We start from the raw sequence: 70071 nt of genomic DNA on the forward strand, positions 1-70071 counted from the left end.
TGCAATGTTGGCACGGCCACGACCAAGTCCAAGCTGCATACACAATGCACTACGGAAAAAAACGTCTAATTAGTTGAGTGAAATAATGACTTATTCTGATAGCTAACGTTTTCTGATTCTGTTCAGATACTTAAATAAAAAGCATTAGCTGTGTTGTTGATATCTAAATTGATATTAGAGATACTTGACAAACATTCTTTTCTGTGCATTGGGGTTTCAGGGAGCTAGCTCTCTCATTGCGGGCAGTCAGTATTGTGGTTTTGCCTGCTGCCTTTTCTTTTATCAACGCTGGCTCAGATCCGGGCTGTCACTAGCCTCCCGGTGGAAAGTTGGGACGCTTGGATACTAGGATGCTTGGATGCTGGGACCGTTGGCCGTTGCCCACTGGCTGATGGTGTTCGTTACGTTGTTGCTGCCCCTGAGCTCTAATCAGTCATTGCATAACATGGAGCAAGGAGCAAGGAGAACTTGGTCAGTCAGTCAATCTCAGCAGGCCAGAACTAAGCCCGGCAGAACAGAGCAGAACGTTTCATCAAGTCCAGTTCACTCGGGGGGCTAATGAAAATGAAAATCTGTGTCATTGTGCTTGGTTTGCATATCGAGCAAGTCGAAGGGTACTCGACATCTGGCTGAATGAATCACTTTCTTCAGCTCAAGAAGCACACAAATTAGCACCTGCATTCCAAGGCAAATAGCCCCTTAAAAAAAATTGACAGGGTGAGAACATAGAAAGCTCAAACAAGAGGGAAGCACTAAAAAGATTGACACAAATATATATTTATGTTTAACATCTAATATAAAATGCGGATTGGTCTATTGAAAACTTATTCAATTTCATAACCATGATAAAGCGACAAGCACTGACCTAATCGGTATTCCCCATTTATTGACCATAATCAATGCAGTTTGGACCTAATGCAGTGCAGTCAATTTGCAAGTGTGCACAATGCATCGGCATTCGAGCAAAAACCTTTGAATCCTGCTCATAACTTATGTATGAGATCGGTGCAAAACGTGTGTGGGCTCCGAGTGTCGGCAGTGCCATGAGTTGAGAGTCAAAGAAAGATGACAAGAGCGGAGCTATTAAAACAAACGCCCACCGACGAGTCGGTCTGGATGACATGCATTCGCCGGGCGAAGTGATGAAAGTGTTTCACAATCACCAAAGACAACGCCGACGGCACCATCCGAAGGAGTCCAAAAAAAGAGATGAAATAAAAGAAGGAACCCACGCACCACAGGAGCGAATAGAGAAGAGGCCCAAAATCCCGACCCAGGAACAGAGAATGCGGATCCGAGGCGTTACTAATTCGTGTCACATTTTTTGCCGCTCGTTTCGCCGGGAAATTTGTTACACTTGTTACACGGTTCACACGCCGGCCGAACATCTTCCGGCTTTATTCTACAGATTTCCCTCTTTCAGCAATGATACTTGCGGTAGGTCGACATCATCGATCGAGCGGGCCATTCATCTTCCCAGCGGCTGACATCGATGACAGTAGTCGAAAAGCAAAAGATCCCGAGGATATGGGCGTATAGATGTCTCCTCTGGCATTACTAATTGCCGATTCGTTACGAAAATGTGTGACTTTTGGCAGCTCCTACAAGTGGGATGCGACTCACTGTGTGGGCGATGGCAGCGACCACATATTAAGCATGCACCACAGTGAGACAGAACCACCAGGGTGGTACACTGAATCCAGCTGGGCCAAGGAGACGTCAAGCGGTCTGGTGAAGATGCCCACGATGACTAAAAAACAGGGAATAGAGCCCTGGAGTAAAAGGAAAAGGGAGATACGACGTATGTCGGCCCATCAAAGCAGTTTTCAATCACTTCTGTAGTTTGATGTCGAAATTTAACCATTTCTAGAGTGGTGCTCTGAATTGTTCTAAGAAATATTAATACTGGGTGGCCGCAGTTAATCTATGAATTCATTCACCTTTCCTCAGTTTCAATCAGAGGCGTCAAATTTTTTGAAGCTATTGCTTAAGCATTAGATTTTCATAATTGCCGCTTCCGCGTTATGATATTGAGCAAACTGTATACTTTTGGGTTTGCCAGCAAGTCAATTCACTAAAGTAAGCCCCTGGAATTTTCCACCTTTCCTAAACTCTCTGCTCCATCGATAGGAAACTCTGGCCATAATCTCTCATCGCCGGCTACTCAAATTCGCGGTTTATAGCCAGCTCTTGCCCCACCCTTGAATGTTAATCAGACTTCCCGTTTGCTGGCCACCAGTATCCCCTCGGCGATTACGAGAGCAGCTCGAGTTTCACTTAGAATTCCCCTCCCCAGATGTGGACCAGAGGAACCACAGCCTTCGCCGGGCAATTGAAGCATGGTTTAATGTACGCCTAACAACGATTGCGTTGAACGCTTTTGGCCATGATTTGGCGTACGCCATTTAATCAGAGATATCTGCAACACCTGCCGCATGCTGCAGCCGCGGCTTATGCAGCTCCTGCAGCAGCAATAACCAGATAAAGAAAAGCAGCAGCAGCAACTCCAAACGCCTGCACTTCCTGTGTGTCTTACGGGAATCGCTGGTAGTTGCACTAGGAGAAATAGTGAGTGAATTAAAAATGTGTTGTGCTCAAAGCTTAAAAACTGATTAGTTACCTAAGAAACTTTACTTTCTTATGAATTTATATACAGAAATAGCGTTGATATAAAGATGAAGCATACAACGTATACATGCATAACTTTACATATATAAATGTACAATACATTATTTGTTTTCAGTGCGGAGGAGTTGTTCTGGCCTCTTGGCATGCCACATAGTAACTGGAATCGAAATGGATGCGGTTGGAGTAGTTGAAGGCACAGGGCGGCGCTTCCGGGGCCAAAATTAATTAAGTTGACTTCTGGCATTGGCAATGGCAACAGTCCAGCACCAGCTTCAACTCCAACTCCAACTACGAATGACTGGCCATCAATTGCGAGCGGAAGTCGTAAGTTTTGGCATTCGGCTTTCCGGACTCTCTGCCCCAGTGCATTATGAAAAATTAGGGAAAACTAACGAGCCGAGTGGGACTGCACTGGCGCCGTTGGAGTTGGCCCAATCAGGCGCACATGTTGCCAGTGGAGCCGCCATCGCCGCCGCCTAATTGATGAACTGCTGAAAAGCGTATCCCGAGTATATCCCGATCCACATCAACATCCAGCTCCCCAGATCTGTGCGTAGGCGCAGAAATATTATTTACAAATTGATTAATTGTTGTTTATTGGAAGTCATAGTCAGGCAGACGACTTTAGTTGGCTTGATAAATGAACTTGGGCCTGTGTGGCCCTAGTTCTCATCGATGGTGTCACTCTGAGGTCAAGCAATCAGTCATAAGCCAAGCACAAACACACACACACACACCTCGAATGCAAGAAATGCAATTGGTAAAATACCTACGTCTGACTGGGGAATTAGCCCAGTTGCCCAACCGAAACTGTCGCTCCAAACTGTCATGCCATGCCATTCAGCACAATAAAGAGAATGACTGACATTTGTAATTGATTTTCAAAGCGCCTTAGCTTTGGATTACAGCACATTAGCGGTCGGTGAATGGGAAAATGGATATGGGTGAGGTTTTTCCATTTTTGGCCGGAATGCAGTGGAAAAACTGCAGTCGGGCGGGTCATTCTAAGGCAAGGAGTTCCACGGAGTCCGTCAAATTGCATCACTCACATAACTACTCCGGATTATCTAACTTTAATCGGCGGTTACTATCTGTTAAAGTGCTTTCGCTTGTCGTTCGATTCTTATCAAATAAGTTGTCTTACTTTTTACACTCCACTCCACATCTCGATCGGCCGAACAACATTCACGCACGGCGGAAAGTAAAACTTGTCATAAAATTAAAATCAAATCCAAGTTTAACGAGCAGCCACACAATTGCAGACAAACTTGTAGGCACATCTCAAATGGATGTAAAATCATTTTAAAGCCATCATTAACATTATCGTTGTCGATAAGCAGCTGGGCGGTCCCAGCACCCATCTCCCAATTCAAAAACCCCAGCTCAACACTTTCTTTGGCTTTTATGGACTCGAATTTAACGCCGCTTGTTGCCAGTTGTTGCTGGCCCTTTTAATTAAAAGTAAAACCAGGTTAAGTATTGAGCAAAAGCGCAGCATGATGGACAGATGGGGCTAATTAAAAGAGCGTAAATCTCGGCCCTACAAAGACACATCAAATAAAAGTTCATTAGTTGTGAAAACACGAGTCGGCGAATCTCTGAGCTTGTTTGATTTGTCGCCTATCGTATCCCAACATTTTCCATAAGGCCAATGCAGCTGGCAGCTTCAAAATTATGCTCGCTGTTCACCTTCGCTTTTGGCCAACTGGCCTGCCAAAAAATTTCGTCTCGCTCAAAATCCCAATTCGAAATGCGTGTCGAACACTGGAACATCATGGAACGAATTCCCAAACCGTACAGGACAAATGCCGAGCGTGAAAATCCGTTTTCCTTTTGTCGAGAGTGCGAGCGAAGTTCAAGTGTGAAAATCTCTTGTGTGCATTGGCATTTCGCATCTGCGAAAATTCCAATGCCCAGCTGAGAGGCGAAATCCCTTGATTGGATTAGAGCCGTGGAAAAGGTGCATAAATGCTGTTTCCCGTTTACTTTTTCGTTTCAAATGGCACCCCACCTTCAATAATTAGTACTCTCGCCTGGTATTAAGTAATCTTTTCAACTACCCCGAAACTGGGTCATTTCGTTATAATAATAATTATTATTAAAAAAGTTGCCCAGCCGAACCACACCTTTAGCTCGGGAGATTGTAATGGTCGGTCTGGAAGCGATTTCATATTTCATACAGCTAATGAAAACTCCCCGTCGTGTTAATGAGTCAAAGTGCTGAAATTATTTGCATTCACTTTTGCCGCTCGATGTATTAATTTATTGTTGCTGTGCACGAAAGTTCATAAATCAGCACAAAGGTGTTTCAATGATGCCAAAGACAAAAAATCCAAAGCCAAAATGGAAATCAAAACGAAAACAAAAGCGTTTCAGGCGCCGCATCTCTTTTTGCCCAGAGGAAAGAAAACGCTGAAGTGCAGCGAACGCAAAAAGTTGCCCATTCAAATTAAGCCAAAATTAATTGCGGGCTGGCGAAAAATCGACTTAAACAAAACTAGTTTTTGCTTCGAAATGCTGCTAGCTAATTGAAAATATATATCACGCATGCCACATGTGGGCCGCGTATGCAGATGGCCGGCCACGCCCCTTCGCCCCCTTTCATGGTGGTGCAATTGCAGTTGCAATTGCAATTGACGGTGGGCGCCAATATAAACTGGTTAGCGGTGCAATTTATTTACTGCAAAGCAAAACGGCATGAAATCGCAAAATTATATAGTGCAGTTAATTTAAATTCAGAGCAACTTAATGTAAAATTCATTTCTGACAGTTGCTCTCTCATTACCTTTCAATCCAACGTTGAGTTTTGAATAATAATGAGTCTAGGAAACCTATAGCGGTTCCTATTTATTTGTATAAATTTAAAAGCTTTGTAGAAATTAAATGCATACGACTTCTTTGAGCTGCAATTAGTTTTGTGTAAGAGAATTTTAGTTGGTGAAAAAAAAAGGAACAAAACATTTTCAAGCCATTTGAAGTCCATAAACATAAACAATCAAAAAATATAAATTCCGAGCATTTTCAAACTACCAAACAGTTGCTCAACTGAATTTGATTGTGTTATTAATGGGCAATTCATTTCGGGAAAGCAAATAGATTATATCGCCGGGTAAACAGCGTAAACAGGCTAATGGTGGTCATATGCAAAGTACGAAAAGCAGCGAATTTTCAAGCCATAACTTCCTGTTGGCCAAGCGGCAAATTTACGAGCTCAATTGTTAGATACGGATACCATTCGGCCGCAAACATGATCAATTACAGTGCGAATGCGAAATGCTGCGAAAAGCAGGCACACAGACCCAAAGAGCCAAAGGAAAATAAACAGTGCTGGCTGATATGCATAGCATTTGTTTTTTGCCCAGATGATTGGGATTCGAGTACTGGGGACTGGGGGTTGGTGACTGTGGGCGCGGTCCATGTGAGTAATCCGCGGCTACAGGCGGAATATGCCGCAGACTGCTGTTTTTGTTTCGGCCGGGCTTGATTAATCGTGGCTAGTTGCGAGTGGCAATGGCGAAATTAGCCAGATAGCGCTACGGGCTCGAAATTGCTGTCGTTTTCAACACCCACATACTAGTAGTATGTATGTTGTATGTGGCATGCATGTGGATCGGTGCTGGGTATTTTAACATCCACATCCGACAGCCCTGAACCGTGTGACACAATTATGCAAATGCGGCTGGGCTGTGCGAGAAACAATGTAGAGAAATCATTACGAGACGCAAATTAATTACGACCTGCAAATGCATCTGGCAATCGAGTGGGAGGCGCCTTGTTCTGTCACGCTAATGAGACAATTGCAATTGTTTGCACACAACTTTCATCTGCTTTGTGCTGTGCGTTTGTTAGCCATGTTCGCTTGTCTTTCACCCATTAAGATGCAGCTTACTCGCCTGTCGCTCCGCAATGACAGCTCCGTCAGCAGGCTGTGCCAAATGCAACTTGCAACTTGCAACAGCAGCAGCAGCAACAACACCTTGACATGAGCCCCCACTGACCCAATTCTCAGCATCTCCCGGCATCTCAGCATTGTCAACGTTGTCGTAATGTGACATAAGGTGCAGGCAATTTCAGCTTCAATTACACTGAACAACAGCGACTTAGAACCGCTGGCACTGTTGTAAGTTGAGTTAATGCCAAGGCGTTTGAGTTGCAAACAAGTAGCAAGCTCCGTACACAAGGAGAAAATATGTTCGGATTATATTACAAACGAGCTACGTATATGCAATAAATGCATATGCATATATATGCAATGTATAGTATGTGCTAAATGTATAATTCCTAACTCAGAATAAATATGAAGATGGTTTTCTTTGCTGATCAGTGTCGCTGGAGCTTCCCGGCCGTTGTAGCATCTTAATTTGTTAAGTGTCTTGCTTCGAGTGCAATTGTTGGGTATTGTATTGCCTGACTGTCTGGCTTAGTTAGGCAACTGTCATCATTATTTTTTCCAATATGCATTTAACGTTTTTATGGGCATGCGTGTTTGTGTCTTCGACTGCGACTTGAAACCCTGGCTGACCAGCAGCCTAATCAGCATATCATATTGATGCAGTTGCTGCGGCTGCTGCTGCTGCATGTGGCACGCAATTGTTGGCCATTGTTTGGCAGGTCTCTACGCCGTATCCTTGGCCATTGAACTTGCCTTCGTGACACTCATCATCATCAGCAACAGCGTCATCAAAGCCGTTGTTTATATATCATAGAAATTTTACGCCGAAGCCTTTGGACCAGGTCCAGCAGCAATTGACGTGGCTTGACGTCTTAATTCTCTCGTCCAGCGACCACAACGCGTCGCCAAGGCACTTGAGCCAACTCCAACTCGCCTGCATCACTTAAGCCTCTTACACTGGGAAAAAGTGGGCAAGAAAAGGCAATTGCCTACTTGCATTTTGGTTAGGTATAATGAGTATTTCTAGAACACATTTTCAGAATCAGTATCAATATATCTTTTAGGATATTTGCTAGCATTTTATTTTTAATAGATTCCCTATTTTTTCGAGTGCACTTTCGGTCAATCTACATGTGTGTGTGCGTGCAGCGTCGACGCCTTCCGCACACACTCGATGGCGTCTCATCTCCCATCGGTTTTCGGTTACCATTAATTGCAATTGCGTGTCCCAAAGCTGGCTGCTCATTGTTTGTTTTCCCCTTTGGCCAGATTTCCCCGCCGGAATATGCTGCCAATAATGCAGTTTTTGGCCCTACGCTGGGTAAATAAACATTGATCTTGAAAACTTATATTTACCCAAGTCATCGGCACCGTCATCATCTTCCGTTGGCATTGTTTTCTTTGCTGATTGCTTTGTATGACCAGGCAGATGACAGAATGTCGAATGGTGAGATGGTTTCAGCATTTTTCCCCGTTTTTCTTTTGCAAAACTTAATATGCTTATGCACCTCGGCGAGGTGTTGATATTTGCTTATTAAACACGAAACGCTTTTTTATGTGCCCAAGCTAAATAAGCTGACTGCCTAATGAGCCCAATCACGTTAATTTCTTCAGCAAATATTGAGCCGGCACAGCTCGTGCGGAAAGTCAACGCCTCGGGGTCTTGGAAACGGAATGGCAATAGGACAGACATCCTGTGGGGAAGATACCCGTTTCCATTTCACACATAAATGACCGCAACTAAGCGGAATTCGATGCAAGGGCGTAGCCACAAAAAACATTTTCCATCATCAAAGGCCCACTGACTAACTAACAAGCAATGGCAATAGCATGGCACCACATCGATCTTGTCTATCAATAGCAAATCCAGCTAGGGGATTACAAAAGGCAGAAGTTGTGCTGTTCGAGTCGCAGCACGTGAGCCAACATCATCAGCGGACTCCCCCAAGAACAACCTGTTGCTGTTGCAGCAGCAACATCAGGCGGCAACAACGAGAATGACGACGTCATTGGAGTGGAAAAATCACTTCCGCGTATGTGACCAAAGCGAACAGCAGTCAAAAGAATAATGCTGAGCTGGAAAAATGCTAGCCAGCCAAAAGCTGGCAAAAGAGGTGCAAACAAAATATGGCCAACATAACGAAGCCGGAGAAAAAATTGCTAGAAAATAGTTTGCCATTTTCCACTTTGGCGCTGCAATTTGGCGCGCTGGCGAGTTTAATGCGAATTTAAAATGTTGTCGATGATAATCTATTAATTATAGCTTTGAGCCGCGGCAGCCCAAAAGGTGTTGAGTGAACTGCTGGTGGGTGGATGGAGTGGTCCTGGCCCCGAAGAACCCGGGATTGCGATTTCAAATTCCTCTCCTTTTGCGGACACACGCACAACAGAAGAGGGTATAAAAATATACAATTGTGAGCTATTTAATCTTCGTAATTTGACTTAACTTAATATAGAGCCCATTAAGGTCTTAATCAAAATTAACAAATCCCAGCAAATCGCATAATTCGATTTACACCGCTCCAATAATTCCCTTATTCGGCAAGGATATTGCAGCTTCGGCTTATTGATGCCAGAATTAGACTTGTCTTTTCCATTTCTAACTGTCTGCTGCAACGCCCCTCAGCAACACCTTGACCGGTGGACCGCAGCAACAACACGACGTGGCAGCAACACCAGGCCAGAATAGAACACAACGGCAACAACTTGTCTAGCAGCATGGAGAAGCAAATTAAGTTGGCACTCTTTAATAAGATGATGATGGCTTGGCTTTGATATATCAGCGCGCCTGGCTGGCTGGCTCGGTTGTTGGATGTTGCCTCTTGGTTGTTGGCCAGGTTGAGTGGCCAGCGTGCCGGGGCGTTGCAGCAACACCAACAGGCCACAGAGAGGTGTCGTGCCTGTTGCAGTTGCTCTTGCTGTTGCTGTTGTATTGCTGCTGATGCCATGACTCGGTGTGGCGAACGGCATTGACAGATTGCAACTGAGCGTGAAAATAGTTCCCATGTCTGGGCTCCGCAGCTTCTAATGCACTTTGGTTCCCTGTACTTGTACTTGTACTTGTACCTGTGTACTTTGCCGTTATTGCTGCTGTAGCCGGCAGTCATTATATGGAATTTTTGGATATATCATCTTTCGACCGCTGGCTGACTGACTGGCTTACATGCAACACGAAGCGTTCTCGCGCCGTTGCCGGCGGTTAATTTTCAGCTTTCTGCGGCGGGGACACGTCTGCCAAAAAAAATGTTTCGTTTTATTTTTATTTTTCGATTTTTCCTGATTTTCGGCCACGGCCGTCTGGTCGTCGGAGTTACCAGTCAAGTACTTTTGCTATCATTGCAATTTATCACGGAGAGTCTTGGCATGGCGGCGGCGGCGGCGGTCTTTTTGGCCCGGCCAAAACCTCGATCCTTTCATCCGAAAGCCCAGCTTCATTCGTGGCTTGTGTGAGAAGTGTGCGTACGTGTTGCTGATGCCGCCGCTCTGATGATTCTGGCCGACAATCGAGGCGGCCGGAGGGAAGCAGTCGCCGGATCAGCCGAAGGATGCGGAGCTGCTGCCCACTAACAAGCACTCCAACTAATCATAAAATTATGAGGTCGTCGTCACTTGACACATTTTCCAGCTATTTTCCGAGCTATGCTAAAAATAATTGCGAAAATCAATTTCGCTTATCAGGCGCGTCTTGGGTCACAAGCAAGGCGTGTCAGGTACACAGCGAAAAAACGCTTAAAGACTATAACAAATTATTCAACACTGATACAAGTTGTGGAACAGAGTATCATGGTATTCTAGTACGTTTCTTTCTGTGTATCAGTTGAGCCTGCTGATAGGCACGGGCATATCCCAGCATGATATTGAGATAGGGATGCCGACTGTGAATTTGTTTCAAGTGCATTACTGAATGCATGCACACAGGCGAGCATCGCACAGATAGCCTCATGCTGAAATCCTGATGGGCAGTGGGAAAAGGTAAGAGTTCTGTGCCAAAATATATTCGAGAACATAAGATCCGTTGGTGGTAATCGATAGCAGTTATCTAAAGCTGAGTAGTTTAGTTGTATAAGCGTGTTTAGTTCTGAGTTTTGATTTATGTCTTACCATTAACTTCGAATGGAAGAAACGGGAACTACATAATGTCCACATATTAATGAACATATTGACTAGATTATAATGGAATATATAAAAGCACTTCTTTGTTGCACTTCCTATACTTCTCACGCTTGGTTGGACATATTTGCAGGCTATATCCCACGGTACATGTTGTTAATTTATGCCACGCATCAGTTTTCGTACTTTATACGCGTTCAGATAGTGCCGCGTCCCATTCGGCGAGTCGGCGTTGCAATCGCAACGTCGGCGAACTTAACGCGATTTCATTTCCTTATCATTATCACCTTGGCCCGGACTCTCAGACCCTGGCACTCCTCACAATCGCCAAGTGGCAAGGGTTGAGGCCGGGCTTATCTGCGCCGCCTTAACGTAATTTAGCATTTAATCTTGTCTCGGCTCTTAAGTGTCTGCCACAATTTACGCGATAGATGCAGCTTGCAGCTTCGTTCGTAGTCTCCAGGGCTGGCTTCTCCGCCTGATTTGTGGTCCATTCACCGGCTTTCTCAGCCGGACGGCTTTGGGAGCAAATGAGACGCTAGTTTTACACTTGTTACACCGGGCAACAGGTACAACGCGAGTTCAGCGAATTGCTGTAAAATACGGCTAGCACGCGCCACCGGCAAAATATAGGGGGCGTGTGCCGCCCTAGGGATTTAACTCTATAGATTTACGACCATTCGATGTAGGGTTTTCGTAGGCGAAGAAGCCAGGAAAGGCATTTCCGGCTAAGCCAAACGTCAGCGGTCACTCGAGCATGACAAATCGAAGGTTATCCCAGCATTTTTCCCAGACGCTTCATTTGCCTGTCGCGACACACGCCACCCAGGAGGTCCACATCCGCAGCTCGTCTCCTTTTCCCGGGCAGGGTGACAAACTTTCCCAAAACATCCGAGTTTTCTCAATTGATTTTAATGGCCCGCTTCACGCCGCGCATTGGTCAAGGTCGAAACGAATGGCAAACGCGTGTTTAGGTAGCGTGAAAAATCGTTCGGAACGTGGCAGTGCGCTCAAGTCTGAGTTGCAGTTGAAGTTGAAGCTGGTGATGAAGATGAAGATGGAGCTGAAGTGGCCGCCTCCTAGTTGCCATTTGCATACGACCTGCCCAAGGGCCCTCCACATGCGGCCGCATCTGAAGGGGGGCTCCCAGCCACGAACTCCCATCTTCCATCTCCGATTCCCGCGTATGGCAATGAAATTTATGACACTTTCATCACTTCACGCCGCCAACATCACGCACACGGGCGGGCTGCACTTGCTCCAAAGCCCACGCTGCACGGAGAAAAAAGTTTGGCATTTTGTTATATGTATACTATATGTTTGGCAAAATATTCAAGGAACCTAGCAACGAGAGGTTTACTTTAAGATAGTGGAATCAAAAGTAGGCCTAATAAATAGTGTGCCTAATATATCTGATAACTTTTCGATGTGTAGCAGAAAAGAGGAAGAAGTAGCGGCATCCAAATTAGTTTTGACAGAGCGGCCAAATGTTTACACATGGCTGCCATTGGTGGCAACACCTCCCCAGCGGCTAGAGGATGGGTGGGAATGCCTAGTTTTCCAGCTTGCAACTTCCAGGGGCACATAAACTACCAAAATATTTTAATTTCAATTTCGGCGCTGGGCGCGAGGGGAAAACACACGCTGGGAGCAAGTGGATCGGAGGATCCGTAAGATCGGTGGATCGGTGGCTTGACAAATGCAACCGCCAACAATGACGCAGTTGGTGGTGCATTTCTTCGGCATTTCTTTAAAAATAAATTTATGTGGCCGCCTTCGCTTTGCTGTGCCTTTGATATTTCCTCGATGCTTCCTCAATGAACTCGCAGCTCCACTTTTTTATGCGGCTTCTGCGCGCTGCCGTCGAACTAATTGCAAACAAAAAGCGAAAGATACTTTTGTGTTCTGCTTTTTTATGGGCCCCCAAATGCCTCAGTCGCTGCCTTAAATTTCGATCTAATGAAGTTTAATGCGTGCATTTCTCATAAATTATATGAAAAAACCTCTTTTTCCCCATCTTCTTTGGTTCGGCTGCTCTTTTGGTGGATCCCGAAAAAAACTCACATAATACCCGGGCTTTGTGCGACTGGCAGGCGAAAGTTGGCCGGGATACAATCAGGTCTCTACCCCGAATACCCAGTTTTATGCGTTTTTAATATTTCCCTTTATGAATTCTATGTCCGGATTTTGCATAACAATAAGGCGGATATCGGTCCACATTTCTGTGGAAAAGCAATAACTTGGAAAACAATTCACGGCCACGGATTTTAGGGCTCTGAGTCACTGGGTTTCTAAAACCAGACGTTGAGGCGTCAATGGATGTTGGGATGAGCATTCTATACATTCAAAACCATTTATTTTTCTAAAGTACATAAGTATTTAAATATTATATTTAATTAATAAAAATATTATAATGAGGTACCATCAATGTAAATCTGAATTCCTTTGCCAATTTTTAATTTGCTTTAAATGACAATTGATTCTGTCGCATTCAAAGACACATTCTTGCAAATTAGCCCACAAATCCGGATAAATTCCATGATCTCCCCATTGTCTCACTGTCCCTGGCCACAAGTGTCCTGATGTATTGTTCTGAAGCCAAAGACCTCACCACGTGTTGGATAAACATAGAGCTCTCGTTTTTTTTTTCACGAAATTCGCCAAACATCTGTCCAAAATGCAGAAATCACATACAACTCGGAATCGCTTCTAATGCGCAGTGGAGAGATGGGTTTTCGGCTGGACAAACTTCATGGAATGCCGGGGAATTGTGTGTCATTTTTTATATGACAAGCCCGTTCCAGAGCACGTACTAAGCTGACACAATGATGCAATCATCACGTGCAGCGTTTGTTTTCCAATTCCCATTTTTCCCCCGTTGGGTTCCACAAATACTATACTATATGCAATCCGGCTCTGGGCGGGAGTGGCATCGAGGGGCTTTGGCCACGCTATATTTATGACGAGGATTTTGGGCCAGCTCGACCAAGTCCGTCGACTGGGTTCTGCGGTTTTGTTCGATTGCCGGACAAGAATGAAGGAACCCTTTCATATTTTAATTGTCGACAGTCTTCTGTGCGGCAGCTGGCATTGTGAGGCTTAGCAAAGCGGTACGTGACGGGGCCACACGCGCGACTCTTACAGCCCGGTATTTTTGCACCAAACTAAGTACATATACTGGGCAAAATCCAGATTATATTTTACTTAAAAAAGTTCTGGATTTCGAAAAAGGGGAAAATCCAAATTAATACATATTAAAAAAGAACTGTAGTCACATTTAAGAAATTTAAAAAACCCATTGAGCTCATTAGTGCATTTATTTAAGTTAACGCAAGTTCCACTTGCATCAGGGTTCTCGGCACTCGCTGCCGCATACCTCACCTTGATATGACAACCAACATGCTGTGGTTCTCCAAATAATAGTCAAGATAGTTAAGAGGGTTCGAGTTTACGATTAGCTTTATTTTAAGATTCAGTTCGCGATCTGCTAGCGGTTCCGTTATGTGTCCGTTCGAGACTGGGCCTCTTCTCCCGCCCCGCTGCTTTTATATCCGCTTCCCCCGTTGACCCCTCACCCTGAGTGCGACCAACGGCACTTGTTCCGAATGCACACATACACAAACATGTTCCTAGACAGGCCCCGAGTCGCCTGCTGACGGGGCCCGAAAACACGAGAGCCGAGCGCTGGTGAGTCACGAACATGTTACTAGACAGGCCCCGAGTCGCCTGCTGACGGGGCCCGAAAACACGAGAGCCGAGCGCTGGTGAGTCCTGACGAAGAGCGCAAGAAGAGGGTTCTTAACTCCTCCCCCCTCAAGATCTGCGTCCCGCAGATTAGTGAGCCTTGTTCAGCTCGGTTTGGCCCAATGCTTCTAAGTTTGCGGCAATCTCGCGGACATCGGGCATGCCTTTGGTGGACATCAGCTTCTTCCATAGGAAATAAAAGCCTAGGAATATGCAGATTGCGAGTGCCGCCTCGGTGAGAAGAGAGGCTAGTAGCTCACTCGCCATGTTGGACATCTTTTCCAAATTCTTCATGCTCACGTCGTGGACGTATTCCAGAGAAAGTTGAAAGTTGCTGGCCGTTATGTGGCTCAACACGGCCGGCATCGCCATTAGATGACTGACCGAGTAACTGGAATAGTTTTGACCGTTGACCATTATCGTCTCATTGTCGAATTGGGTGATAAAGGAGCCGATCAGGTCGTAGTTCTCTGCAGCCGTTCTTAGAGTTCCGTTGAAGTTGGTCAGGAGGAGCATTCCATCGTCGACTTGCTTAACCACTCGTTGGTTACTTCAGTAGCCGAGGGATACAGCTAGCCTCCTCCAGTTTTTGCAGTTCCTCGAAGCCGTCGCTTGCGCGGCCAAGACGGCGTTCCAATCAGCAGCATCTGGAGATCCAGCTACCCATTTCCAAGCCGACCCCAGCCAGTCCAGTGAGCGGGATTTGCGCCGCATGCAGAAATCGCGCTTACAAAAAGACAATTCGTAAATATCTGGTCGTCTAAGTTGTTCTAAGACTACGTAGTGTGTGGGGGTACGGTACATTTTGTGTACTTATATTTTTATTTATTTCGTTTCGGGAAATTGGGGAAATTGTACTATACTTGTTTTCCTTTGAATTGTGGTGTTGTGCATGTGTTTATACAATTTTTGTGCGCTATTCCATTTTGCAATATTTTTTCCTTGCGTGCGTGCTGTTACAGTTTTTTATTGATGACCTCTAATTTATTTCGGCACTGGGCACGGTGGTTCCGTAGTATCCCTTTTGGCTGGTTGCCTACTAAGGTACGGCCGCCACACAACTTGTTGGGCGGTTTTTTTTGGGTGCATTCCACACCACTTAACGTATCCAACAAGCTGCCACACACCACCTTATCACTCTGGGCGCTCATATTACTCGTACTGCCGCAGGTAAACTGCTGCAATGGTTAATTATTGGTTTATTATACACAATCTTTTGCACTCGCGAATTGGCAAGGAGAGAAAAAAAAAATTTTCCCACAAGCCGTACCGCCGCAGTGGGTTGATCGTGTTTTAATTATGTTATAGGTATCGTACAACTTTTGCGCTCGGCATGGGCGACGTGGCGTCCTCCGGTAGCGGGTCGTTGTTTTATTAATTTAAATTAGGTCTTGGCGCAACATAGGTTTACATTTTTATTTTAGAAATTTTACACCTTTTATTGAATTATGCAATATTTGTTGCGCCCCGGGATGGGCGTAGTTCCCCCCGGCAGCGGGTAATTGCTATTTTATCATTTTATACACAGCTCACGCAGCACTTCTTTTTCATTTATGGATTTCAGATCTTAATCTGACTTATGCACACCACCACTATTTTTACGCACAATTTTCCACAATTTTTTCGTATCACTTTTATCGGCCGGACATTGCCGGTCCCTGTTCGGGCGCCAGTTAACGCAAGTTCCACTTGCATCAGGGTTCTCGGCACTCGCTGCCGCATACCTCACCTTGATATGACAACCAACATGCTGTGGTTCTCCAAATAATAGTCAAGATAGTTAAGAGGGTTCGAGTTTACGATTAGCTTTATTTTAAGATTCAGTTCGCGATCTGCTAGCGGTTCCGTTATGTGTCCGTTCGAGACTGGGCCTCTTCTCCCGCCCCGCTGCTTTTATATCCGCTTCCCCCGTTGACCCCTCACCCTGAGTGCGACCAACGGCACTTGTTCCGAATGCACACATACACAAACATGTTCCTAGACAGGCCCCGAGTCGCCTGCTGACGGGGCCCGAAAACACGAGAGCCGAGCGCTGGTGAGTCACGAACATGTTACTAGACAGGCCCCGAGTCGCCTGCTGACGGGGCCCGAAAACACGAGAGCCGAGCGCTGGTGAGTCCTGACGAAGAGCGCAAGAAGAGGGTTCTTAACTTTTATGTTACGTTTCCATTTTTTTTTATGTGTACAGAATGGCATTGGGCCGAAACCACAGTTCGTGTTCCGCTGTTGGCCAGTGTATTTGCGTCCAGATGCATCTGATCTGGCTCTGGGCGAGTGCATTGACTTGGCAATTAAAATTCTACAGATATGCGATACATTAATTACTCGCTTCAATTGAAATGCAAATGCCAAAACTCGCCCAGCTCCTGGCTGCTGGATCTCTCTCTATATTTTTGCACTTCTTGGCCCGGCTAGCGTGTCTCGGCCAAGTTAAGCATCAGTGGATCTTGGGAAAAGAGGCAGAAGAGGCGGAGTCCCAGAGCGAGGGACTAGTTTCCTGGAAAGCCGCGCCGAGATGATTTACAACCAGAAGCGCATTTATTCCGACCGTTTTTCGCTTTGGCAGCGCATACACTCGCACAAAAGTTGACACTTTATTGATGCTCATAAATTGCGACGTCTGGCAGCAATTAAACCAACACGTCCCCAAGGACATGGCAGGACGTCAGTGATTTGTTTACAGAGATTAGCGCAGAAAAACCGGGAGCAGGGAAAATTTGTGTCAGGTGCGCCAGGTAACAGGGTTCTCACAGCCAGGCACCGAGGCAGCCAGGCAAAACGTCAAAAAGTGCACTGAATTTATGTCGCAGCGATTTACGACGATACCCGGCCCTGTGCGCAATGCCCTGGCTGTTCCTCCTTGGTCCTGGACATATCTGATTCCTGAGCCCTTTGGCCGGCCGTTAGTTAGCCGGAATCGGGAGTCGTATATTCGCAGGGAAGGGTTCGACAGTCGGCGGGCAAAAGAGTAAACGTCAACGCCTCTATTTGGGTTACGCCCAGAAGCGGCTGGCTGCTTGTCAAACGCCCACAAATCCGAATCGCAATTCCGGACTGCTCCTTTTTTTTCCATCGTTGCCATGTGTTGCTGCTAGCCATAAATATTGAAATTTATGTAGTACGCGAAAGGAAGGATGGCCTAACAGGCCAATCACCAAACTCTCGTGTCCTGCTCATGGTTTATTATTATTTATTTGTGGGCCTTGCCGCTTCGGCATTGTCAAAGGACCCGATGTTTTATGACCAATGGGAGGCATATAAAAAACCAAAACTTAATCTCCGGATTTATTATGTTATGTTCCAAGAACGGGAGTCCGTCTGGTTGGCAAAGCAATCTCAATAGGAATTCAAATGACAACTCAACAAGTATTCCGGTGCTTAATGCACCGCACCATTTGTCAAAACATGTCATTTTGGCGGAAAACAATTTAACAACATTTAACCAAAAAGCCAACTCGGCCAATCAACATAAATTTCAAGCCCAGTCGGCCGGCTAAAATGCTAAAATGCTAAAACGCCTGCCCAAATGGCCATTTGTGTGTGCTGCGGCGGCTGAAAAGTGAAAGTCTAATGTGGTTCAACTGCCTTCTGGTACACGGTGCGATACACTGCCCATGTATTCAAATCCACATGTCCTCCCCCGCCTCGCGCAGCTTGTAATTTTGTGGCGAAAACTTTTATTACGATAGGATTTGTTGAATTTTTGTTTGCTGGCCGGCCAGTTAGCCGTTAGAGATCGAAATGCAAATGGCCAAGACAAGCGACCAGGCATTTTGTTAGACAGAGCGCCCAAGTGGGGTCGACGGGCTGCCAAATCAGGTTGAGGTGGCCGTTTTGGCTATGCTTTTGGCCCAAATCGCTCCAGTTATGTCAAGAGGGAAATAAAAGCAAGAAAGCCAGAGCAAAGCCCAAGCAAAGCATGAGGTAACACAACGGAAAATTGCATGCGGGAAAACAGGGAAAAGCGCTGCGTATTTTCCGCAACGCCTTGTAGAGCAAAGTGTTGTATATGTCCGCCGGCCGCAGACACCGTCGTCGTAATCCGTCTTAAGGTGAACCAGCTCTTTCCTCATATAAAAATATTTTGGTTGGCTGAAAAAAGTTTCGAGCAGTTTTAAATAAACTCTCAATAGCGGCCTATTACAATTTCCCAATATCTCTCCCACCAACTCAAATTGCAGATCATAAATCTTGAACTCAACTTCAGCGAACAAAAAACAGGCTGAGAATTTGATTTGACATATCAATAATTTATAACAAAATTATAGTTTGCAATGCCGAGCCCCAAACACACACACACATGCATACAGATCGAAGCACCGGAACTGCTGCAGGCTGGTAATTACCACCAAAAAGCTGGCCATAAAGTGTCGGAGTTGGCCGGAATATCGGCGGGACTCAATGAGTTGTCTATGCCAGCTCCACAATGCGTCGATTAAAATCGGTGTTACAATTTATGCAAGCGAGTTTTTATGCGATTTCTATCGACAACTGCTGCGGTAACAAGTTTTGGCCGATTATTTCTGATGCCGTTGCCATTTCTGGCCATTTTCGGCTGCTGTTCACGTGTGTAATTGTGGCTAAACAAGCAATTTATTGGCCCCGATTGGAAATTGGCAATCCTCTATCATTGCAATAGCATGCAAAATCAACAAACGATGGGAACAATATTATATTATTGTCTGCACTCGGCCTTCCCATTTTCCATCGGGCATTCCGGGCGCCCAAGTATGGCAGCCAAAAATGTATCGCCATCTGACCGAATCGACACCTCCACAAGCCCGCTCCCTCGACCGCTCGACCAACTACCGTTTGCATGGAGGCTTTATTAATAGAAATAAATCAAGTTTTGTGCACCGACATCAATTAGCCGCAACCGAGGCGAAATTCAGAGTTGGCTTCCTACCCACTGGCGTCAGATACAAATGTATCTGAATCTGTATCTGCACATGCTTGTTGCCGCTGCCGGTCGGTTTGTTATTCAGTGTTGGGCCGGTCGTGTTTCAGCCGCCACATATGTTAATAATTTGCAAAATGCATTTGTCTGGCGATAACACGCAGGTGATACAGTGTATGGCACCTGAGATCTGTCAGAGCCAATCCCTTGATTGCAATGGCGCCTGGAGTTTTGCTAGCAATTAGCGCAGTCGGATTTGAATTCGAGTTCGGATTCGGATTCGGCCTTATCGCAACTTATGAAGCTATCAGAGCGCAAGGCTGAGAAGATACAGCCCTGTCATAAGTCAGAAATGAAATCGGAGACCGAACGGGACCCCAATCAATGGGTAGAAGCTGCCTCCATTAGATAAAAATTCACTGGCCCATAGATAAAGCCTTAAACGCAGCGATGCATTCCACCGATAAGGCGACAGACATCGGCCAATTCATAATTCGTGAAGTCGGTTTTTTGGGGCCTACACTGGGAAATATGCTAATATATTACCATAAATTAAAACCTAAGTTAAATTAATTAGTTCCTAGTGTTCCAAAGCGACCGATTTAAACAATTTGTTTTAGAACGAAATCTAAATGAAAAATCAGTGCTTTGTTTTCTGTGTAGCAGCAACAATGTCGCGCAGGCGTAACTCGAAACCAGAGGGGACATACTCGTAAATCGTTGGCCTGGTGGAGGGGGGAAAGGGAAGACAACCAAAAGCGTACACAGAACGAGCGCAGCCGAAACGAATATTTCTGGTTTTTATTTCATCGCCCAGCGAAGAGGTAGGGCATATTTTTTAATTTATATTTCGTTAATTTTTATATGAAGAGTTGACATCCAGACGCACCGTTCTTGGCCCGATATCTCCACGTTCGTCGCCATCAGCCATCAGCAGCCGCATGCCGTCCTCGACTTGGTCTTCGTCTTGGCCGTTATCGCCCGTTTAGGCAACGCCGCTGGGAGCTCAGACTCCAACCCCAATTCCAATTCCGAATTGGACCCCGAGTCAGACTCCAACTCCCATTATGATAAATCATTTTTGTTTTTATTTCTTGACATGTTTTCCTGCTCTCAAGTCAACCAACCTTATCGCTGTCTTTTGTGTGTTCTACCGGAAAAAGTGGTATTTGATCTTAAGTCGTATAAAAATATATACACAAGCACTGGACGCCGAACAAATTTATAATGGACTTTAAATTGGCAAAATGATCTCAATATTCTATGGTAAATTGTGACACAGATCTCATCCTTTTAAGACATTTAAGTTCATACAAATATGAGCAAACAACTAGATCGATGTAAATCAAAATTCCTGCCAATGGCAGATTAATTAGCATAGAAATCATATTAAAAATGAATTCACTTACCAAAGGGGACAAGATATATTATAAAACTTTCGAATTCTATGCCGTATATAATGGCTGTCAACAGATAAAACGATTCCACAAAAAGGGAAGGCAATTGAGCCAGTAAAAACAGAAAAAGAAATTCATATTTCCTCTACAAAAAAAAAAAATCTTAGAAGGTAAAAAAGGATTAATAAGTATTTACCATGATTGCTCCGATAAATAAAAACACAGTTGCAAATGCCATGAGGATGAACGAAATACCCAATACCCAGAAGCCTGTATTTTCCTTTTTATATTCGCGAGTTTTTAAGTCTATGATAGCCCTCCGAGAATTTATCATTTGATAGTGCATAAAATATGACATTAGTCCGTAGTATAGAAGGAGCCATACTGAACTTATAATGCATCCAGTGCGCGATCCAAAAAAATAGCAACAGCCCACAAGTACAACCATTTCAGTGTTTTACGAAAATTCTGATACTTGACGCAAAGTATTACTGCCAAAATAATATATTTAAATGGGGAGCAGTAAATGCGATCAACAATTCACTGCAGATTTCACGTGCTGATAATTATTGCTTTCGAGGAATTAAATTAGGTTACAAGTGTCAAATACGTTGACCCTGCAAAGTTCGAAACGTAAGCCAACATTTAGGAATTCGGTTTTAACTGGCTCATGATTCATGCAGTGAATCGACCCACCGACCGACCGCTGGATTCGAGACAATTTAAAGACCAAACCTGAAACAAAAACCAACTGATAGCATCGCGGCAAAACGAAATGCCATAAAAAAAGATCAGGGCAACTCCTCGCTGCGAGTGAGTTTTGCAGAAAAATTAAGAAATTCATAAGTTCCCCTCTGTGTTTTTCCGAAAGATTTCATGTGATTCGACGACTTGGACTTGCTCGGATATGGATGTGGCAGCAAGCTCGTACGTGTGGCAAAGAGCCAAAGGCAGGGCCCAGATCCTGATGCAGATTAAGATTGGGTCGACGGAAGAACTTGTTGATCGCTGTGAGTTGTGGCTGAGAAGTATGAGAGGTATACGCAAGACTTGCCATTGAATGGTATACCTCCGATATAGAAATCTGTCGCCCCCACACAGATCCCAGCTGAATGCATGGGCTCACTTCGGCACAGCGCTAATGTGACACTAAACTGATGTAATAAAAAATCCGCTTATCGCTCTAACAAAGCCGCCAAAGCAGGCCCAAATATAAAGCTAAATACCACTGAGACCCCAGTCGACTACAATATGAAATTTCATACTGACTGACAGGTCAGCCCACGAACACAAAAGAGTGAAACAAAATCAAATCAAATATCAAATCGACTTCAATGGGGAATAGAAGAAGTCGTCGAATTACGGCAAAGTCCCCGAGTGACTTTGATATATTCTGTTGTCAGGTGTCCAATTCGAATGTCAATGCCGGCCTGATTGTCCCAAGAACATGGCCTCCTCATATGGAAAAACGCGTACAAATATTAAATTATTATGGCCGAGCAATATTTTTGTAATTTCTCTGCGATCAACGAGCATGAGGCGGAAGAGAAGGCGGGGCTGTGCACCGCACCTCTGAAAACATTTGGAGGGTACGGACAACTCGTTTCTGTTCGAGTATCGACCATCGATCAACTTCGAGTGCCCGCACTTCAATTATGCGTAATTTAAAAGAAATTAATGTCGTGCAAGAAATTACTTTTCGGTCTTTGGTTTTTGGCTTTTTCCCCGCTGCGTTTTTTTTTTTCATTTTTCGGTTAAAGACAACATTTTAAGAGCGGCGGACGCGCAAAATGTATAACTGCGCTCATGTACGGGCCACATAATCATAATATTTATAGTATTGGCATTAAATGCCGGTCGCGCCCAAAAAACACAAATTGGAAAGGAAAAAATTACTTCTTTTATGCCGGGGATAAAATCCCCAAAATTCCTCAATTAAAGTTTATACCTGCAGACGTTCTTCTGGGACATTGGTATTTGGCAAAGTTCTCTCTTCGCAGTCAAAACTTATTAGGTTGATATATTTTCATGCAGGGTCCCAAATCAAATGTAAGCTTGTGAAAAATCTTTCTACAGTATCAGTTTTTCGAATCGGAGATGAAAACATGGCCCAAAGGGTGGAAGTCAGCATTTTTCTCCCTCACATGGCCATATCTCAATCTGGCCATTTCTCATCCTGGTGGCCAAGTCGATTGCTATGCTTTTTGGCTTATTCCCGAAAAATGCGAAAAGAAAACAACATAACCCTCAATTATGATATATATTTTATGAGAGCACTCGAGGAACCGATGCCAAAACTCCGAGACTGAAACTGAGAAAGAACCTTTGGGCCAAGTTAACACACAAGATACACCGACAACCCACACAGGGTATAACAATAAAATAAAGTGCAGTTAACACATGACTTGGCGCAAATAGTGTCACATTTTGATAAATGACACTCGTTTGTCAAGCAGGCACCACATCCACATCCACTTACTTGGCCCAAATATTTTGCGGTTCGCGTGTGTGTCGACCTCTCTGTGGCCAAAAATTACCCCCCAAAAAGGCAGCGTTTAAGCCAAAACCGTCTTGTCAAGTCTGGGCTCTTGTCAGTCTGGGTTCTCAAAGGTGTTTGGAGCGAATTACACGCCCCAAACACCCAGAGGAGCCATCTTGACGGATGGGCCAAAAAAAAAAAGCGGCTTCGACCGAGAGACAGCTTTATTATGTCTTAATTCGTACTCGCCATGGGTAGAAGATACATAGCCGAGTCCTCCAGTGGGTCAACTTTCGTTTCGGGGCGTGTTATCCGCGTGTTGGCCAGAGCTGTTAAAAAAATTGAATTAAATTTGCCGAACACGCAAATTAATTTCGCATAATGCGTGGGGCAAAATGCTTTGCTGGCTTGTAATTTCTTAATATTGAACTTGTACTGCACCCAGAAAAATGCGGATATATACATGCTGGCCACTTTCCATTAGGTGGTCGCTGTTTTATGGGCGCGGCTGGTTGGCCGAAACTTTACCGCTAGAACCCGATGCAGGGCGGCATCGAGGGGCACAAGGTGATCATCTGCCGTTGCTTTCCGGATGGTTGGATGACTGGATGGCTGGGTAGGTGTAACCATAAAGTTCGCGCTTGCAGACCAAAGTGAAAGAACGAGTTTGCAGCAATAACAATTACAAACACTTAGGCCGCAACCAACTTTGTTGTTTTTGGGCGTGGTTGATTTGTCAGAAAGGCTCGCTTTAGGCCAAGACGTCCTGCTTTTTTGGCTCAAAATGGAAAGAGATATTTAGATATGCATTTCTGAAACCTATAACATTTAATTGCCAATAGAGTATCACCCCACAGCGGCTCAATAATCCCTGCTTTCAGCCGGTTACGACTTCGAAAGTGGCACAAACTAATGCAGTAGGCAGGGTGCACACAATGCATTCAACATTTGATAGTCAATAAATTTAAACATTAGCCAGGGACTCCAATTCAACCTGCTGGCATTGTCAATGTCGCAAGGTGTTAAAAATAAACGTTTGTAAAATTCATCGCACTAATCCAGCATATCATGATAAATTATGACTTAAATCAGCTTTTGTCACATTTTCAACTCATCGTCAGGTCGATGTGAACAGAGGAAATTTGTCGCAGGCTAAACAGTTTGAGGTGTTGGATACTATCTGGTCTACGAAAAAGGTGTTAGCCGCCAAATAATAATTTGATATGGAAAATTATACAATACAACTAGGCAATGTTAATTCGATCACTTAAATGAGCGATATAGTACGGTACATTAATAAAAACTGTTACTAAATATTTACATGTTTTTAGAAAAAATAGGAATTCAAGACAGAGATAGGCTGTAAACATTTTTAAGAATCCCTGTATCTTCAGCACTAATTTCTTCCAGTGCTTCCGTTGCCCATTCACAAAAAGCGCATCGTCTTTTCTTAAGCTTACAAAATGATGCATTTTCCTATGCAACAGTCAGGCGGCAACGACATAATTTAGACTTTTCGCCCTGGCAGCCACAATCCCTCCAGTTCTCCACCCATTTTCTCTGGGTAAAAGCCAAAAGAAAACGCTTTTCCCTCCACCTTCACTCCCGTGTCCCATTGTCTGGTGAATTAAGTGCAAACATTAGCAGCAAACAAAGCCCAGCCGAGATGATGACGATGTGTAAGGCGATGATGATTGCGCCGGAGATGCTGATGAAGACGATGTTGGGCGGTTCTGATAATACCCCATGGACTTTACACCTAGGCAAATGGAACGTGATAGAGCTTTTTCACTCGTTGCGACTCCGCTCGTGCAAATGATTATCAATCATTTTGGGATTAAAATTCCTTGTGGTGTTTTGTCACACATTTCGTTGTTTCTCCAGGAGAGTGAGATATACTTAACACGTATATATTTATAGAAATGGATGGCTGCATCGGAGGCACAGCGCATTGTGTCTCGGATCGCCATCAATATTAAGAGCGGCGGTATTTAGCATAAAAAAGTCTTTCAGAAAGCGGCCCCCAAATGTTGCAGGTGTCCCGGTCACAAATCTCCGACGAGAAAGTAATCTTATTTTACTTTAGTTTTAAAATTGAAATCCAATACACCAAGTATATTACAGCAAGTTCGCAAAACACCTATTTTACCCTCGGTATGTGGAAAAAAAAAGAAAGAAAAAGCTATAGTGCAAGCTGCATATGCAGATACATCTATGTGATACACAGATAGATAGATACACCTACGGGGTTAAAAAATGTTGCCTGACAATATTTCCTCGCTGCCTGATCTGTTTGCCGTTGATGGCTTTTGTTCGGTTTTTGTTTCAGTTTCAGTTCAAGTTCCCATGTTTTTCTTTTGAACGATTCTCACGTATGTGTTCCTACTGACAAGTGGATTTAGCGACATTGACATATGAGTTTACAGATAGTTTCGACTTTTCTTCAATGCTGAGTGATGCTGCTAATGGCTGGTAATTAATATTGTAACGGGCCATGCATTTTCAAACAGAGCACCATTTTGCCAGCTAAACGGACTTGTGACCCAGGGCGTTTGACTTAATCCGGATCGTAAATTGAACGGCCCACAGAATATCATAAATTCGGCCGATAAGTAAGCCCCTTCTAATGCCCGAGCTGAGCTCAGAGCACCAAGCTCGATGCAATGAACTGTTTCATAAGCAATTATTGGCCAGATTTATGGAAGGCCCCCCTTTGGAGCCCGTCGACGATTCGTGTCAAGGCGTTGGCAATTAATGTGGCCGGCTAGTAAATTCGAATACGAAATTCTATTTCTGGAGCGAAGTCTACTTAAACATTTCCGTACTAGACCAGGTAGCAAACAGGATGCCGGGAATGGAAGAGAGTGGGTCGGATTTCGGGAAGGCAATAAAAACTGTCATGATTTACAGTTCGCACTCTTTACGATGTCCCGGCGGTCTCTAGTCGGCGACTCTATCGGTTTGGAATTATATGGAATTTAACTAAGCGGGAAATATATTTAAGCATAATTCTACTTTTATTTTTTCCTACTACTGCTGCTGCTACTCTTCAACTCTTTTTGGGCTAGCTTATGTCGGAGTTTTGTTTTATGTTTCTGGGTTTTATGGCCCAAGCGCATTTCCTTTACAAACGGTGGCAGTATGGCCATAAAAGTACTCTTTTTTTTTTGTTTGAACTTGGACCAAACAGCAAGCAACAGTAGGAATAGGAGTAGGAGTAACTATGGAGAATTCTGTGAGCCGTTTGATGGACCGACCTGACGTAATTAAAATCAGTTATTGGCATATTCGATGCCTGATTCCCGCTCGGCCCACGTAATCCACATAAAAGCCAACGCTTTAGACCAACTCTGGCGCATTGCGCATAAAACATTTTCCGTCATGTAGTATTTTCACTTAAAATTCACACTTGATACACAGAGCGGGCATTTATCATTTGGCTGAGATCTGGCGTTGCCTTTTCAGAGCTTTCCACCGAGGCCTAAAGTGTTGCCTCTTAGGGTTTTCAGACCGTTTTCGCATCTTTTGATTTATTTTATTTCCAAGTGCCAGTGCCCCATGTTGTCGTCGTCGTCTTCGGCCTTTTATTTGTAAGGCAACCTAAATATTGAGATACGAATCTGCGGTCAGTGTCAACTGGAGCGAGTGTGTGCGGGGAAGTTCCTTCGCCTCATTAGACGAGTGCTCGTAAAAAGCGAGCACATCTCAGCCAGCTCGACAGTTCTCACGGATCCAGCTTTGGCCAGATGTCACCGATAGAGGGAATAATAGTTCCCCATGGACGTGCCTTACCCAAGCTCTTTAGTAGATTATCCGACCGTTGGTCGTCTTACCCGGAGTTGATAAGCTACGTTCAGCTAATTACATTACTGAAGCGATATAAGTGTAACTAAGTTCAAACATATCTTTTCTACAAGTAAAATATAAAAAGCTATCTTACGTTAAGAGTTTAAAAACTACCTGGCTTATTGTCGCTCAATCCGAATACCAATAAACTTTATGTCCTAAACCAAGATAGCTGCTTGAGTCATGAGGTAAAAACAATTTCTGGGTTTGGAAACTCCCCATGCACCGTTAGTTGAGTTAAGTTGGTTTGGTTTTTTGTGGAGGCTTTTATCAATTGTTCAATTGTCGGGTTCGAAGCCAAAGTATGACAAAGTGGGCAACATTAACGCTTTGTATGCATCAAAAGACATGTAGAAACCCCGAAAAAATTATGACAATTTCATTCGAAGAACCACTTCGTCAATGTCAGGCTGACGAGCCCCAAGATCTTTTACTCTCTCGCTCCATTCAAACTCATTTTCTTGGCCCTGGCTTTTTGAGCCTCTTACCTGTTACCTGTTTTTTTTTAAGAAGCAAGTTCCTTAAGCAACTTGTCGTGTTTTCTCGTTTCAAATGTAACAAAAAGCGCACAGCTGTCCGCCAAGTAACTAAGAAAAAACCTTGTAAGCCTTGGCTAAAGCCTAATTGCTTACTCCCTTCTTCCGAGAATTGTCCTAAAACGTAACTAACTTTGTAGTTAGATAGTTGGAGACCCCCTAAAAACATGGGCAGAATTTACATGTTATGCAACATTACAACGAAGTTAAAAGCCAACCGATTGTGTGTGGTCCGAAAGGTCAAAAGGCTTGACACCGCCTCAGACCAGCAAATCAATATGTGGGCTTACAGAAAAGGCCAGCGGCCAGCAAAATAGTTGCCCTAAGACGGCTTAAGAAAACACTTATGTACTTCTTAGCGGCTTTGGCAAACGAAACGAAGCCAAAGAATTGAGGACTGTGGTTTAGAGGCGTTAAGTGGGAAAATTAAAGTAAGTGGATTTGCTTAACCGAAACTTGAACGTGATATAAATAAAAATTGAAATAATATATTACATATCAAATACTTTAAATCTAGCATTGCATTTTATTCAGTAAATGTAGTCTACCAATTTAACTCGATTTTTATTGCATAAGTTTACCCATTGAACCACAGTGATTCAACTTGTCACTTTGTTTGTTCGTCGGCCACTTTTTGGTAACGGTTGGAGCCAAAAACTCTGGTCCACCTGGCTTATGGCCCACAAGCAAAACCACAAACTGAATGCTGGCAGTGGGAGCGCGTGTTTTTTCTGTACGACTATCAAACTGTCAGAAATTATGACATTTGAAATTTCACGTAACCGGACAAGAAAGTTGAGGCTTTGCCCCAGCCCAGCCAGATATCCGTGAAAAGCCAAAGCTAAAGCCAAAGCCAAGTGTTTCGAGTGTCAAGTTGGGTTGTTGCTGATGCTTTTGTAGCTGCTTCCTCGAAATACATACAAAATTTTCAATTACAGTTCGTGCCAAAACGAGAGAGATCAAATTTAGCGCCCGGCTTACATATCTGTCCGGTTGTCTATCAAAAATGTACATATCTCGAAAAAAGCACACACCGCAGCAGCATATTTAAATTGTTGAACATGAATGAAAGCCTCGTATTGCAGAAAAAAATAAGAAAAATAAGTCTGCAGCTCTCGGGCACTCAGACACACGCGCCAAAAATTTGTTTTCACATTTCGAGAGGCAAAGAAGAAATCTGCGGTACTGAATGGAAAACGCGATTGCTTGTTTTTGTCATCGCCCCACGGTGTCCACAATTGTTGAGTATGCAAAATGGGGATATATGTACATATTCCAGGCTGGGAATATGAGACAGACCCGTGCAAAAGCAAAAACGAAAGACAATTTCCGAAAACTCGATTTGGCGTCAAAACATTTTTGTTTTATTTTTGTCATTTAATTGAAATTTAATGATAAGGCACTTATTTATATGCACAGCCAGCAATCAAAAAGTTCGGCATATGGATTTCGTTGAGCCGCTCGCGAATGACTCAACGAAAGTTTCTAAGAAGTGCACACAATCGATGAGTAATGGCATTCAAATGCGATTGTTCGAATTAAAATGATTATTTCGTGACACGCATGTCAGAATATATAACTTTTTGCCCACACTATTTGACAGGTCTGAGTCTTCCGAACAATTGGATGTGAAGCTAACAAAAGATTATTGGCATTATTGATATTCAATTCAATTCAAAAGTTTTTTTTTTTTTGCATAGCATTTCAAGACTGCGTTCGAAATAAAATAACAATCATTGTTAAATATACATAGGAGAAATAAAAATAATAAAATAATAATTTCTGATTTTGAGAAACTTTCTAATAAACTGGATTTTCATGATGGCATTCTTAGTGTAAACCCTTTAACTTTTCTTATGACGAAAATTGGTCAAAAGTAGCGCAATAGCTGGTCGCATTTGCCAACTTCCGTTTCCCAGATTGCTCACTTTTGAAATTTGATATTTACCAATTCTTCAGCTGAATGTGAAATTTTGTGCCCATCGAGCAGGTTGTGCGTGCTATTTCTAGCTATAGGGTTTTTAGCTCGCCATTTCTGCACCGAGAACAGCCATTCAGCATTCGACTGGGCTAAGAGAGGAAAAAAAGCTGTTAACTAGGCAGAAAGCGAAACAGTTCACCGGCTTCCATTGGCAAAAGGCGATGGATGATGAGTGAACGGCCGGGGGAAGCTGACAAAGCAATTTGCAGGCGAGAAAGGTGATTTTCAAATTGGTTCATTGTGCCTTGGGGTCTCTTCGCAGCCTTATTGAAATCGAATTGAATTGAATGGAATGAAATTGATTTATTTGTTTGTTTGCCTGTTTGTTGGCTGGCGCGAAATTTGCATATAAGTGCGATATAATTGATTAGAAAGTGTGTGTGTGAGAAAGAGCCTATCGATAGGAGGAGTTATTGGTTTATATGTACATACATAGGATGGATCCACGCACTTTCGCTGGAAAGGCAAATGCGGGCCAGAAAACCGCTTTGAATGTGCATATTTTTCAAAGAATTTTCCTGGCCGTGCCGGCAAATCGCTATTAAAGGCAGCGGCGAGAGGCCTCCAATGATGGGGAAAAACTTGAAGTGAAATAAAAAGCGGACGGGCCGAGAAGCACAGCTGTCAGGCCGGGCGGGCACTCGAAATAATTTTCGTGGAAATGTATCAACAAGAAGAAAAATGCCGGGCAGAACGAGACCTTCCACCATTTCAGCCCATCATCATCTCTCTGGCACACCACGCAAAGTTCTGTTCTTTTGTTTGAAGGCCGGCAATGGAAGAAACTCATAAGAAAAACGGGGTAAGGAGTAGGCCAGTTTTCGACACTTGTCCAAGTGCGAACGGCCTGTTTGGTTGATCATTGGGTCTGCGGGGGAAAGGGGGAATCTTCTGACAGCCAGTCTGTCTGGGATGGCCAACAATTTGTTTTTCCCCCACTTACACTTTAACCTTTTCTCTATTCCTCCATTCCCATTTCAATTCCACAGACGAGTCTGGGCGGCATAATTTCGGCAACTGTCTAAAGTAAAGTGGAAAGCGACTTGTCACTTGCCTTTCTTATGAAATACGTCAGCGCGAGTTGGAAAAACGCGGCCCCAATGAGCGTAGAAGCTGGAAAAACTTCAAGTGGTCTGTCAGCAACATTTCAAACAAAGCGTCGGCGATCCAGCAACACTAAAAAACACTAGAAACACCAGCAAAACCAACTGAAACAGTCCTCGTCGGTGACAGCAACGAGATAATACACTGGAAAATAAATAGTGCACTTCGCAAAATGATTTTTGCAAATGTTGTTAAAATTATGTCGTTATTGTTTTTATTTTATTATTATGTTCTAACATATCAAACTATAGTCTAAAATGTCCAATAAAATATACCTTTATTATATAGGTGGGTATTTTTTCCACTGTAGGAAACTAAAACGAAACTTGTTTGCATCCTCTAACGACGCTGTGCATTTTGTTCACACTCACACTCAGTCACATTTGTCAGCCATTGAGGAGCCGATGTGGCACTGCCTCAAAGCTTTTCCCCCCAGGAAACCCGTGTGGCATACAGAACAGTTCGACATTTCAGCTGGCAGGCAGAGTGCAGAATGCTGAATGCAGAATGCCGAATGCAGATGGAGATGGAGATGCATTGCAGTGGGAGCAGGCCCCAACAAGCTCGTAAAGCACAATGAATGCTGGATGGGATTCGCAGAGACAAAGCCAGCAGTTTGGTAGGGGAATGCATAATAAGTCTTGCAAATCTTGAGGTGGAAAATCTCGTTAAGTACGGATATATGTCACCGAGGCTATGAGCCACGTGAGTCTTGTGAAAGTATAGAAATCTGCACAAAGTATTCAAATAAATACCTCGAGAAATAATAACGAATAATAATTAATACAAAGGATCATCGTAAACTTTTCCAGCAAACTGCAATGGAATTCAATGCTCTATCGATTACAAACAAATCAGAATGGAAACGGGAAAATTGCAAGGATCTAATAAAATTTGGCAATATTGGTCGCTATAATTTGGGTACTTGCCAGCAAATCAGTTCGTTCAATAGTAAAGGCAATTATCTTGCCTCGACTTAAAGTAAACACAAAGAAAATTCGCCATCCTGCTCAGCGATTAATTGCAAGTCTGTCGATTTGCTTCTGTGTTTTTGTTAAACTTTTCAGTTGTTTTCCAACAGATTGCAGCTCAATATCGACGAGTCAGGGAGCACGATTTCTTAATTAAAAGTTGGCATTGTCTAATGAAATGGAAAGCGTGGTCGGGTGGGTTGACTCCTGGGTGGTTGGGTGGTTTCCCAGATGGGTGGGCTCTTAGTCCGTCTAGACGATGTTAAACTTTCCCCCAATATCATCCACCAGCAGCAGCAGCAGCAGATGGGAGAACTTGGCGATATTTATTTTTACAACCGGACATGCTGCAAACTTTTTACTGACGGCGACGACGACGGCTACGTGCGAAAGTGAAACGCTTAAAAAGGCATCGAATGTCTTTATTATGCTGCCAAAGGCGAAGCCAATCAGCCAGGCATTGGAAAATCGAAACTGCTGCACCAGGAGGAGCTGCAACATGGCATGTCATCAAATTTTATTGTTATTTAAATGACGAGACCGAGACGAAGACAGTGGAGGAGGAGTAGCAGGAGGGGGGCAGCTACTGCTTCCCCAGTTCTTTGGCGCTCATGCAAAGTCTACTACGCTTTTTCGCCGCATTGTTGCCAATATGCAGCGCATGCCTTGCCCGTATAAAGCCAGGCCAAGACCAGCAGAGCCACTTTGTATATAGTGTGGCATGGCCATAGCCAGCCGAGCAGCTCCAGCTCCTTCCACATATATATTTATTGCGCCTCGTTTCAGTCAATGGTGACACTTGCTGCATTTTAAATGGGCGCGCGCCTGCACATTGCAGTTCTCGAGGGGGGATTTTGGGGGCATGAAACGGGGGGTTTCCCGGGGTCGGGAGAATGCAGAAGGTGCCTGGCAACACATTCCGCAGAACCGCCTGAGTCCGCTGCTCCAACACGTTTCGCGGCCATCATTTTGCGCAGTTTTGTCCATTAAAATCATCAAAATGTATGGCGCTGGGGTTTATGTTTATGAAAAATTTGTCGCTTAAGTTGATTTTATGCTTTGTTTTGAGTGGCTGGAGTGGCTTTGTACAGCTGCAAAAATCGAAAAGAATGTCTGAGCAAAGACACTAGAATACACTAGACACTAGAATTATTCTAGGGTCTTTGGTCTGAGTGCCACGTTTGAAACGTTTATAAAAGATTGAGAAAGAGATTCGAGAAAATAATATCTATGAAATGAAATTCATTGAACAATATATAAGCATACTAGTTTTAGAGCTGCCTTGGCTTTTAAATACCAAAGCTTAAAAAATGTACTTGAATGCGATGAATCAAAGTTTTTGTGCTAAATTAGCTTACTTGAATAATAAAGGCAGTGACAAAAAAAAAAAAAAACTGCAACTAATACATTTTTACTATTACTAGCACCAATGTCAGCTGTCAACAGTTTTCCATTCGAATGTGCAATCAAAGCAAAGTGGCAATAAAAAAATTAGCAACGCATTCAAAATGGTTAAGCTGGCAAAATGAACCAATTTTGGCCACGTAGAGCAAATCAAACTGAAATCAGCCCGCGGGGCAAAAAGAGATAGTCGGATGGGGCTGAGGGAGATGGAAGTACGGCAAAGGCAAATGCGGTAATTATTTTTTAATGTAACAAAATAATATCTGACCAAAACGATCAAGTCACGCAAGTTTCGAACGAAGCCGAGTCCCGAGGAAGAAGAAATTAACATGAGAATAAATAAGAAATTTTCAGCAGCCTGGTCTGGGCCAAAATTGAAATCGAATCCGCCAGCACGAAAGTGGCCTAAACCTGCAGCACGCACGACTTCGCAGGTGGATGGAAGAAGGGGCCGAATTCAGGTGAGGCTGACTATGGGGAGTGTTACCGCTTTGCCACCTCATGACGCATGCGCCGCGCTTCCGTTCACGATTGGCAAATTATTTCGAAGTGCGAAACCCAAAACCCCAACGAAAGACGCCGTTAGACTGCAGAAGACCCAAGTAGTATTATCAATCTGATTAATCGGCCGGCCCACGAACCGTTTCAACAGCAGCTACATCGACCGAAATCAAATTAAAAATCCCATACCAGAAAGAGACAGCAATTAATCAATCCGCACTTTAATGTTGATAATGGTATTCTCGCCGAGGGGATTTCACTATTTAATTTAAATTTCATTTGGTCCGAGTTAAAAATCTCTTTATTTCAGCGCCGTCCGACAAATGTCTCGTCATTAGGCCGTCGAGGGTTTCTCGTTTTCTAGTTTTCCGACTTTTCAACTTTTCGACTTGCCTCGCTCGATTCGGCGTTCGTTTCAACACTTGATAACGAGCCGTGGCAGCCCCATTTTCTCGCATTCGGAAAAATCACTTTAAAATTAGTGAAAGTGATTGATTTTTTCACTTAATTTTAGGGTAGACAACGGCGGAGTACATGAGACACAGCACCAGTAATGCCGATAATCAGCTGGGGCACCTTTAAAAAAAACGTTAAAATACGGATCTACGACAGCCTAATGCGCAGGTCCACCAATCCAAATTTGCAATTTGCGCATGCGTCACAGCATTTTATTCGCTGAAAGTTGCTGCCACATGTTGCACTTCCGTCAGGTCACTTTCAGTAACCCCTGCGGAAATATTGAAACTTGCTACCGACTAGCTTAGCTTTTTGGTGTTCGATCGGAAAATAATTATTTTTATTTAAATGTGCAGTATACATTATTGCCTTTGTATATTTTGTTTTTGCCTAAACAGTTTCAGATAAATACTTGACAACTAAGAGATTGCCAAATCGGGCCAATTAAACAACAAACCGTTCGGCAATGTCTGTGCAGATCGCTGATATGTTTATTTTAATTAACAAGACATGAACATATTTCAACATCATAATTAGTAACTCGTGTCTACATATATGTATATGTGTATGTGGTATGTATATGTGGTATGGAAATTGAGCTAATACAGTTATTAGCAAACAAGTTTATTATGTACCTGAAAGCAAATTGAATAACTGTTGACGTTTTTCGACCGATTCAAAGTTGAACTGTGTGGCAGGTACTTGTTTTGGACGTTCTGTCTCGTTATTGGCTAAAAAATGGGTCTTGTAAATATATAGAGCGTAAGGCCGTTGTTTTGAGCACTTAACAACAGAGCAAAAATCTGTGGATTGGGGCGCCGGTCAAAAGGGAAATAAATAAAACACTCACATTGTGTGGATTTTGTGGTGCGCTACAAATTTGCATAAATACCATGGCAACACCAACAGCAACAGCAGCAACAACAAGGACTTGCAGCAGCAACAATTGGCACAATGCGCCGCTAACAATGCAACATGTTGTCGTTGTCGCTTGTAGTTTGGCATGTTGTGAATTATGTTCGGAATTTTTTTTATTCGTTTTCCCTGTTCAGAGCTCCGTTCTACCGACTTACAAATAAATTTATATATTCTGCATACGTGCCACAACAACGGCGACAACAATATGGCAGGACCTTTGAGCCAATCGTTCCATTTAATATTTGTGAGGCCAAAACCAAAACAGCATGCATGTGATGGCCGATGGCCCAGCGGTCAATGCAATTTTTTAATTGCTAACCACAACTTTAATGGGCTGGTTAGTAAAACGTTAGGTGCATTTCTTTTGCTTCAGGGGCTTCACCGATTTTGTGATGAGGTTGGTGCTTCATGCTTGGTAAAAACTAATCAAAAAAGAAAATCTGAATTCAGAAATCTGAACTCTGCCAATCATATTTTTTTCATAATTGTTTATAAAATGAATCGTTGATGAACATGCTGACTTTTATGTAGGTAGAGCACTCGAATTCGTTCAATATTCTTCCACATATACTATATCTAACGTTTTTAGAGTTATTTCGTGCTGCGGTCACATTAGAGACGTTCTGCCGGAATGGCGTGTCATTGTGAAAATGTGTTAATCTTCGGAATTTAGTCAAATCGCTGACTTTAATCATAATTATGGCTCTGCCAATGATGGGGGCACGAGGTCAGTGGGCGGAGGGCGCAAGGCGTGGCACTCAACCGCCAAACGTGCCAGCTGCCACCGATTGCAGCTAGCTCGCCAGTGCCATTGTCAAAGTAAAGGACCCTCGAGTGGGCCGAACGGATGACGACGAGGATGAAGCTGAATGGATGAGAGCGAGAATGAGAGGCTGAGGACCAGGATCGGAATGAGGATGACGAGTGGCAGCCACCACAAACTACAACTCGTGCACGCACGGACACAAAATTTCGATTGCATCCCGGACTGGCGAAACGGCAGAGCCCAGTTGCCACGAGACCCACTTCACTCAGCTGCAATGCACTGCACTCTGCACTTGGAGAAAAGAAGAGACATTCATTTAAATAATTCAGTAAAAAAAAAATATGCCAAATAAAATGATTTAGATCCGGATATAAATAAAGCTCGAAGATACATAAGTTAATCCCCGCCCTTAGCGCGTCACATTTAATTCTTTCTTTTCGGTGATAATTAAACCAAAGTAACCATTTTTCTCGGTGCACTCTGAACTCTGAACCACTGGCGACAAAACGCAGTCCTCGAGTGGCTGCCATGTCACAGCAACCGGAACACGGCCAGCCCCTTTCACGCTGCAATGTAAATCAATGCAATAATTAAGAAAATTTTTCGTTTATGCGTGAGGCCCTTGAAAGTGCAGCAGCTCCTCGATGAGGTCGGCAAACAAACGTCCATCAACCACGCAGCTCGTTAGCTCAACTGCAATTAGACAGCCCCCAAGGAAGTCGCCTGACACTCCCCATTCCCCGCCCCCAAGGAAATACTTGACAAATGTGCGTAAAAGTTCATGAATTTTAATTGGGGGCGGCTTGCAGTAGACAGAAAAAAGAGATAATTCCATATGCCTAAAACAATAGCATTAATGTTCTGTATATATATCGAAAATATTCCATTAGGTCTATTTTGGTAGCTGTATTTTAACTTTTAATATAGCATGCTCTTACTCCATGCCTTTAAGATTGTAGACCTTGAATTCCCATCCAATTTTTGTAGGTGTACGTTGGCCTTACCCCTGGGACATCACCCATACATACATCACACATGTGCATTGTTTTTGTTAATTAGGAAGTCCAGATCGCACCCTAAGTTCAGGTTCAGGATCGGCTTAAGGTCGGGATGTTAGGAACGCGTACTTCCGATCGGCGGCGCCTCGTTCTGGGGCAATGCCGCCGAAGTTTCGCACTTCAATGAGAAATTTCATGTAGTGTGGCGAGTTCGCATTGGTTTTCCGAGATTTTTCGACCGCTCCGAATGTGTTTTTTTTTTTCTAATTTTTATGCAGCCAGCATGCAAGTTGGTCACGTCTTGGTCTGGTCGGCATTCTAGCTTGCAGTTTATGCTCTATTTAGGTTGTTTTTATTAGCCATGTCTACCGTTTGTGTGCTAGCAAGGCCCATAAAAACAAGCAGCTAAAACGTGTTGTTCCATGTGATTGTACTGCCTGTCATTTGGCCAAACTAAGGCTAATGCACTCTGACCGGCAGCGGGAAGATGGTAAATGGGAAGTGAAATGCACTCGATCATTAAATAAATCCACAAACATTCGGCAGGAAAATTTAAATTAATTACAAACATGTAAGGGCGGGAATAAAAAAAAAACACGAAACGCAAAAAAAAAGCCTTTAGCATATGGAAAGACGTGCCATTGACAAGCAATTAAATTAAATTAAATTGTGCAGAGCGTATCTTCGGATGTAATGGGATGTTGTTGTTAAATGTATGGCCGTGTTTTAACACGTAAATTGGTGGGCGGGCTTAAGGGAAACTCCCACGAAACAAAAACGTCGGCAAACAAACAATCGGCAGTCCGATAGAGAAAAAACTTATTAGCATGATGATTATTAATTAATTGAAAAAGTGAATGAAGCATAAAATGTGCAATGAATAATGAAAGCGTTCACCGAGCAAAAAAAAAAAAAGCAAACAAAAAACACGCACTATGCAAATGCAAACAAACAGGCGGTTAAAACATGGAAAATGGCCAGTATGTGAAGCATATGGAAATTGGGGAAACAGAAAAGGATCAGCTCAAGGGAAATTAAAAAATTGATTTCAGTTAATTGATCAGTTGTAATTAAAAGGCGTATTAATTAGCACAATGAGTTAAATGTATGTACCGAAGGCTTTTTTCCTGATTAATAAACAGTTGAAGTTTAGTCTAAGTGATTAACACTTTTCTCATTAACTAGCTTTAGGTATATTCAACTTCTTGACGGCTTTTTACAGTGTAATTTTCAAAGCAGTTGCCTGCTAGCCAGTAAATTTTGTAAGGGTTAAGGGTCTGTTCTTGGCAGGCGGCGAAAATTTATTAAGCGCAAAACTATAATTAAACCAAAGTAAAAATTATTAAGGCACGAAGCGCGCGAAGAAACAGAGAAACTAGTTCTGCTTGGGCTGGCAACCAGTTTCTGGACGAGGGGCAATCGCGTTGCAAGAACGATTTAATTTTATGCAGAAATCATAAAAACGCGTCAGGTAACAAGATAGTTGCTGCTCATGGTTAATTGTACGGAGCTGGGACTGGAGTTGCCCTGAAAAATGATGCAAAGTCGAATATCTTCAAGAATATTCAGCCCGACTCTTGCGCAATTACGCTCGAAGGCACCGAGTGCTGGGGAAGTCGTAAATACGGCCAGACACAAGTGTGGTTTATAGTTAACACCTAGCCGGGGCATAAAGCTTATCCCCGGCTTCCTGTGCTAATTTCCAGGTTCAACGATCCGATATGAAGGTACGCCATACATATCTGCGGCCTCCATCGCTGCAGTGAACTTCTGATCGGATGCCCTGGCCCCTGGTGAATTTAATTAATGATTCTGCATTGTTCGATCGCGACTGCCACCACCGAGATTCTTTTGTGTGCGCACAAAAGTTTGGAATTGTAATTGTTGTGGGTCCGGTCAATGCAGGCAGTTGAAATTTGTAACGCCATCATCATTAGACACAAAATCTTCGATAGTTTTTTTTCATTTTCGGTTCTCTAACAAAATTAATTTGACTATTCTCCGCCGTTCGCCTATGGTGCCTAATAAGCCATAGGCAATTAAGCAAAACACTTACTCATGCCGTCCAAATCCGAATCCGAATCTGAATGTGAGTCTGTGTCTAAGACTTCTCGAGTTTGAGTCGGAATATTGGACACGCGAAACTATGGTCACTTCTTCATCAGCCGAGGGGTTTTTGGCACAGCGGGCGATCCATCCATAAAAGCAATTCATTATGGCTTATGAATCCAAACATATATTCATGCAGATATACACACAATATCAGTGGAAGTGGCGCTCTAAGCGTCGTTGTTAACGCGCAGTTTATGGCACTTTTTCGGGCCACATTGCCGGAGATATGGGGGTTCTGTCGAAGTAGCGAGGGAAAGCGCCAAAAATTTTGTGGCCGAAAGTGTGTCTCAGTCAGCTCAAATGCTAATTAATTGTTCTAATATCGCTCACAAACTGGCGTCCATTAATCAGACGAACTTTCATTCATGGATGTGGAAGAAGATATTGACCCTGACGAGATCTACTGGGCAAAAACTATAACATGATAATATATTTCCACAGTTTAAATAGTAAAAAAAAAGATATATTTTACTTATAATCCAATTTATTTAAAATTTGTTTCATTTTCGCAGAATTGGGAGAATTCCCATTTCCCTGAGCTTTCGTGTATCCACAGTTGGCAACCCAATCACACGCGTGGCAAAAGCAAATCCCAGAATTCGAAAGGCATTTTCCAAAATATTTTTCTCACAACTCATTTATACATTTACACATTCACCAGACAGAGTGTTTTTGCCAAATTACATGGAAATAACATACACATTTTTGATTCATGTGCTTCCCAGCTCATTTTGTATACTTTTCCGCTCCGGTTTCCGACAGTTTTTTTTTTTTTTTCTTACCACATTTTTTTGCTGCGTAATCTACACAAAAGCCGCATAAAAGTGCATGAAATTAGGCGGAAATTGAACTTGAGAGGGACTCTCATGGCTTAGAATTATGAATGGCGCGACGGGTGTGAGTGCTTTTAAAAACCAATTAATAAATTTTAAATGTATGCACTGCAGGTTGCTCGCTCCGCTGATGTTTTGTTTATTATGCAGTTCGCTGCATGAGGCGCAAAGTTCCGCCGCTTTGGCCCCCGTTCTTTATATCTTTATTTTGTTGGCTGGCGAGAACCCAGCACGAGTTTGTCAGTGGCTCATTTTTCTTGGGGCTGCGACTGGACGCTTTGCATTGTCTTGGTGAAAAATTAAGTGTGAACAACTTATTGAGGAATTTGTACAGGTGGCAGCATCACCATCGCCATCACCTTCAGCTTCAGCTTCGGCAGAAGAACCAGATCCACGCCGGGCTGCCGTCGATTGTTTAATGACTTCATTTGCGAGGTTACAGCCCCAGAATCCAGAATCGAACGGAGAACACAGCCGCTCGGGTTAATGAGCACAGCTCTACGGGCTTGGCCCCCCAACTGATATGGCCACAAAAAGCCAAGAACAAAAACAGGAAACCGAAAATCTTCCGGCAGTACGGGGGACGCGATTATTGAGCTCTGGCTGAGACCAATCCATCGATTTAGACATTACATCAGGCACTGTGGTAAGACTAATGATGTCAATGAATATCTGGTTTTGGTAGGAATCGACATGTGTTTGAAAATATTTATAATTTAAGAGTAGATACAAGTTGCTTGTGTAATATGCTGATACTATCTTCATACCTAATAACTTATCTTAACTTATAATTTATATTAATTTGCTAATATCAATCCACTTTGAGATATACGAATAACATTTATTGGACAGATTCCACGGCCTCTTGCTTCTGTTCGCCCCCGTCTCTGTGGCTGAAAACTGTCTGGATTGCAAACGCATACCGATACCAAACTAGACTCAGATCGATGGGTCCAATAAGCCAACCTGCCACATGGCAACCGCAACGCAGTCATGGCAAATGTGGAGCAGCTCGCCGGCCCGCGATCATGTCACTAAAGTTGATAACGCCGATTACTTCACATACTTGGCATATTGTCGAACTTGCCGGGAATCGCGCATTGCATTGCACCTACATATATGCGTACCTCTGGCCAGGTTATAAGGAGCAGCAACAAGAGGGGGTGACTGGTTGGGACGGGATGTGGATTGCAGCTTCTCTGCAGCCGCTCCACATGACACATGAGTAATGGCCACGCAGGCAAATTTATGACAAGTCACATTTCTGATGTGCTCGTTTATCAAAGCCCATAGACAGGAACGGGCTGTGCCAGGAACTGGAAATGGTGTGGCATGGGTATAAGTACGGGCACCGCGATTCCGAGCTGGAAGCTGGAAAAAGGGGGCCTTGGAGGCGGAAAAAGCGGGCTGACAGGCGCGCGTGACAAGCGAGGAGCAGAGCGTCCAGCGAGCTGCCAGGTTCCCAAGTTCCCAAGACCTGGCCGTGGCATTGAGTTAATTATAAACGACGAGAGTGAGCTTCAATTGATGCCGGAGTGGTGGCCAAAGGAAGCCTCTCAGCTGGCAGCTAATCCCAGCTGACTGACTGATCAAAAGGCGGCTGAAGATGGATGGTCAAGGGCTTTTATTAGGTTGTTCCGAATCTCAGGTGGAACGGAATTGAGATCTACAACTCCAGCGGCGGAGTCACACACAGAGAAATACTGTCATCTTGATATAAGCCAGTTGGGCAATAACAATAGTTAGATAATAAATATAACTACGAATTTTCCCCTTAGGAAATCATTTAAATATACGTACTTTCATTTTATTTTACTCTTTATATGGGTATTTAAAGAACTTCTTGTTGGTAGAACCACACTGCACGACTTCGACTTGGCGATGTAAATCGCTCACATAAGCGAATTTGTAGCCGCGAATCAGCAGAGCAATTAATTCTGCGAATCGATGGGAAGCTGCCAGTCGATCGTCGCGAATTATCGCTGAAGTTGGGCCGTTCAAATGACAATTCCAGGCAATAAGCCATGCAAATGGCAGCTCAAGTGAATGCTAAGAAACCAATAATAATAAAAATACACGAGAGCGTGGGCTTCCATCGTCCATCCACCATCCTCCACGCCAAACATCCTTCAGAGGCGAAAGACGGGCGATTAGATCACAATACGAACGCTCGTAAAAACGTAGAAATTCTCTGGACCTTGTTACGTTTTGCATAAACTGTTTGGCGATTCGGCTACGTCGGAGTGAAAAATAAGCAGCCAGCCATCCAGGAGATATTATGGAGGTCCGGGCTCCGCATTCACATCCACTCCATTCGCCTTGATGGCATCGTTCTAGGTAAAGAAAGCTGCTGACTGAGCCAAGTTCGCCCGGTTATATATGGTGTATTGCCATCCAGTGGACACCTACGTGTGACAAAAGCCAGTGCCACACTTTTGTTTGCGACCAAACTGCATGTGGGTCTTACCAAACATTGCTGGCCATTAGCACGCACGAGGCCAAGAGCAAGCCCAGTCCCAACTTCCAATCCCAATCCAAGGAACGGAAAACGAAATACGAAGAGGATGAGGACGAGGACGAGGATGAGGCCTTTGTGTGTGCCACACAATCATGATCAAGACTTGACAAATTCTGTTGTCTTGCTTTAGTTTTGTGGCAGGGAATGGTTTATGTGGGGCATTAAGCTGGCCAGGAAACCCGGCGAGATCGTTTTGGAAGACAATGTAAGCTGCACAGAAACTAGAAGAGAGAGTGTGTCTCGTCTATGGGATTCTTTAGATGAGAAATTCAGATAGGCTTAAAATTCTATATCCTTTGTCTAGCACTGTGTTTATTCTTTAGTACCAATTTAATATTTTATACTTGTTTAAAAATATGTAAGGTAAGATGAAGTTTAAACCATGCGGTAATTGATGAGAAGAATGTGTCATTAAAAGGGCGACACCGCATCTGATGGTATCCCGCAAAATACTTCTCAAAGGACGAATTATCCGTTCAGCGCTCGGATCGCAGGATTACAATGAGTGGCAACAGCTGGAGTCGTTAACGCTTCAATGGAATGGAAGTAAAATTCATTGTAAAGTCACTGCGGACGCGGACTCCTTTCGCCGTGATTTTCATAATTCAAATTGACCGTATCCTGGCGAAGGATGGTATACGCGCCGGGGTCATAATGAAATTCACTTTGTTTTCGTTGGGGCAACCCGAGCTTTTTTTTTTTGCTTTTTTCCTGCTGGGCTCGTCCTTCCTCTTTCTTGGCTGCTCTCTCGTGAAGTGAAAATGCCATTCAAGCAGAATAATGCAATATAAACTGTTGCAGCTTGAGCGGAGCTACTCAACCGATGAGGGCGCTCTGTGGGTTGAGAACTGGGAACTGCGAACTGGGAACCCGTTGACAATCGACAAAAGACAGCCGACCAAGGAGGACATTCTCACTTGTGTGTGCTTGAAGGCGTCTGGTAAAACATGAAACCACAAAAGATCTGGCTGGCTGACTGGCTGGCTGGATGGCTGGCCCAAGGAATCGTTCATGTCAATTATTCCAGTTAAGTGAGCAGCAAACCAAAGCTTTGGCAATTTTTTGAGTGCATTTCAGATACAAAAAATTACAATATGAAACCCAATACGATGGGCGTAATTCAAGTTGTGAGAAACTCAGCAACGACCTGCATGAATTGCTCAAGATCTCTGGCAGCGACATAATAAAGCAATAAACTGCTTGCAGGATAACAAACACAAGCAGCAAGATACCCAAACAAACGGCTCCCCGTATATGTGCAACTTATATAGTATAGGCAGATGCTCCGACGATCTCGAATTTCACATGCAATCAATGACAAATTTATGACTCGGCAACAGCGGGCTCTTCAAAATGCATTCACATCGGGATGTTCAGGGACACTAGTCCACCAGTTCCAGTTCCATCTCCGTCTTATTTTTCGCGTGCTCATATTTCTGTCAATTTGCTGCAACGCCCCCGCCTCCACGCCAAATTGAGTTATAGCCCGAATGCGAGCATTATCCTGACAGCTGTCCTGGCCCGACATTTAAGTATCTATTTCACGCATTTGCCAAAGATCAAGTGCAAGTGCTCGAAGGATCCACTTCAATTGGTTGTACCTCAGCGGAGTGGTACTCTCCTCGTGGAATTTCCGCTGCATTGGGTAAGTCGGGAGTTTTTAAGTGGAACTCGCTCTTAAATTTGTCGCGCAATTAGCTGCTCCATCGGGATCGATTTGAAATTGAGTCCTCTTGTGCAGTGTGACGGCAATTTCTGGGAAGGAAACGGAAGTCCTGTTCGAAGCCGAAAGGATGCCCTCTAACTCCCGAGGGAGTTAGAAAAACCTATAGAAAATATTATATTCTCAGATGCTTATCTGATGGAACCAATTAAACATTTTAAAGAAAATATGATATTATACTATATGTGCAATTATACTATATTTTGTTGCCAAGCTAATACTATATGACCCTTTAATATTCCTTGAAGTTTCCACTTTTTACTTCCCAGAAATCTTTTATCAACTCCTTTTCTAAGCTCTCAAGCCAACCTTTTGATGTGGGCACCTTTGCACTCTCTCTGAAATGGTTTTTCAAATAGCATTCCACGGGGTCTGTCAATTGCAGGACTCCCCTTCGAAGGAACGCAATCAGCCAGGATCTAAGTGGAAATGCATTTTCACAATATCGTACATGCATATAATGAAAACAAGGCAGCAGGAAAGCAAAGCTGAATTAAAATATGCAACAGCAGCAAAAATAATAATGCCACCTGAAGGGTCCTAAGAGTGTGGAGTGTGCTAAGAGCTGAATACAAGTAGCCAAATAGCTTGAGACGCTAACAAAGTTTTTGCCCCTGCCACCGCTGATAAAGCCGACCGATAAGCGACACGCGACCACAAGAGGGTCCAGCCGGAGGGCCAGGCTAAAACCCAGGAACTTCGGATCCCTGGCCAAGAGCGGGAACAGGAATCGGTACAGGTACAGTTTGTTTTGGGCCCGCAAATTGGTTTGGCTTCTGCCACCGAGTGGGGGGTTCTTGGCTCAGTCTGGACTGGAGGATGGTGCTGGGGCAGGTGCCCCACCCACCAACTGGCGCTGGGCTGTCACACGGAATGCTGCAACATGGCCCACCGAGACACGAATCAAGTAGGAATACCAGTGAACAGAGAAAAAACACTTTAAATGGAAAAGCAGCTTGTAAAAGTATAATGAATGTGGAAAGTAAAAAAAGTTTTACTTATTAGGTCAATGGTAGTAACCAAGCGCGCTCTTCTATGATTTTTTAAAATATTTTTAATACAACCCAATGCATTTCCTCGGATCTTAGTATTGCTGGAAAATTCGTTTTCAAGTGTATTTAAAAGACAACGACCAACACAATATTCTCGCCCCGGGTATGTCTGCAGTTCCGTTTTGTGTACCGATGTCAGCGACTGCTAACCCCACCGGCGACCCAACCCAACACGGCGGGTCTTATATTAATTGTCACGCATATGTCTAACCTTTGACAGCAACAACAACAACAACAAGAGCCACAACCGCAGGAACAACACCGACCTGGGACCAAAAAACCACAGACGAGGTTCGCCGCCGCGCATATTTTTGGGTCTATTGAAAAGCCAAAACCACAAGAATGTTACCAAAAGTGTTGCCCGGCTACGTAGCCAAATATAACTATTGTTGTCTTTAATACTCTTATTGAAGGGGTATATAAGCGATAATGAACTTAATTGATCTTGTAGCATCTGTACACAGACCACTCTTCAACTGCATCGCATCTTAAATATCTCGTATAAGCCATGCTCACAAACCTTAAAACTAGATAGTTTAAATAAAAAGTACTAGCAACTAGTACTGGCAGCAAGTTCTAGGCTCTTCCGTTAGAGTAAAATATATTCGTCGTACTTGTATGATCTTCGTTCCCCATCTTATTTGTGTTACCATTTTCGTGTGTCATTTGTGGGTGGGGACGGCAAGGGGTTATGCCAGGCGGATCCGTCCGTTCTTTGGGCCGTGTCTCTGGGCCTGGCCGTGCATTTTAGCCCGTTCGTGCTGTCGTCTGCTGCTCTACTTGACAATTACCTTCGGTACATGTGTTGCTCCATTGCCGTTGCCCGCTTCTTTCTTTACTTTCTAAATATTTTCCTTGGGCTTTCCAGCACCGAGACCGAGGCACAGAGGCAGGGGCAAAATAAAACACTCTTCTGCGGCGGAGACAAGACCTTTTTGTTTTTCCTAATGTGTCGTTGTTTTCTTTTTTAATTGAATGACAGCAGGCCAGACAGTCGGCTTTTCAAGGGGGTGGTGTGTAGATGCTATGTGGGAGGAACAAACGGAACAAACAGATGGAAGCGCCACCCCCGCGCGGTTTGCTGCTCATTTATTAATGCAATTAGCATATGCATTTACGAGATGTTGTCGCTGCAACCGGAGAAAGAGTTTGTGGTAGCCCAAAGTGGCACACAAATGTGATTAGATTCCCCAAGATTAGATTAGTCTAACTTTTCTATCTGGGTATCTCTCGAATTATGTGGCAATAAGCCAATGTTGGGCAACCTGCAGCATGGCTTGCTCAAATATTTACCAGTCTACTCCAGAGCCCGAAAAACACACTTTCTCGATAAGCAGATGCCGTGCCAAGCTCCACTTTACACTCAGCCAGAAGAACCCAAAGAATGTTTAGAGCGAGTTGCTGCTGATTAGCCCTCAGCGTTCACCCAATTTTGCAATTGACATCCAAGTGCTTTCCAAGAAAATCACCCAGTCAAAGGAAAAAGTGCAACCAAAGGGCTTAGCTAAGCCATTTGCATGTTGGTCCGAACAAATCCAGTTAAATAGGTAAATTAGTGGGTCCAATTATCGTGCCTCCTTGGCTGGGCCTAGATACCACACCACACACTTGCTAACCATATGAAACACACACTATATATGGGGCACACTGTACCTGTACGGTGAGCACGCAAGGAGTCAGCACGGGAAAATTCGTTTGGGCATGCGAGCTACGAACTCGAAAACTTTTCCATGGGAAAGTTTTTGTAATTCGAAAAATATAACCGGAATATAGTTCACAAAATGTGCATTTACCGGAACAAATTAACTTTAATATTTGTAAAGATTAAATAAATTGGAGGCACAATATAATTATCTGTCTCTAAGTCACTTATCACATTTATAATATATAAAAGAAGGTTAACTTAATTTAAGTATATCTGATTTAATGATACAAAAGATGTTCTTGGTGCTGTAAATTGTATGGGATGTATATCCCATCGTCACATGCATAACCTGGGGTAAGCTTAGAATATGAGAAAAAAAACCAAGATTTATATATACAATTAACCATAAATCAAGGATTTTCCGTACCCATAAACGTGTTTTTCGTGAAGCCATGATTGTGTACATTACTCCAGGCTTGACAAAGTGCCAATAACTTTCGGCTTAAATTGACGTCGCAGCCCTTTCTGACCGGCTATCCATTACCAGGTCTGCTCGCAGCCTAGTTCCCACCATAACGGCAAAGTGGTCGAGGAAAAGTGCCACGCGGAAAAGCGGGGAAAATTTTGCATGGCCGGCTCGTAAGTTATGTCATGTTAGCAGTTGATTTTGAACCCAACTTGTGAGACGGACCCCACCGAGAAGTGGTCGACAGGCGATGTCGTCGCGCCGAGTTGCGTGTCAAATGCGCTCGGCCCAGGAAAAACTCTCAGCCCCCAAAGGAGTTTTCCAAAGATTAAAAAGTGCGCTGGTCAAACAAGCCAACGGGCCAGCGGCATTATTGATATAAAGTGAAAGAACTTTCCGGGCAGCGTAATTCTGTGGCGAACTAGAGCTAATTTCGTTAGCTGGGCCACAGAGAGCCTTTCAAAGTCCCATAAATATTTATGGACCCTGGGATGGCCGGCGCTTTCTTTTCATGATCCTGTGCGGTCGACTCAAAATGTACGCAGCAGCTGAGATTTGCATTCGGTATATTGGATTATCAAGCACTTTATCCGGAGCAACTGCCACTTCAAAGGAAGCCAGCCTTCTAGGGTTACCCGCTTGCCACGTCTGCTATCAACTTCCGATAGGCTCGGACATTTCATGGCTAGTTTGAGCTGGGACAGCAAACAGAAATCAAATGCCTTCTCTGATTTTCCGCATCAGCGAAGGGGACTGGGGATTCCACGTAGATGGTATGGAAAACAACATCTCAAGAGCCTCGAGGCGCACAGGATGCAACTGGAAGGCGGCGCCTGGCAGACGACAAATACTGAAAATCTTCTCAGCGAACCGGATATGGGTCCGTGGAAATCCAAACAAGTGCAGCAGCAGCAGTGGCAGCTGCATTCCCTCGCATTTTGAATTCTCCCTCTCAAGTGGCCCAGATAGACGCGGCAAATTAAGATATCAGCAACGCTTTATGGGCTCGGAAAAAGGAGGAAAACCCATTCATATCTACCAACTCGAGCGAACAGAACCCGCACAGTGGCATCGAGCACCTTTGTCGGTGAAACAACCGCAGTGCAGAGACAAGCACATAAAAGGCATCATCTAATCGCTACTTTCTGTCACATTGATGATAAAATTTGGGTCAACTTTTAGTGGTAGTGGCACCTTATCCACCCCTTCCCTTTCCACCATCCTTGAGATAGTCAGAGTCGCCTGCACTTACCCAACTTCGTTTTATGTCTAATGGCCCAGGCTACCAGTTTTTTTTTTTCTTTAAGTCTTGTCTTGTTTTTTCAAGAGTGTGTGTTTTTATGGGCCTCGGTCGTAGTCCCTTGAGTTGCCGACGATAATAAAAGCAAAGGCATGGCTTAGAAGTACAAAGTCTAAAAGCAAGTCAGGGCATATCCTTTTTTATGCTGCGGTTATTGTAATTTCTCCTAGCTACACTGAGCGGAGAAAAGGCGATTAAAGGCGATATGCAAATTGGTATGAGGAGTGAGGGGAAGATGATAGTAAATGGACGGTGAATCATGGGTGGAAAAAAAAGAGCTCTTAATAGAACAACGATTTCAATAGTATATTGGTTTTTATAAACACGGTTTCATACAAAATCGATCCTTAAAGCCTTTATTGATACACGTAGAAACTGTACAAACATAATACTCGACGAGCACCTCCATGTAGCTTTTTTCAGTGTATACGGCGAAAAGGCGGGCTCGAGTAACAGATAAATGCAACACTTTCTGCTCGACGATGCATAAAAAAGGTCCAACCGCACACACACACACACACACTCACACGTTGGCACAATCAAACGGGTAAACTCTTTCACAGAGTGTTTTTTACGGCGATGGCCAATTGCATTTGGCCGCCCTGCAACTGCAACTGTCCGTAAAAGTGGTAAGAGACACAAAGCGACCAAAGCAGAAATGGCGGTAGGCGTTGACGTTAACTCACACGCGAGTGAGTCGCGGCCAAAACAGCTGTAAAATAAAATTTCATATCAATTGACATTTGGTGGGATCGTAAAAGGTTAAAAATTAAGTCCAGAAAGCGGCACTCAACTCAACTCAACGCATGTGGCTGGCTGGCTCACTTTAATGGCTTTCCAATGGCTGCCCATGGAGATAGTAGTGCTGGTCGAGAACCACCTTGATAATATGTAAATTGGCTCTAAAAATAGCCCGCACTGAACAGAAATAGACCAAGTTCATTTTGGCAATGATACTGCAGTTATGGCGGCGGTGATTTACTCAAACACTTTTCAAAATATTGAGCCGCGACTGTGTGAAGTGCGCTTGAAAAAACAAAGACGGGCGGCAAACAATTCGTGATTGGCATAATTTTAAGTGGAGTTCTCTTTCATTTTTTTCCTATATTGGCTTGAGTTTTGCACTCGGCTGCTGTTGTTTTCCAAGGTGTGAAAATAATTGAAAACATGAGCCGCAGCCTCTCAAGGCTAAATTTAATGAAACACCTACAGGCCAAAATTATGAGCCATCATCTGTCGCCGGCCCCAAGTCGTTGATATTAATTGCAATTTACGATGACGTTTCAACAAAAACAAGCTGGGAAATGTAGGGGATCTGGCCAAAAAAAAAAAAAAAAACACAAAAGAAAAAGCCCAGCTATAAGGTTAATAAAAACCACAGAGACACGGAGCCAACAAAACTACGCAGGTAAGCACAATAAACGTGCAGCTCTTAATTAAGTCATGGCCCGGGAGCTGGAAGTGGTCTTCGAGTGGTCCAAAAACAAAACGTAAAACTGGGAGAGATGAATAATATTTATTGTACAAAATATATATGTATATATGTGGAGTAGGCTCCATCCTGGACCGCCTCCGATCTTGGTTTCCCAGCGGTAGCGATGATCGCCCTCAAGTGTAACGAAAATATTGAAATGAAATTGTCAAGAGAGCTGGCCAAGACCGAATATCTTCACGGAGAATGATAGTGAAAGCGTGTGGGCCGTGGCCAATGAATAAATTTGGCCTGCTACCAAAAAGAATGCTCATGGGAATAAAGGGGTATAACCAAAACATTTTTTTTAGTATTCCGCATTGAAAAGTACAAAGATCACATGACACAAATAAGTACATGAACCAAGGCAATATTTTAAAATTCATACAAAAAGTGAAGAAATTCAATTTATGTTTGTAAGTTTCTTTAGATTGTGGATTGTTTTGTTACAAAAGATTTTTACGAAACGATCCTTATAAATCTGAATCGCGATGAATGCGTAGCGCGAGAAGGAAAGCTGGTGATTAGTGCATGCCATTCAATACGCGGCGGATCCAGTTTACATAATATCCTGCTGTCACCTCGCTGGGTGCGGTCTTGGGCCCTTTGAAGAACCCGATCACAATGGAGCCACCTCATACCCCTGCTCCATATTAAAAAATCAATCAGCCTCGAAGCCTGCAAGTCGTTTTTTTTTTGTGGCGTTTCTGTGGCGTCTACGCCTCGCCGGGCGATACTTCCCACTCGCAGCCATACACCAAGTGTGAAATTTGCTGTAAACCACAAGAAACATATTAAAAAAATGAACAAAAAACGGGAAAAAAGCGAAACGAAAATACCACAAAGAGTTGAGGAAGGCGGGGAAATTGGGGGAACCCGGTGGTGGGGACTCTTTGAACACAACTTGATTACTGGCTCATTTAGTTTCATTTAAGCCAAAAGACTCTACATTGTAAAAGGCGAAAAATACGAAAAGAAAAAATTGGCAGTGTTTTGTGGCTGTGGCCAAATGAGAGCATTTTGTGTGTTGGTCGTGTGGTAAAACAAGTTAAGCAGTACGACGGGCAATAAACGGCGACACAAGCAACTAAATTTTGCGGCCGGGCGATCGAATTTCACACGATTCTATACTTTACGATATTGTCTTAATCAGGAGCCCTGGTTCCTGAAATATAAAAGTTAAGGCAGCATTTGCATTGCGAAACCTGACTCATAGGGCATCAGAAATGTTAACCAAATTTCTGAAATAGTGTAACTTGTCAGGCATTTGAGGCTGTTCAACCAACAGATACACAACCAGCAAGTTACAGATACAAGATACATAATTGCTGAAACGGAAAACAGAGTCTAAAAAACCTGCTGAGAGTGTTAATGACAGAGAGTCTCTCTCGGCGGCGATCGCATGTGAGTGTGTGGGTGAGCAGAGCACCAACACCACCAAAGCGCAGAGAACAGCGGCAAATGTGCGAGTGAAAGAGAACATAGAATTCCCGGCTGGCGAAAAAGGGATGCTAGATCCGAGAGAGCGGAGAGAGATTTTCTGCAATAGTATTTGTGAGAGCGGAAAGTGGTCTGCATCTGTGTTGGTGATATTTCCCCTCCAGTTACTCACACTATCAGAGCACCGCACTCACCGAAATCATGTATCTCAGCGCTACCTGCCAAGAGTATCTTGCAGATACAGATAGACCCACTACTTAGGTTCGGATTAGGAGGCCCATTCTAAACTGTTTGCTCAAACAACAAGAGCCTATGTTATTTTTAGCCCTGCCTGGAAGGGTAACAAAAATATTTTCTCTTCTTCAATTTTCTAGAGATTTTTGGCAATTAGTTAGGCCTGAAAAAACAGTTTTTCGCCAAAAATTTATAGTAAACTTTAGACACCTTGCCACCACTAAGCTGGATAAATAAATCGAAATTATAGACCAATTTATAAACATGAGTTGTCGAAGATCGTCGTTGGACTCTTCGTGTTGTTAATGAAGGGTTCTGCTCGAAAATCGCTGAACCCCTTGGAATCAGCTCACCATCGATCTTCTCTTTTTTACGTTTTTTTTTTTCTGCGGAGGGGGCCCCTAAAGTGGGTATTAGCAAAATGCTGAAAAATTGCGACCCCGAAAACGAAACGGAATAAAATGAAATCTTTAGCACAAAACGCCGAAAGAGGCTGACAATTAGAATTGTCTGGCTGGTTTTTTATGTTTAGCCATGATTATGGGTTGTACGCTCTGTGGCATTTTGGCTGAGCAACATGAATTGGTATTTTTCACTTTTCGAGGCTTTTTTCTTCCAGCTTTTTCCGCCAACTCAGAGGTTTTTGTGTGCTCAGCTCAGGGCTTGGGCATTCGTTTATAAAATTATAAAAATATTTAAATTACTCATAAGTAGTTAGGAAGTGGGCGATTACATAAACATCGCTGGGCATGCAAATCGCTGTGGTCTGTGCTTTTTTTGTTTTCGTGGAATGCTTTTCAGGTAGCCAAAAATCCGGCCATAAGTTTTCGGTCAGCCTCTAAGCGAGAGACACATGGCCCGCGAACATAAATCAAACCGACCAATAAATACTTGCGGCCGGGACTCGAGATTCTACATAGCCACAGAGCAGTAAACGCGTAATTAACCCCATTCTCCGCGAAGGAGCAGAGAAATATGGCACAAGAGTTAATGCACATTAAAGCTCATATATCAACCCCTACACAAATCAAGGGGGCTGAGAGTTGGGGCCACAATAGGCAGCCTTTGCAAGAGCCTCAAATGCTGGCAAGCCACTCGAGTCGGCGAAGCTAGCACAATGCAGCAAAAGTATCTTTAAGATGCACTTGAGCGGTCGTCGGCATCTCTCCTCTCGTTACTCATAGCATATATATATATATGTGTTCCTCCACCGATGGGTTTATATATTTTATAAAATATCGCATGTCATATAAAAATGCCTGGCATTGTTTCAGCATCGACGTGTGGGCGCATTACTGAGCCCGCATATCAAATGAGTCCTGAGTTCGAGACAGAACACAAAAACAACGGCAGCAATAGCAAATCACACTATCGAACAAGAATTTTTAAGATAGAGAAATACCAAGCAGACATTATAGCTGATGGGGATCTTAAGATATGTGGCTTGAGATAAAATCAATGTTTTGTCTGAAATAAATTAGTCAAAAAAATTTCCCTTTTGGGAGAGTTTGAAGTGAATTAATAACTAAATAAAATCATTATTGGAATTTATATAACTCAAAGATCGTACAGTTTTTATCTTTTCTAAATCTCCACAGTTTGTTATCTTAGCAATGGTAATAATGTTCGATTTGTTGTTCAGTTTAACCGATGCGGAGGCGGCAATAATGTAATGCAAGTGCGCCTGACAGCTGCCACCAGGATGACTCCTTCGATGGGGATTTCCATTGCTGTCACACACACTTTCCACTCCAGCAGTGCAACGCGGCACACATCCATTGATGGCCTTCTTATTCCCGGGTTCATTCATTAAAGCGCCAGCAATGATATTCATAACTGCCTTTTCAACTGCCATGGCAATTTTCAATCGCATCCAAAAGATTATGAAAATTTTGGCCTCAAAAAATCGGGCAAAACGCTCGCCGCGTTCGCATTCGGTATTCGGATTTCGGATTCGCAACAGCAGCAGCGCAGCAAAATGGAAAATAACTGAAATCACAAAACAAACTTAGTGCGCAAACATAAATTATGCATTACAAACGTGCTTCTGACCCATTGCCATTTTCTAATTCAATTAAAATGGTTTTTGTTTCTCCAGTTGCTGCTGCAGTTCGCTGAGCCAAGCCTAAGCATTTGAATACGATTTCCCAAGGAGCGGAGCGGGAAAGTTTCTGAATAGGCCGCTGGGAAAGTTGGAGCATCGCATCCAGGCAGCCAGACACTAATTTGACATAGTTATGCGAGTCGAAATGAAAGCTGCAATGAGGATTTTGGCCGTGGCCAACGCGGCGTATGAATAATATTTAAGCTGTGGTAGTTGCCGCTGCAACAAACAAACATTAGGCCACTTTTATGGAAACCTCCTGTAAGACACTTTTGGCCAAGCAGGTACTTGAAATTCCCATAATGTCCAAAGAATGCTAGTAAACTTTTCACTAGGCGAAATTTTGAAGAGTTAACCAACCGAAAAAAGCCTCATTTTTGAACCATTTTTAATCTGGTTTCAAGCTGTACAAAAACTGCCACTATAGTTATGTCGGCTTGAGTCTGCCCGAAGAAACAGAAAAGGTCGACGACACACATATGACAAACTCTGCCGCAAAGTTGCTGGCACATGTCGAGTTAATGAAATTTAAAAATTCATAAAATATTCGCACCACTAGGCAAACAGCAGTAAGAACCACGACGGCAACATCTACAATCCCAACAGCAGCAGCAACTGCAAAGGGGAAGTGTAACTCAATTAATTAATAACAATATACCAGCAGCAGCAGCGGCAGCAGCACCAGAAACATTAACAAGAACAACAAACAAAATAATTAAGTAACAAAAGTTTCATATTTGCAACGCCACAAAAACAAAGCGGGACAGAAACGCAGCAGCAACAGGAGGAACACCAATAGCAACAGCAACTAGAACGGCAGCAGCATTGGGATGGCAAAAGCCGGGCAAAGTTTCCAACTCTACGTTTCTTGTTTTTTTTTTTTTTGTAGCTTTCAGTTTTTTTTTGGGGAGTAGGGCAGCAGCAGCAAAGTTGTTGCTCTTGGCGGAAAGTTTTTTAATGTAATTTTAAGTGGCATAAGTCGACAGCCGAAAAAGCCAGCCAGGTGATAGAGACCTGCGAAATTAGAACAGCGAACCCAAGTGACGCTAAACCATCCGGAGTTCCGTGAAGCCCATTTGCCGCAGTTGCAATCACAAGTTGGCATAATAGTGGTATTCAAACTGTAATATTGCTACTACTGATGGTGCTGCTGTTGCCGTCGCATGCAACACTCATGTGCGATATTTATGGTCCGAGAGGCGAGCATCAGCAGTAGCTGCGAGTAAATAAACCTGAAAATTATGATGAAGCAAATGGCAATGGCAATAAAGAGCACCAACAAGTTTCCATGAGCCACTCAAAGTGCCAAATATGTGTGGCTTTTTTTGTGTAGCAAATAATTTCACCACTTGAAATGGCAGCAAAGTCAAAACTCAAACAACCCATTACGGATGTTTTCAATTCTAAAAAAAAAAAACGGGATTTACAGGAGTTTTTACTTCGCTACAAGAAACCTAAAGACTAGTCTGCCAGTGCAAATGTCACAAATTCGAACTCCCACCAAGAAGCCCAATGAAATGTTTGACAGCAACTGCTGCAACACACACCACCAATATTACTAAAATATATTTAGCATACGACAATAGATTAGGCATTTTACGACAACAAAACACTGCGGAGAACCGCAGAAAACGTGGTCCAAAGCACCAAAAGCACTAGCAGCAACAGTAAAAGCAATTGCAACTGCAACAACAGCAGCAACATCAGCAGCTGTTAAGAGGCAAGCAGCATGCAACATGCTGAAACTGAGGCAACATACTACACCATATACATGCAACACATATCGCGAGTGCAACACGAGGCGACAAAGCGAACTGAGCCGGAGAATTTTCATCGTTAAGGGGGTGGGCAGGGGCGAAATGTTGCCAACTAGCAGCAGCAGCAGCCTGTTGCAGGTTCTATTAACCCTATATAGAATCTAGGCGGTTGGAAATACACAATTTCTAAAGTTATTTATACAAAATAAGAAGACAAAACTTTATTTAAATTCAATTTTGTGATCTTTAAATTGAAATAAGTGTTAATAAGCCGAACCACTGCTATATATTTGTTTATATTTGTAAAAGCATCGATTTAATACAGTGCACTTACAAATGATCAGATAGCTTTTTAATGCCCTCAGTTAATTTTGAAATAATTCCCACTTGAGGCAAGTCGAACTATCAGTGATAGCTGATAACCCATCCTAACCCCACGGAATTATTCCATTTCCTAGTGCTAATTGTGTGGACGGAAATCTGAGAGAGCGCAGCGTAGGGTTAATGATTTCTGTTTCCCCCATTCCATGCCCATGTGTGTGTGCAACATTTCCCCTACTTTCGGGGAGAGAGAGAGAGAGCTCCGCTCTCCCAAGCGTGTGTGTGAGCGACATATGCAGCAGGCAGGAAATGCAGTGCTTGTGTGTGTGCGTGTATCAGCAGCAGAGCAGAGAGCGAAAGCAGCGCAGCGACAGCGTGGCATGTGTGTGTGCTCGCTCGTGAGAGTGCATTGCACATGCACATGCACATGCACGCGTACCGTGTTGTCTGTCTGCCGCGGCGCCGGCTGTGTGTGTGTGAGCTCTGCCAGCTCGGCAGCGCCGTCGTCGGTTTCACATTTTCAACGAGCCAACGGAGTCGAGATGGCCAACTCCAGCAATCAGTTTGAATCGAAACGCGAGGCGGTAAACATGTTTTGAGAAAACGAGCTCTCGCCGAACGAAACGAAGTCGAACACCCTGAGTCGCGCCAAGTGCCAAGTTAAAATTATTATTATAAAATACGCAAGTTACCAACTTATGAGTTGAGTTGAGAGAAATCACAAAGAAACGAAACGAAAGTGAAAAATCGCAAAACGCAAAGCCAGCTCACACCAGGATTACAGAGCACTCGGGCTGCGAAAAAGGCGATCGAAAAATGAAAACCAGAAAGTGATTGAGTTGTGCACCACCAACGCAACCCACAACCTACAGCTAAAAAGCTACAAATTAAACAAATTCATTTAAAGTTAACTAGCCAACTAGCAAATCACCAAAATGCCAGCCACATCTTCCATCATCACCATCATCGCAGTCGCTGCCTGCCTGTTGCTTCTTGTGGCTGATGCGCATGCGCAGCAGCAGTGCAACTGGCAGTACGGCCTCACCACCATGGACATCCGGTGCAGTGTCCGCGCTCTGGAGTCCGGCACCGGAACGCCACTTGACCTCCAGGTGGCGGAGGCGGCCGGCCGCCTGGATCTGCAGTGCAGCCAGGAGCTCCTGCATGCCAGTGAACTGGCACCGGGACTCTTCCGGCAACTGCAGAAGCTCTCGGAGCTGCGAATCGATGCCTGCAAACTGCAGCGAGTGCCTCCAAATGCATTTGAGGGTCTGATGTCGCTCAAGCGACTCACCCTGGAGTCACACAACGCGGTCTGGGGTCCGGGAAAGACCCTGGAGTTGCACGGCCAGTCGTTCCAGGGACTGAAGGAGCTGTCCGAGCTGCACTTGGGCGACAACAATATCCGTCAGTTGCCCGAGGGCGTCTGGTGCTCCATGCCCAGCCTGCAACTGCTCAATCTCACCCAGAACCGGATACGTTCCGCCGAGTTCCTAGGCTTCTCCGAGAAACTCTGTGCCGGCTCAGCCCTGAGCAATGCCAATGGAGCAGTTAGCGGAGGCTCAGAGCTGCAGACATTGGATGTCTCGTTCAACGAGCTGCGTTCTTTGCCGGATGCCTGGGGAGCGTCCCGATTGAGGCGCCTGCAGACCCTCAGCCTGCAACACAACAACATCAGCACCCTGGCTCCCAATGCCCTGGCCGGTCTGAGTTCGCTGCGAGTGCTGAATATCTCGTACAACCACCTCGTTTCCCTGCCCTCAGAAGCCTTTGCCGGCAACAAGGAGTTGAGGGAACTGCATCTGCAGGGCAATGATCTGTACGAATTGCCCAAAGGTCTGTTGCACCGTCTGGAGCAGCTGTTAGTTCTCGATCTGAGTGGCAATCAGCTGACCAGCCACCATGTTGACAACAGCACCTTCGCCGGTCTGATCCGCCTGATTGTGCTGAATCTGTCGAACAATGCCCTCACCCGCATTGGATCCAAAACCTTCAAGGAGCTGTACTTCCTGCAGATTCTGGACATGCGAAACAACTCCATTGGCCACATTGAGGAGGGCGCATTCCTGCCCCTGTACAATCTGCACACCCTCAATCTCGCCGAGAATCGCCTGCACACACTGGACAACCGCATCTTCAACGGATTGTATGTGCTGACGAAACTCACGCTAAACAACAATCTTGTTAGCATTGTGGAGTCGCAAGCCTTCCGCAACTGTTCCGATCTGAAGGAACTGGATCTCAGCTCCAATCAGCTGACTGAAGTGCCCGAGGCTGTGCAAGATTTGAGCATGCTCAAGACTCTCGATCTCGGAGAGAATCAGATCTCGGAATTCAAGAACAACACCTTCCGCAATCTCAATCAGCTGACGGGTCTGCGATTGATCGACAATCGCATCGGCAACATCACCGTAGGCATGTTTCAGGATCTGCCCCGTTTGAGTGTTCTCAACCTGGCCAAGAACCGCATCCAGAGCATCGAGCGTGGAGCCTTCGACAAAAACACCGAGATCGAGGCGATCCGATTGGACAAGAACTTCCTCACCGACATCAATGGAATCTTTGCCACTCTCGCCTCCTTGCTGTGGCTGAATCTCTCCGAGAATCACCTTGTTTGGTTCGATTACGCCTTCATCCCATCGAACTTGAAATGGCTGGATATCCATGGAAACTACATCGAAGCCCTGGGCAACTACTACAAACTGCAAGAGGAGATTCGTGTGACCACGCTGGATGCCTCTCACAACCGCATCACGGAGATTGGCGCCATGTCGGTGCCGAATTCCATCGAGCTGCTGTTCATCAACAACAACATCATTGGACAGATCCAGGCCAACACCTTTGTGGACAAGACGCGTCTGGCACGCGTGGATCTGTATGCCAATGTGCTGTCCAAAATCTCGCTTAATGCTCTACGCGTAGCCCCAGTTTCAGCGGAGAAACCAGTTCCCGAGTTTTACCTGGGCGGCAATCCCTTTGAGTGCGATTGCTCCATGGAGTGGCTGCAGAGGATTAACAATCTGACCACCCGCCAGCATCCTCATGTTGTGGATCTGGGAAACATCGAGTGCCTGATGCCGCACAGCCGCAGTGCTCCACTGCGTCCGCTGGCCAGTCTCTCCGCCTCCGACTTTGTGTGCAAGTATGAGAGCCACTGCCCGCCCACGTGCCACTGCTGCGAGTACGAACAGTGCGAGTGTGAAGTGATCTGCCCTGGAAACTGCAGCTGCTTCCACGACGCCACCTGGGCCACCAACATCGTGGACTGCGGTCGCCAGGATCTGGCCGCCCTGCCCAACCGTATCCCTCAGGATGTGAGCGATCTCTACTTGGATGGCAACAACATGCCCGAGCTGGAGGTTGGCCACCTAACCGGTCGTCGCAATCTGCGGGCTCTCTACCTGAACGCCTCCAATCTGATGACGCTGCAGAACGGAAGTCTGGCCCAGTTGGTCAATCTTCGAGTGCTCCACTTGGAGAACAACAAACTAACCGCCCTGGAAGGCACCGAGTTCCGCTCCCTGGGACTTTTGCGGGAGCTGTATCTGCACAACAACATGCTGACCCACATCTCGAATGCCACCTTTGAGCCACTGGTGTCCCTGGAGGTGCTGCGTCTGGACAACAACCGCCTGAGTTCCCTGCCCCATTTGCAATATCGTCACAGCCTCCAGGGACTGACGCTGGGCAGAAATGCCTGGTCATGCCGCTGCCAGCAGTTGAGGGAATTGGCGCAGTTTGTCTCCGATAACGCCATGGTGGTGCGGGATGCCCACGATATCTACTGCTTGGATGCGGGCATCAAGCGCGAGCTGGAACTGATTGGCAACCTGGCCAACGGACCCGATTGTTCCGACCTTCTGGATGCCAGTGCCAGCAATATCAGCTCCTCGCAGGATTTGGCCGGAGGCTATAGGCTGCCCTTGTTGGCCGCTGTGCTAGTGCTGATCTTCCTGGTCGTGGTGCTCATCATTGTCTTCGTCTTCCGCGAGAGCGTGCGCATGTGGCTCTTCGCCCACTACGGAGTCAGGGTGTGCGAGCCCCGCTTCGAGGATGCCGGCAAACTGTACGACGCCATCATCCTGCACTCGGAGAAGGACTACGAGTTTGTGTGCCGCAACATCGCCGCCGAACTGGAGCATGGTCGACCACCCTTCCGGCTCTGCATTCAGCAGCGAGATCTGCCTCCCCAGGCATCCCACCTTCAGCTGGTGGAGGGAGCAAGGGCGTCGAGGAAGATCATCCTGGTGCTGACCCGCAATCTCTTGGCCACCGAATGGAATCGCATTGAGTTCCGTAATGCTTTCCACGAGTCCCTGAGGGGCTTGGCCCAGAAGCTGGTGATCATCGAGGAGACAAGTGTTTCCGCCGAGGCCGAGGACGTTGCCGAGTTGTCGCCGTACTTGAAATCGGTACCCTCCAACCGACTGCTGACCTGCGACAGATACTTCTGGGAGAAGCTGCGCTACGCCATCCCAATTGAGCTGTCGCCCCGTGGAAACAACTACACATTGGACCATCATGAGCGCTTCAAGCAGCCAGTGTCGCCGGGCATGATCTTCCGCCAGGCGCCACCACCGCCAGCCTACTACTGCACCGAGGAAATGGAGGCGAACTATAGCTCAGCCACCACGGCCACGCCATCACCACGCCCAACGAGACCAGGAGGAGCCGCTAGGATCGTGGACTCTATGCCCATGCCGATGCGTCCGCCCTCAGAGCACATCTACCACAGCATCGAGTCGGAGTACAGTGCGTATGATCAGCATGAGGCGCTGTCGATGATTCCCACGGGCCTAATGCATCAGCACCAGCAGCAGCAGTTGCGTCTGCATCAGCAACAACAACAGCAGCAGCAACAGCGCTTGCTGCAACCGCAGTTCCGGGCGATGCCGCAGCAGGCGATTCCCGCTCCTTCCGCGCCGGTGCACCTGCGCAGCGGCAGTGGTTTGAGCCAGGCCAGCACCAGCACTCAGTCAACGGCCCAGGCCTCCACATCCGCAGCAGCGGCGCAGCAGCAACAGCAACAGCAGCAGCAACAGGCAGCTGGCAGTGAAGCGGCCAATAAGAACGGCCAAGCTTTCCTGGTCTAAAAACTCCCCCTATGGCCATATCCATCTCACTCAGCCTCGCAGGGTTCTTCTCCGCAGGAGCGGCCATCTTGAAGCTGATCGCTCACTGGCGTAAAAGGACTCGGGAAGAGGAAGCAGGAACAGGACGCACACACCAACACACTCACATCCAAAACAAAAAGACTTTTCGTAGGCATTTCTTGAAACACAATATATTTATACGTATTTTTTTTGTCGGAGCATTTCGCCTTTGGATGTTGTGGTTGTTGAAGTTTCGTAGTTGTGTAGCACTGCCAAATAAGGAACACGCACAAGACACGCCCACAACACATTCATATACGAGCATATAGGAATACATTATTCTAATATAATTACCATAAACGTAAAGAAACAATTACTAGAAATGTTGCAGAAACACTTTCAAATTCAATGTGATATATTAATTAACTATAATTAAATCGGCAGACGAGAGTATGCCCCTTACTGTAATGCGTAGACGTATGTAGTAGTTCTAGCCAGGCGTAAAGAACGTAAACCTAAAACTAAACTAAACTAAACTATTGTTAACTACAACTTAAAGTAAACCTAATGAAATATGTACACACATTCGTTCGCATCCAGTTGATCGTGTTTGTCGATTCATTCATCCTAAGCTACACGAAACAATAACTAAATGAATACTTGATAAACTTATATGTATATAGAAAAATCGCAGGAGCAAACCCATTTAGAGCACTTAATGTATTTATGTATCGTACTGTATAGAGATGATGGAGCTAAATTAATTCAATTAAATTTACTTAATGAAAAAATGTATTATTAAATTAATTATTACAATTACATAAAACCAAGCAGAGAAATATATCTGAGAAAATAAAATGCAAAAACATTACAAAATATTGACAAAAATTAAATCACACACGTTTTCTTACTCATCCCGGGTGGAATTCAGGGGGAATTTTTGTTTGAAGCAACACCAAAATGATAAAAATTAATTAAAGCACCTATGGTTTTCGCAGAAGCGAAGCCTGCTGTGTCCCCAAACATGCAACTGACACTATTCCCAGAAGGACTGAAAGAGGAAAATGGTAGTTTATTCATTTCCATTCGGCATTTGATCTGTGCGAAATGCAAAAGGTCACAATGCAAACGTTAACTAAAACCCAAACGCATAACTGAATTGCGAAAACCAACTAAACAAAAGCTATGCGCAAGTTAATTGCTTGTAAATAATTGTACATAAATAAATTAATGGAAAACGCACTCAAACAAACACTTTGCATATGCCACAACCACTCCCACACTCGGACATTCTTTTATGTAAATTATTATTTGCGAAATTATAAAACAAAATTAAAATGCGGTCCAATGCGAAAATTGTATTTTGCACATTTGCTTAACTCGCCATTTGCAATTGCATATTCCCCGTTTTTTGTTTTTTTTTTGCCGCCCCACAGTATTTTCATGCTTTGGCAAACCGCAACTCTATCATCGGCTAATGTCCCCAAATAAAATAATAAAATTCGAAACAAAAAGGAAGGAAACAAAACCCATATAATACATTTAATTTAGACGCATGGCCGAACAACTATATAAATGCATTAATGTTACAAACGATTCAGTTATCCCAATTAGCCTCGCTTGCGAGTGCTTTAAACTTTAAGCTGGAATAGATGGTCCTCAGAGCATCGACTATTTTTCTTTATTTATGACCAGCGTATTGGCATGTGTCTATTTCTGGTGTAACCCTGACACTTTTTTGGCAAAGTCAGCCGCAGAGCCATGAGCTCGTGCCAAAGTCGTTGGCCAAAATCGATGGATGCACTGGCTTAAAACAAACACTGAACTTGCGACTTTATGAGGGCAAAACTTTATGTCATGTAATGCACATACAACGCACACACTGGCAGTACCATCGATGGCAAATTAAGTATGTCAATTCGATGGTGGAAATTGTAAAAAATAAAAGGGGAACCGAATCCCAGTTGGAAAATCCAAAGCAAAGCCAACTAATTGAAAATCAATAAGCAAGCAAGCACAACAAAATAAGTGCAGGAAAATGAAGGAAAGCCCGGCTAGTAGCCAATTTAATGGCGAAATGGAAAGCACACACACTCAGATACAGATACATTAAAACGGGTGGCACCGGCAGATGGTCGTTGGCTTTGACCATTGACAATTACGGGAAAAACTCTTGACCTTTCACGGAGAAGCAAAACAAAACTGCATAGGACAGATAGAGGTTTTCAGGATGTGTCAATACTAATTAAAGAGCCATTAAATCTGTGATTAATTAAAGTCGGAGTATCAGAATATGAAAGCTTTAATGTGTATCTTTCGAAAAGTTGGAACTTGGGTTTCAATAATACAGATGCATTAATGCAGTAATTGACAGGCATGTCAGGCTGTTAGGCTCAAATAAGCGTGCAGTTCATTGACGTTTTTAAATAGTCGCAATAATGAAATTTCAATACGTGAATTATATAAAATGAAGAATATGATTTAATTTTAACTACGTTGGGCTAGATGGCCCAGATCTCCGGCAGCTCAATCAACTTCTTTAATTTGCAACATTAATATCTTATGGGTCCGAGAAACTCGGAAATCGATTTAAAGTTTTCCCAAGCACCACCCACCCAATGTCATTAGCCGGCACTCCCGACTTCACCAGTTCTCGTCTAACGACGCCCCAGTAAAGTGAAGTGGGTTGACGCGTTTGCAAAAATTGAACGATATTAAAAATGCATTTATGCAAATTTAATTGCACGGGTGTGCACACTTGCATAAGCCACCGTTGGGGGGGGCAGCCAAAGAAATGGATAACTCGCCATTAAGTCGCTGGGTCGCGGAGCCCAAGAAAATTGATTTGTTTAATAATTAAAACATGCAAACTGCATGTGTAAGGCAAATCACTTGCGGGCCATAAAAGGTATTACCAGGTTGTGATATTGCCATAGACATTGCCGACCATTTACCTGTTGTTCGGTCGGCTGTCATAGAGGAATTTGCAATTAATGCTACTTGACAGGCACCGATAAACAGTGGACGTATATAGTGTGGGCTTACCCACGGATAATGCCGAATAACGGGCTTGTAATGAGACCCTGGGGCATCATCTCTATAACTATTTACAGAACAAATATCCATTCTACATACGAAAGTCTATGGCTTCGGGCAGGAGGGCCAACCGTTGGGCTTGCCACTAAATTTTGATTTGCCAATCTTTAATAAAAACAGAGCGTGAGGCGTAAGCGCCAACACAAATATTTATGCTTTATTAAAAACCAAAATTAATACACTAGAACAACAACGATTATGCGTGGCATACATGAAATATCACTGTAACTACACAAACAATCCGCCCGAAGTTTGGCTTTCAGGTTTTTTTTATTTTTTTTGTTTTGTTTTGGGGTGGCTATGTACAACCCTCACCGGCTTATCGGCATTTTAGCCGGATTGCTAGCCGACCGCCCACTCCAGCGGAGGAAATAATACAAAAAAGGGTTTTCATTTCTACCAAATATTTGGGATTCCCTTGCTGCTGCCCGCGTTTTTTCCACTGTTTGTTAATAAAAAATGCAAACAAGGGTGGATTTTAAAGGGGAGTGGCAGGACGAGGGCCGCTCGAAACAAAACAAAAACTGGTTCACTGTGGCAGCGGAGTGCGAGGGCAATGCGATAGGTACGCCAACTATTTGCATACTCGTACAGCACTAAGCGCATAAATAGACAACTACAAAACAAGTTGGCCGACACGACGGTCGGTCGATCGGTCGTTGGCCATTTGGTCACTTGGTCGAGACGACTGACCGCCAGCCGTTTGGTAGGTAGGTAGGGGTAGGTAGGTAGGTAGGTGGCTATATTCTACGTGGGTCTGGGCCTTCGCTCAATCTGGCCGTATCGCCGTTCTAGCCAGGCTGAATTGGGCCGCAATGCTGCCGAGAACTATTGTCTGCAGTTGGCTGTTTATGCATGCGGTTTTCGCGAGCTCGAATATTTAACTATTTTGCTCTGCGCCGTTTGAGTCCTTGAGAAACCTAAAAAGAATCAGTTTAACTGGGTCCTAAAAATTGGTTTGAACCCAAACAGCTTCAGCAATATATGAAAACTTTAACGTTTTCCCAAGAAAAAATTTTGCAACTGAGATTTCATGGAATACCTATCTATATTGAAGTGGGTTAGATGCTTTCATATGAAAATGGGTCATAGCTCTTTTTAATACGATCAAGTTTCTGGTTAAATGTATTTATCAAGCTCCCATGAAAATCAGGAAAACTTTTGTTTTCAATCACTTTGGAACTTTTACACTACTCAAAGTGCTTCCCCTCGAAAAATACTTGTATTACGTTGACACTGATTGCCAAAGAAAGTACAGTGGATTTGTTGTGGGGGCAACACACTTGTACTTGTGCATGTGCGCCAGCGAGCATATTTTATCTTAGCCGTGGCAATCTGCGTAAAATTATTTATTCATATTCATAACTTTTTCGCTGCCATTCTTGTGCAATCACATTCGCTGACTGGCTGCGAGAGTGGCTGACTGACGCACTGACAATCCGAGTGTTGCAACAGTAAGAGCAGCCACACTGCCCCACCTTGCACCACTTTGGTCCCACCACTGAAGAAAAGCGAGTGCACTGCGAGAAACCAATCATTTTGAACCAAAGTGTTTTATTTGAAATTTGATGTTTTTACTTACTTTATAAAAATCGAACTTCTTCAAAAAACGTTCCATCTCCAAATCCTTATTATATAACGCGCAATTTTCCTATGAATATTAGATTCTAGTTATATTTTTGTCCCAGTGTGAAAGCCAGCGAATCGTGTGCCGCTTTCGCATTTCCCACGGCATCAAAATGTTGCCGTTGTGCTTGTTGCTGTTGCTTTTGCTTTTGATGTGTTGTTGCTGCTCCACAGCCTCACCTCGAATTCTGCAGAATGGCAAAGGTGGGCTGGTGAAAGAGGAGAAAGGTGAGGGGCAGAGTCGGAGGCAGTCTCGCGCACTTCCTTCATTTGCATTACAATGATAAACTCCAAAGTGTGTGCCAGAGAATTTCTTAATTTTTTTCGCCTTGTTTTCGTTTGAATTGCTGCTGCTGCTGCTGCTGCTTCTGTTTCTTTTGATTTTAGTTTTCCATGTTATTTGTATGGTTGGATACCTGCCCGGCATGAAAATATATTCGCAAAAGGCAAAAAGCAGAGAGAATCGGGCATAAGTTATTTATGGACGGGTTCTTGCCTTTTGGCTTTGTGATTGGCACACAGCTGCTGCGTAGACCAACAAACCTTCTTCCCCAAAACATCTTCCCAAAATCGGAGATAGAACCGAATTTCATCATCGGTAGCTGAACATCATGTGGAACCAATTTAGCCTCAATTCGTTTAGAAGAAGTGGGGAAACAAATGAGTTATCAAACCGAATGCTACGCTCATTAGGCATAAATTTAGCATAGATCCACTGTAGAATGCTGCCTCAAAAAAAAAAAGGGTGCAGCCCGATTTGGACTTCAAATGTGTCATCAAGAGCCCTGGAACGCCTAATGAAGACATCTATTCACATTTTCGACTCTATTGTGAATTATTATTCGTGCCTCATTGCGATTGACTTGGCACAATCAACAACGAGACCGTTTCCCATCCCCAACTCCCAGCTAATTGTTATGCAATGCTGCGGGGGCAATCGAGCATTTGAGGTTCTGCCAAAGGAAACGCCATCGCCATTAACACTGCCAAGCCGAGATAGTCATTGAACTTGGTGCGACGTCATCGACATATTTTTTGGCAGTGCCACAGCCGCATCAACAGGCAACAAAAAGCTTCTGGCTCCATCTGGCCGATGGAACCCGAAGTGGAAAAACAGCAAAGCATCAGTATAATATATCAGGCATTTGTGAAGAAATGTTTATTTGTTATTTATTTTAATTAATACACCATTTTGATTTAACTACCAGTCATAATATCTTCCACAGTATTTATATTTATAAACTGTTCCACTGTACCTCAATGCGAGTGTCCACTGTGTGTGACTCGAGTGTGGCGACCACTAAGCGATACCCGGAGAGAAGAGAGCAGTCGGGCCACTTGTGTTTATCATCTCTCCCCTTTTTGTACAAATCATCAACTTAATTATGCTTATATTAAGGTTTTTATCTGCACGGCTGACTTTTCACATGGTAGGAAGAGGCAAGTGCCGGTAGCTCGAGTGCAACAACTCGACTTATTTGTTGGGGTCGGTCGTCGCCGATCTGAGCCACTGTATACACTGTAGCTGTATCTGTATCTCTGCATCCGTATCTTTGCATAGCACTATCTAGGTATCTGCGCCATGTGTGTGTGCGTTTGTCAAGTGCACTCCTGGCTTATTTGCATATAGTAGGCACTTTGGTAATTGAATTCAGTTAGCCACCGCAAAAAGATGGGACTCACGCGCACGCTTGATTGGGGCAGAAGGCCCTTATAATGTGTTGACTGCCCCTGGAACTGGAGACCGTGGGCCTGGATCGGATAGGTCGTTTATGATTAAGATGGGCCCCAGTCGAGGCCACAATTAAGCAGAACCTTTCTGGGCACTCCAAAACGAAACTACAGTTACAAAAACGGAGAAGGAGAAGGAGCCAAGTGCTTGGGCCAAGAAAACAATATGCAAATGCCGGTGAATGAATTACAATTAGGCAAAAAGACGATGGGAATGACGCACGAGTATTGGTAGAAACAAAATATCCATGGGATGTGCGTGTGCTTGAATTTTCAAATACGACTACACACCACAGTCATAAATAATTTTTCTTCGAATCAAATAAAAATGAATTCTAACGAACCATCGTGCACTTGGGCAATCAATGACTAAAATTGTAAGCAGCATTTTCAAGTCAAACAGGTAAACACAAATAGAGACAATTTTTGAAATAATAAATACCCTTGATACAGATGAAGGTATGCATTTTTTAATCATGTTTTACAGTTTTAGTCAAGATGCAACATAAACCAAGCTCACTTTTAATTCCAAAGTATTTTGATGGGGTCCTTTTTTAATTTATTAATTTAAGCTGATAGATATCTAATAATTTTTGTGTAGTTTGTGATTTTCTTCGCCCGGACACAACCTTTTAGACTTTGTACCCATCTTTATCTTGATCAGGAAAAGATTTAAATTTTCCTATCCTTCCAGCACCGAGAAACACCTTTCCCTTTGCCAACTTGTGTCAGGGCTACCAAAATGAAGCATGTCATAAATAATGTATGCATCCATAAGATATTCAAACTATTGCACAAGTGCTTCATTGTGGATGGATTTGAGTGGGGAAAAAGCGAGTTCCCTGAGCACTAATTGACCGAAAAGGACCACCGGACGAACAGCACCGACACGTAGCCACTGTCATTTGGAATGGCTCTCGGATTTCCCCGCACCCAGTGTCTATATGTCCAAAAGGATGACAAACTGCAACGTGACTGCAGGTGGATGCACGTGGCCCTAAGTTGCATAACTGTGCTGGGGCTTAAACAATTGTTTGACAATATTCAACATGACAATTGTGTCGTGCGCATAATTACGCTTGTCAATATAAAATGGGTTAAGATTTCATAAGATCTGCTGCCTGCCACTCACTGATTATAACTGCATGCCACAGTCGATGGGACAGCCACTTCCTCCACGACATGACAAGCTAATTGAAATTTCATTAGCGTTGGCCCACCAGGGGAACCTGGCTCCAGTAATAATTTGTAATTTATTATTAATAATTCTTAACACTCGAAGTCAGTTTTCGGTTGCCACAGCGCTGATAAGAATGCACGAGAGCTGTTATTTCGTTGGAAAAATTATCATTGATCAGCAGCCGAGGCATATGAATTGTTTGAATTTCGGCTGCATGTCGATGGAAAATTGAAATAGTGTTTAAGTTGATATGAGCTACCGAACAAAAAAAAAAAACAAAGCTCAGCTGATAAAAGATGACCTGGAAGTTGCACCAGATGAATAGTGTTGCAGATAATGCTAAACAAAACTGATACCTGTAGAGAACCGAACTACGAAGTGTTAAGATGTACTTATATATTATTTCAATAATTTATCTCACATGCTTCATACGAGAATATTAAACATCACGCATTGAAGCTTAACAAATTGTCAGGTCTTAAATAGGCAAAATTTCCAGACGAACTTCCTTCCTTGGCTTTGCATTTAAGTCCTTGTCTTAGGGATATTCCTTTAAGCACAAATAGTAATCACACGTACTCTTACTCGTTGCATGCCTGCTGAATGCAACCTGAAAAAGGGAAATGCAATGAAACCAAGCCAAACTGAAGCAAACCAAGCCAAAAGCAATCCGAGTCCAAACACCCGCAATCTCACACACGTCGCTGAGCTATTCAATTATGGGTGTGCCCGGGGCCTCGGAGGAGTTGGCTAGAAGTTGGAGTCGGAGTTGCAGTTGGAGAACCGAAGACCGACACACAGGATCGGGATGGGTGGGGAGGGTTTCAGGGGCAGATGGAAGAGACCCAGAGTTGTCATTTGGCCTTTATGGCAGAGTATTACGATTATTACTGTTGGGGTTTGTATGCATTATATGGAAATACATTCGAAATTATCAATGCAGGTAATTGCAGCTTATCAGTTATGCTTATGGCTTAGGCGACAACGACAAATGCCGCCTATGAGATATGTATAAATTGTATATACGCACAACCCACGCCCTTTTTATCAATACAAGCGACAATAACAACAAATGTTATTATAATATAAGTGAGTATCGTCTGGCAGCCAGGCATTCTCGGTAATTGCATTTCATTGATTTTTATACCCTGCACCCTGCCGCCTTGCATCTTGGGCGACTTCATTGCAGTTTAGTTTCGAGTAAATAATCACTAAGTCGTTGCCTGTCCATTTGGCAAAGTGAAAGAGTGTCAAATATGTCATAATACTTATCTAAATTGCACACAGAAAGCCCGGAACGGAGCGCTTCGAAAACGGCATCCAAGTGGAAATGGAGGCTGGTCTGAACCGCCTTGGCCAAGTTCGACAGCCTTTTAAATATTTATCGTTTAGGATATTTGCCGCCCACTTGAAGCTAAGCCCACCCATGAAGCGCCCTCTTAACAAAATGGCAATTGGATCCAAGTGCTCCATTCGCATGGATATAACCGCTGTGTTTGTGCCAGGCCAGAAATTGATTTGTAATGCAACCGATATTATTGCGTTTTATTGCGATTGCATTGGCACAAAATTCTCAGGCATTGGCAATTGCTACGGATTTGCATTTACTTGCCTGCATTAATATCGTCGGCCATAATCACATACAGCAATTACGTAGTGTTTGGGGGGGGAAAGCTGTTCAATAAAATAACACTCTGTCGTAGATGGAATTCGATAATACCCTAATGTGTCTATATACTTA

General features: G+C 44.0%; 2 protein-coding genes and 7 long non-coding RNA genes across 9 annotated transcripts, besides 2 other annotated features; 6 read left to right on the forward strand and 3 right to left on the reverse strand.

Annotated features, from left to right (window-relative positions):
- Positions 1-2749: 2749 nt before the first annotated feature.
- Positions 2750-3450, forward strand: lncRNA:CR44631 (long non-coding RNA:CR44631). The gene has a single exon (NR_124642.1). It is a non-coding gene; the product is annotated as a long non-coding RNA:CR44631 (long non-coding RNA).
- Positions 3451-8934: 5484 nt separating this feature from the next.
- On the reverse strand, positions 8935-10092 carry lncRNA:CR46445 (long non-coding RNA:CR46445). Its single transcript, NR_167826.1, has one exon. It is a non-coding gene; the product is annotated as a long non-coding RNA:CR46445 (long non-coding RNA).
- Positions 10093-10518: 426 nt separating this feature from the next.
- On the reverse strand, positions 10519-11736 carry lncRNA:CR46490 (long non-coding RNA:CR46490). The gene is made up of 2 exons (NR_167886.1): positions 10622-11736; positions 10519-10565 (listed from the first exon to the last, which is right to left on the reverse strand). It is a non-coding gene; the product is annotated as a long non-coding RNA:CR46490 (long non-coding RNA).
- Positions 11138-12050, forward strand: lncRNA:CR46446 (long non-coding RNA:CR46446). The gene has a single exon (NR_167827.1). It is a non-coding gene; the product is annotated as a long non-coding RNA:CR46446 (long non-coding RNA).
- Positions 12051-13953: 1903 nt separating this feature from the next.
- Positions 13954-16526: a mobile genetic element.
- A 2098-nt stretch (positions 16527-18624) lies between these two features.
- lncRNA:CR46444 (long non-coding RNA:CR46444) lies at positions 18625-19832 on the forward strand. Its single transcript, NR_167825.1, has one exon. It is a non-coding gene; the product is annotated as a long non-coding RNA:CR46444 (long non-coding RNA).
- Positions 19833-20340: 508 nt separating this feature from the next.
- Positions 20341-21149, reverse strand: CG46443 (uncharacterized protein). The gene is made up of 3 exons (NM_001382160.1): positions 20865-21149; positions 20681-20813; positions 20341-20625 (listed from the first exon to the last, which is right to left on the reverse strand). The coding sequence occupies exons 1-3, from the start codon at positions 21114-21116 to the stop codon at positions 20525-20527; spliced, it is 486 nt and encodes a 161-aa protein (NP_001369099.1). The 5' UTR covers positions 21117-21149; the 3' UTR covers positions 20341-20524.
- Positions 21150-29614: 8465 nt separating this feature from the next.
- On the forward strand, positions 29615-31350 carry lncRNA:CR44632 (long non-coding RNA:CR44632). The gene is made up of 2 exons (NR_124643.1): positions 29615-30312; positions 30500-31350. It is a non-coding gene; the product is annotated as a long non-coding RNA:CR44632 (long non-coding RNA).
- A 1373-nt stretch (positions 31351-32723) lies between these two features.
- Positions 32724-32756: a mobile genetic element.
- A 2693-nt stretch (positions 32757-35449) lies between these two features.
- Positions 35450-35950, forward strand: lncRNA:CR44633 (long non-coding RNA:CR44633). The gene has a single exon (NR_124644.1). It is a non-coding gene; the product is annotated as a long non-coding RNA:CR44633 (long non-coding RNA).
- A 20215-nt stretch (positions 35951-56165) lies between these two features.
- Positions 56166-61587, forward strand: 18w (18 wheeler). Its single transcript, NM_057466.2, has one exon. It carries the CDS (start codon positions 56540-56542, stop codon positions 60695-60697), a length of 4158 nt encoding a protein of 1385 aa, NP_476814.1. The 5' UTR covers positions 56166-56539; the 3' UTR covers positions 60698-61587.
- The last annotated feature ends 8484 nt before the right edge of the window (positions 61588-70071 follow it).

This window comes from Drosophila melanogaster, chromosome 2R, assembly GCF_000001215.4.
Source record: "Drosophila melanogaster chromosome 2R".
Taxonomy (NCBI): Eukaryota; Metazoa; Arthropoda; class Insecta; order Diptera; family Drosophilidae; genus Drosophila; species Drosophila melanogaster.

What these genes read in the sequence shown, in the direction of transcription:
- CG46443 (NM_001382160.1), bottom strand. Translation starts at nt 21,116, where the DNA reads ATGGTTGTACTTGTGGGCTGTTGCTATTTTTTTGGATCGCGCACTGGA. An exon ending in TATTTATCGGAGCAATCATG is followed by an intron (nt 20,814 to 20,864) that starts GTAAATACTTAT and finishes TTTTTTTTGTAG; the next exon opens with AGGAAATATGAATTTCTTTT. An exon ending in AATATATCTTGTCCCCTTTG is followed by an intron (nt 20,626 to 20,680) that starts GTAAGTGAATTC and finishes TGCCATTGGCAG; the next exon opens with GAATTTTGATTTACATCGAT.
- 18w (NM_057466.2), top strand. Translation starts at nt 56,540, where the DNA reads ATGCCAGCCACATCTTCCATCATCACCATCATCGCAGTCGCTGCCTGC.